We start from the raw sequence: 65,221 nt of genomic DNA on the forward strand, positions 1-65,221 counted from the left end.
GTCTCTTGATTTATCCTTCTTTTGTTTTTTTGTTTTTTGTATCTCCATTATACCTTTCATATATTCGCAATGCAATATTTTATAAAATTTTTATGATAAAATTCTTATACACAAATATTTTATCTTTTTATTTTTTACTTTTTATATCATATATTATCAACTTTTTAAATATCTATATACCCTCATATAGATACAGTGTACATTTAAACACATCAGAGAGATGTCCATAATAGGACATCTAACCCTCTAGAAGAAGCAGTCAAAACTCCAAACCACACTTAGGGATAATTTCGAAATGGAATGGAAAATAAAAACATTTACCATCTATTTTCCGAACCATGGTTTCAAGCTATTTTTAGCAAAATAAAATAATATCACCCTCATATATATTTGTGTAGCTTGTACAGATTATGGAGGGGTTCATAATTTCTTTTCATAAAACTCACTGTATAATATAATACAATATTATATTTATTTTTATAATTACACATGGTTTTATAAATTTTATAAATTCTTGATATGTATATATATATATATATATATATATATATATATATTTATTTATTTATTTATAATTACATATTATGCCTTATAAATTTTATAAATTTTTTATATATATATATGTGTTATTTTTGTACATTCTTATATCTTTTCATAAATTTTTATAAGATATTTTATAAAAGTTTACCAGATATGGAAATACTTATTTTATTTTAGTTTGGTATTTTTTTAATTGTGTAATATTCAATAAGCATTTACATACTCATATCAGTTTAGCGATTACTTCCGCATATAATCCATTATACATTTAATGTGCCTGTAATCAAATTACCCCTTACATTCGATTCTATATTTTCGATATCTTATACTTATCTACCCGTAATGAGGATAATAATCCTTGTTTTGCCTTAATATATACTATGTACTCCTACTCAAACGACAATTAATTACAATTATACATTCATTGTGGAATGGTTTTATCATGACTACCTTAACAATATGCTTAGCAAAGGCGTTAACTTTCTCTTATATATAAAGTATCCCATTATTAGGTTTTAAATTTAATTTCTATCCTTTTTCTATATATTGGTTTAAATTTTTTTCTAAATTTAATATAATAAATTTGCTAATTTATGAATTACTATAACCCATATCCGTCAATTCTAATTCCCAACGTTAGAGCTTATATTACTTATCTCTTTTGCTTTTCACTATATTCCCCTTTTATTTGATAATCTAAATAAGTATTAGCCACTCCTGTCCCTCCTTCTTCTAGTTATCAACTCTTCCCCATCAACCATTCTCTTACTAGCAGCTCTGAGACATGTACTTTTATGTAGATAAAGCTAGATATATGCTTCCAGTAAAATAAGGGTCTGGGAGATTGTCAGACATTTATTGATTTATCACCATCAACTAGAACACAGTTGACAGCTCCCATTGGTAGTAGATTACATGCTGCGTAAAACCTTTTAAATATAAATAACTATCTCACCACTCCTATCTTAACCGCCCACTATTTTCGTCTACTACTCACTAAATTATACTAGGCTTAACAAGATATGCGTTATTTTGGTTTCTAGTATTGATATAAATTTTGTCAAAATGTATATCAATTGGTTAACCAATTTTGCCTTCGCGTGATTTCTGGAGTAATTACCAGTGTATTTTGGGCGATTTAATAACGAATTTTGACTGTTATTTCAAGCAGGTAGACATACGTAGTATGTCCTTTGATTAAACACACACACACACACACACACACACACACACACACACACACACACACACACGCACACACATATATATATATATTTCATAATGAATAAATATTTATTCCACAAATCTATAGCTAAAATCGTAAACATCAACTAGGTTATATGTGTTCATATGCAGAAAACATATATTTCTCTTCTTGGATATCCTTTGCCTTCTATTTCAATCTGTGTGTTATGTTTTCTTCTATGTGTACAAACAGGTGAAAGGATGATAACGTAGATTCACTTTGCCCTATATACCTTTTACAACATTTTCTGTAAGAAAATACTCTTTGAATTATCCTTTATAAATATAGCGAAAATTTGTGGATAACTTGTATGTTATATTCTTGCAGTTTGAATTTATAGATCTAACATTCCGTATGCCGTAAGAGCATTAATACAAGCACAAGACACTTCTTTATAACGAACAAGTAATGGGTATGTTTGAGTATTTGTGCGTGAGTTGCCCTTTACGTTGGCTTCCATTGAAAACGAGTTACAATAGATCAATCTGTCAGATAGCAGGTGACTTGCAATACAATTTACCTTACACCGTTTACGCACACATGCATACACAAATGCACACACACATACAGACAAACATACAGACACACCTACAGACACACATACACAACTATTGTTTACGTTATAACAAAGGAGAAGTGAATGTTTAAATATGTCAAACGATATAGTTTAAAGACGATATTTAAGAAAGCTGTACTATAGGGACACTATAGACCCTAAGCACGTTGGTTGTTTGAACATGAAAAGAATTATATATTTATACAGGAACGGAAGAAAAATCGTTAGTTCCTCATTAACAATTATGAATGAGATATTCGCTTCACGGAAATTGGTTGACAGAAATAGTATTTTAGAAAAACATATTTAAAAATATTAGATTCATTCCAGAGAAACATAATTGAACTTCATTATGTTACACTTCTTATGTTATATCAATTCAAAATAAGGAGCTGGTTTCGTAGAGGAAAAGTATGTTTCTAGCAACAGGAGACATGACAAAATTCAAATCATTATTAGGCTCCTTTCTTGTAATGTTCCTTTTTGAGGGGATTACTCTTATGTAAGCATTTAGAGAGGTTTACATCCACCCAATTTATACGTACAAATACCTCTATGTATGTATGTATGTATGTATGTATGTATGTATGTATGTATGTATGTATGTATGTATGTGTGTATGCATGTATGTATGTATGTATGTATGTATATATGTATGTATGTATCTATCTATCTATCCGTGTCCTCGGATGCATGTAAATACACACACACAAATACACACACACGTATATATACACACATAGACATGTCGAAAGTAAATAGACGTTATATAAAACATTCTCTTCTGCGTATTTTAACTTGAAAAAGATTATAGTCTTTATGAACTGATATTTTTATATTTCAGGTTCTATATGTGACTGTTTAATCGTGCCACATACAAAAGGACGCTTTGAATTCTCCGAATTTCAAAGGGGCCGTACTGTGAGTCAATCTGAGAGTGGACGTAGTTAGAGTAAAATTGCAACATTGGGATCCCTCATTCTACAGTTAATAGTGTGATTGCGCAATTCGCCAAAGTGAGGAAGGAGTCTACATTACATAACCCAGTTTGATCAGGGTCCTTTGACAGGACCCTTCGCTTTGTTAAGAGAAGTGTGGACGATAATCCTCGTTGTAAGGCCTTTGGCATAGCAAAACATGTTGATGCCAGTCCCAGAACAACTGTCACGTATCCCCACAAACTTAGCTACTATGGCAGAGCAGCAAGAAGAAAGCCATTTCTTCGACCAGCCAATACGAAGCAGAGAAAAGATTGGGCCGGTGGGATGGTGGTGTGCCCACAAGCATTAGGACACTGTCATAATCTCTGATAAGTATTTTCTGACGATGGTCAAGAGTGGATCTGGAGACTCTGTTATCAAAAAATTGACGTGGAATGATTGCAGCCTACAATACATCCTGCGGCTATTCTGTGATGGTCTGGATAGCAATTTGGAGCAAATGTCGATCAGAGCTGGTGGAGTGTGAGGGAACGATAAATTCCGATAAATATGTGTCCATATTGTAGAAAGGACTCCTTCCAATCTTCTCCAGTGGTAAAATAATTAAACAAGACTATTTATGGAAGATGGAGTTCCTTGTCATACAGCTAAAAAGACCCAAGGTTGGTTGGAAGAGAATGGCATTAAAAAGCTTTCATGTCAAAGCCAGTCACCAGATATGAATCCTATTGGACACACAGTTAAAATTAATTCAAATATGAAATTATACATTCAAATTATTTATTAATTATTATAATGTGACTATCTAATATTCACACACACACACACACACACACGCACACACACACATGACAGACTTCTTTCTGCTTCCGTATGTATATATATATATGTTTCTCTACAGACCCAAAATTCTTTGATTGTTCCTCTAATTAGTTCGATTACAAAAATGTCAAGCGACACGCATGAACACATACCGTAAGTAAAAGACACAAAAACGCTTAAGATCCGAGATGACCAATGCGTAACGTAATGGACTACGCTTCTTCTATTATCTCTTAATATCGATGACCTTACAAGCCTTTCCTTCTCCCCTACCCTTACAGCAACAACTGGAGTGATCGATGTATATACATACTTAAATCACACATTAGGTGCGACTATATATAAATACAAACGCAAAATCTTCCATGTCTACTCTGTGTGTATGACAGTCTTTCCGAGTACATTTGTGTGTGAGTGTATATATATATATATATATATATATATATATATACACACACAAATATGTATATTTATATATATATGTATATATATATATATATATATATATATATATATATATATATATATATATATATATATATATATATATATATATGTGTATGTATGTATGCATGTATGTATATATATATATATATATATATATATATATATATATATATATATATATATAATTATAAGATCTGGTAATTAGTCATATATTAATATATTAATTAATATCGATTAATTATCAGGGGGCCAGCACATTTAAAGAATCAAAGAGATTCAGAAATATTATCTGCAATCTCAGGGGACTAAGGTATATTTTAAAAATAACGTCGACCACTAACGTGGACAATTAATGCGCTAGAAATAGATCACATTTTGTGTCTATTAAGACCTAAAAAGTTCTCAACATGAAATATAGCAGCATACCAAAAACGTGAGCGGGCAAGACATTTAAAATCACCTAAAAAAATCATTATTAAACAGGAACCAGGTTTCGGATTTAACAAATTCTTACCATTTGTCTATTCCTCATCAGCTTGATTTGTAATGTAGCAGCAATTATCAGAATCGTATACATAGTTGCCCACCGCCATGGGTGCGCGTGCATATGGTTCTGCTAATTACAGCTTAATGGTAAAGTTCAAAAGTCTTCGTTTTGGCGCGCTAATTCCAGGAATATATCCGCAGAAACTATATATATATATATATATATAAATTTAAAGAATGGAGTAAACACATATTATAAGTGCATACTTTTATTCCGACATATGTTTCGAAGAATTACAATTTATGCGATCCATAGGAATCGGCGATGTTAAAAATGTAAACTTCTCCTCAGGGAAAAGTATCAGAACCAGCTTAAACGTAAGACATTATAATCGAATATGAGAACTATAGTTAGAGAAGGTTATAACGTAATTCATTTGAAAAAAACCGTTAGAGAATAGGACGCTACCAGATAGTCCGTTGGACAAGAAGTGAAGAAGAGAAAAGAAAAAAGAAAAAAAAGGGGAAAGAAAATTCATAGTGTAGAATTAGGAGACGGTAGGATAATATAAATCCGATAAAAATTGGAGACGAATGTTATGTAATAAAAAGGCATTATAAATGGGGTTGATTTATATTATCCTACCGTCTCCTAATTCTACACTCTGAATTTTCTTTCCCCTTTTTTTTCTTTTTTCTTTTCTCTTCTTCACTTCTTGTCCAACGGACTATCTGGTGGCGTCCTATTCTCTAACGGTTTCTTCAAATGAATTACGTTATAACCTTCTCTAACTATAGTTCTCATATTCGATTATAATGTCTTACGTTTAAGCTGGTTCTCATACTTTTCCCTGAGGAGAAGTTTAAATTTTTAACATCGCCGATTCCTATGGATCGCATAAATTGTAATTCTTCGAAACATATGTCGGAATAAAAGTATGCAGTTATAATATGCGTTTACTCCATTCTTTAAATTTATATATACTCAAATACCCAAAATATCAAGGAGTTTCTACCTCATAAACAGGAGTTACACCACGGTTATTTTGTGATCTTTGCTACCCCGGTACCTATTAGCCAATTTATTTTATCCGAGTTATTTTTTACTTGGAGAAAATAAATACATATAATAATATATATATATATATATATATATATATATATACATATATACGACGGGCTTCTTTCAGTTTCCGTCTACCAAATCCACTCACAAGGCTTTGGTCGGCCCGAGGCTATAGTAGAAGACACTTGCACAAGGTGCCATGCAGTGGGACTGAACCCGGAACCATGTGGTTGGTAAGCAAGCTACTTACCACACAGCCACTCCTATAAATATTTCAGATACATGTATATATATTTCAGTCTGTGGTGAATAAATTGTCGTTTAAATAACTCAAAAATGAAACACTGACGTTCCATTTTAGCAGATATATTTATCAAAATTACATTAAAATATCTTGAAATACTAAAGAGTAAATTTATTCAAGAAAATCGTCATTGGCTTCAAACACGGCCTCCTGACGGCTTCAGAATCTTCTAGACCGTCTCCTTGTTTAAGTTGTTGAATTCTGTTACAATCCTTGCCTTGTGTTCATTTTTAGTGTGAGAAGGAATTTGTTGGTCTCTCGCTCAGCCTAGTCTGCATTCAGGGTCATGTTTCGGAGTCATTGCTCCTCATCAGCCTGAAGTAGCAAAACCAATTGGCTGAAGATGTCTGTCAACCTCTCACAAATATATATATATTTCTAGTGAAAACACATTCAATGATTACAAAAATTAGAAGTGATCTAATTCTAAATCTCACAGAGAGAATTAAGAAGCAGTGTTACAATAAAGCAGTTGTATACTGTCAACTTAATGTGACAGTCCCAATAAGGGAATCATACTGCTGCTTAATTCTCTCTGTGAGATTTATAATTAGATCATTTCTAATTTTTGTAATCAGTGAATATGTGTTTTCACTAGAAATATATATATTTGCGAGAGGTTGATAGACATCTTCAGCCAGTTGGTTTTGCTACTTCAGGCTGATGACGAGCAATGACTCCGAAACATGTCGCTGAATGCAGACTAGGCTGGGTCGGGGAGTTTGTCTCCCCCTTACAAATATAAGGACACAGTAAATGTGTCAAGGCCGAGAGGAAGCGGTTCAGCTTCCTAGGGCTAAATAGCAGCAGTATGATTCCCTTATTGGGACTGTCACATTAAGTTGACAGTATGCAACTGCTTTATCGTAACACTGCTGCTTAATTCTTTCTGTGAGATTTATAATTAGAATATATATATATACATATACAAACATATATATATATATATATATATATATATATATATATATATATATATATATATATATATATATATATATAGAGAGAGAGAGAGAGAGAGAGAGAGAGAGAGAGAGAGAGAGCACACATTCACAGACATGACTGAAGTAAATAGACACACTTATACTCGTTTGAATGAATTTAAGTTTGAAATTATACAGACAAATTGATTATTAATTATTATAATGTGAATATCTAACATTTAGTAGACATGTCATTTGCAAGGATCCAATGGAGCATGCTACTGATCAGATGAAGAATATTCTCTTAACGAATTTCATACCATGTTTCATGCAGTAATCTCAATAATCTAGATTTGACGATGCTTTCTTGTTGTTTTTATAAAGTGTTCTGTCCATTATGTCCTACAGGTATTTAATTGCTGTTATATCTGGTGATTTGTTTTGCCATGGAAGCTTTCTAATGCCATTCTCTTCCAACCAAATTTGGGTCTTTTTAGCTGTATGACAAGGAGCTCCATCTTCCACAAATAGTTTTCTTAAATCATTTCATCATTGGAGAAGATTGGAAGGAGTCCTTTCTACAATATGGACACATATTTATCTGAATTTATCTTTGATTCATACACCACTAGGTTTGATTGACCATTGCTGAAAATTGCTATCCAGACCATTACACAATAATCACCATGTTTTGTTGTTGGCTACAACCTTTTCGCATCAATTTCTTGATCACAGTCTCCAGACCCACTCTCAACCACTCTCAGAAAATACAGCAAATCTAGACTCACCAGAGAATATGAGTGTCCAAAAATGATAATGAACTCGCAGTCATCTCACTGGCCCAATCTTTTCTCTGCTTCAGATTGGCTGGTCGAAGAAGTGGCTTCCTTCTTGCTGCTCTGCCATAGTAAGTAACTAAGTTTGGGGGATACGTGATAGTTGTTCTGGGACTGACATCAACATGTTTTGTTATGCAAGAGGCCTTGCAACAAGTATCATCGTCCACGCTTCTCTTAACAAAGTAGAGAGTCCTGTCAAAGGGCTCTGGTCGACTTGGGATAGGTGATGTTGACAACTTCCGGTCCCTGCTGAATTGCACAATCACGCGATTAACTGTAGAATGAGGAATCCCAATGTTTTTTGTGATTTTAGGCTGACTAAATCCATCTTCAGACTGAACAACAACACGGCATCTATGGTATTTGGTGAGTTCAAAGGCTTCTCTTGTACGTGGCACGATTAAACACTTACATATAGAGCCTGGAACATAAAAATGTCAACTAAAAAAGAATTTTTCAATTTAAATATAAAAGGATGGTTTATGGAAGTCTACTTACATTTGTCATGCCTGTATATATATATATATATATATATTATTACAGTTCTATATTTAAGAGATGAGGAATTATGTACATTATTTACATTATTTACATTTGATGGATATTTGTCCTCATCTTGTTTGCTGCTAACACGTTTCGGCTGATATACCCTCCAACCTTCATCAGGTGTCTTGAGGAAATTTCGAAACTGTGCTTGCATTCCTAAGGTATTTTTCGATGTTGTTGTTGTTGTTATTATTATTATTATTATTATTATTATTATTATTTAAGTCACTGCCCGTGTGCATATGGCGTAGTGGTTGTGAGCGCGGGCTACTAATCCCAATCTTCCGAGTTCGGGTCCAGGCAGTGATCTGAATAATACCAATAATAATAATAATAATAATAATGATGATGATGATGATGATGATAAGGATGATGATGATAATAGTAATAATAATAATAATAACATTGAAAAATACCTTAAGAATGAGAACTCAGGTTCGAAATTTCTTCAAGGCACCTGATAAAGGCTGGAGGGTATATCAGCCGAAGCGTGTTAACAAGAAGCAAGATGAGGACAAATATCCGTGAAATGTAAATAATGTATATATAATATTATATACTATTATTATTCAATCCTAGTAAAATCAAATTCCTTCAAAGAGATGGAATATATTCAAGTTTCACTGGTTCTTCTGTTAATTCCCATAATATAGTAAAGAAAAGATCAGAATTTAGAATGGTATAATTTCAATATATAAATATTAAAGGAAATAGAGAAATATAATTTACATATTAAAAATTTAGTAATATTAAAGTATAATATAATTATACTATAAAAATATATGATATAATAAAATATAATCTCTCTCTATATAAAAATCTTTGTATACCTGTCTGTTCCCAAATCAAATCAAATTTTACATGGTAATACTATGAGACCCCGTGAGTAACTTTTTTCGATTAAAACAATGCAACATTGACACTGGTTCTGTATTATGTGTTAAAACTCAAAGAATAAAAGTGAAACAATAACATGTATATTATAATGTCATATATTGTTTCACTTTTATACATTTATTTTTAATTCTAACCACGACGACTATGTCACATTTTTCATATGACTTTTTTATGGACCTGTCTGTGAATATATGTGAGTGTATGAGTGCTTATAAGTCTCACAGTGTGAGTCTTTCCACGGTTGGTACATTATTAGTCATACTATGTTTCACTTTTCTACTTTTTCTTTCAATTCTAACCACAACTATGACATGTCCTAGTATGTTATCTAAGTAACTTAGAATAAGCTATGATGTGATGGGTATATCCATGTATGTCTCCGAAGCAGGCCCTAGAATATGTAAGCAATTAGATAATTTGCAGATCTCTTTCCATATCAAAAACCACCTACAAAACCTCTTTGTGATGGAACGATCTGCTATGAATAGCAGTTTCATTCTCTTGTGATTAGAAATACAGCCCAGAATAAGCTGAATGGAAATTACTGGGATGCGTTTCATAATGTATGATCGATCAGGATTGACTTGAGGGAAATCCATCAACAAAAGTAACGGAATTTTTTAATGGAAACTTTAATTATGTTTAGAATAATCTTTCGGATACACATAATATTAGAATTAGTCACCTCCGTTACAGAAAGCAATAATAATCTGTACGTATCTCAGAAAAAAATATAAAGTTTTATACTGAATGGATGCTATCTATTTTTACCAGTTGTAACCAGTGGGCGAAGTCACTGCTGGAAGAACTTGATCTAATTGAAATGAAACATTGTAGGATTGAGTGCTCAAAGAACTAACCCCATAATCTACGAACCAGTTCTCGTTGCAAGTTTTAATTGTTACTTTAACACCAAGCTGCTATCCTTACCACTAACTTTTCACCAGTTAACATGGTATTTTTTAGAGAATTTCTTTACACTTTTACATTTTCTCATCGTTGTAATATGAAAGAAAACTCGGGTAGAATGTGTACCAATGTTGGTATTGCATGCAATTTGAAAACTTTGTATCTTCATTGTTTGCGTGTTTCTTATATATGATTTACCACTTTATTTGAATGTTCGTGAGTTTGTTTTATCAAAGCAATAACGTGTAAAAGTTGATCCTACGTATATCCTGAACGTCATGACCGTATGTGGTTCACTTTTTCTAAGATATATACAAATGAGAACAGCGAATAAGTTGGTAGGTATTCTATTTGATTTCTCTAGCAATATAGAACAAGTATAACTTACGCATATCATAAACATTTAGAATATTGAAATATTCTAAATGGATTAAATACAAATAAATATGGGCCGAGGAGGTGCGTATGAGCAATCGACATAATTTTCCAAATCAGTAACAGCAGTGAGTGCCATAGCGATATACTAAATTTCATATTAGCTCTAAATTTTAATACTAACCCAATTAAAATCTGATCCCTGTCTGTAAATTGATATTTTTGGAGGACAGGTTTTTGGTATAGTGTGTACACTTACCTTGCAAGACATCTATAATTACTAAAGTGAGAATAATTTTACTCAAGTAATGAAATGTCGACATCATTAATGCTTACCGTGTCAGTGAGTAAAAGCTAAGATCGGGAAACGATAATGTGCTAAAGTTAATTACCGCAGCCATAAAGTCTTAAGAAATGACAAATGATGGCAGAGGTGAAAGGCATCGCCAAGATACAGGCTGATATTACTAATGAGTGTATGAATTTGCAATAGTAATCTTAGATATTTCAGTGATCTTCTTGAACGCTATAAGCCGCGTTTGTTGTAAGAACACATTTCCATAACACTGATGAACCATATATTATTGCATTTTCTGCTTCGGGAAAGGCAATATTTTATTGATCACACATATTCTTGCAACCATCTTAACTTCAGATTGCTTTTACTGCATAGTTAGTCAAGATGTTATTATTTTTTTCATTATCACACGCTTTAAACATGATTGTGTAACGCCTGCTCTTTGATATTACTCCCGTTTCTTTCGGTTTATATTTGTTTTCCCTTAGGCGCTGAATTTGCAGAATCGTTAGCACTCCGGCCAAAATACTTAGCTGCATTTTGACTATCTTTACATTCTGCGTTTAAATTCCACCGTCGTCCATTTTGCCTTTCATTCTTTCAGGGTCAATAAAATAAGTACCCATCATGTACTGATGTCGATGTAATCGACTAGCTCCCCGCCCCCACCAAAACATTTCTGGTCTTATGTCTATAGTAGAGAGGATAATTATGTTTATACTTTTTAATTATTGCACTCAAGTTCCATCCTCATTAGATTTGTGAAATTCTATATAGTAACTACAAAAATGTTAGTTGAAATAACTAAAGTTAGCTGAAATAACTAATGTACAAAGCAAAATGTTTTAAGGTTTCAAAGTCAAATATTAAAAGCCGAAATAATTAAGTATAAATGTCGTATACTTTGCGTATTGTTGCATTAGAATATAATTTCATACAAAGATTGGTAAATAATCTAAATTTCTTTTTACGTGAAAGGAAATTATGCAATATGATATTTATTTCATTGCTGAAATAGTTGCTTCTTTGATTTACAATGTTTTATATGAAGAGTTCATTCTAATATTTGAGACGTTATTTAAGAAGTTATTTTATGAGTTGCTGAATGAGTCAAATGAATATGGTTTTAGAATAACGAACACACAAATGATGATTTTCCCATTTCTAGAGAACAAGTTTTCAAAATAAAAATTGAACGCATTTTAGGGCAGTGATGGTTACAGTATCTAAAGTTGTAGTTGTCTCAAGCATGTCTGTATTATTACTGAACAATCAGCTGAGTTACTACAGTTTGTCTAGGACCTTCTATAAAATATTTTCCTAGCGCTCTCAGTAGGTTGGTCCAGTACAAGATAAAATTATGCTATCCAGTTGTCTTGAATAATGAAAAGAATAAGAATCGATTGGTATTCGCTAGAGAGTAAAATATTAACTTTTTAATAATTTTATTTGAAAACGTATCGCTTTTTACAAACATTATCACTTGTTATCTTGTTATCATTGATGGATGTTGTATAATATTTTTATGTGTTGAAGCCTGCTGTTCTAGAATAATTTATTTGGTACAGTGGTAAATTTTTAACAAGAAATTTAAAATTACTATCAAGTATTTTAACTACATTGACTACCCGATCACTAATTACAATTCTTCAGTGCAAATCAAATTTCTAATCTAACATGATGTAAGTTTTAAACTGGAGAACTCCATCAAAGTAATATTCAAAGTAGCTAGCCAATTAATTTTATCACAAAACAAGCACGCTTGAGAATGATTACGGTTGGGAATTCAAACCAGATTCACTGAAATGTAAATTTATGTTAATAGGTTTAATTAACATAATAAATTATAACTCAACATTAAAAACCTCTCAGTTTAAACTAATTTAAATCAATAAATACATACAGAACAAATTGGAAGAAATCTATTAATGGCAAAATTAAAAGAAAAAATGAAAAACTTTTCAATTTTCATAACTCGGAGAAGTATCTAATTGATTCAGATAGTTTTAAATTCATTAATCATGATAATTCCTAAGTAATTATCGTAAATTAATTCCATCATAACATCAATTTCCGCATGGCGCAAAATAAAATTAAAAAATGAATACAAAAATAATGGAAACTTTTTACTTCAACAAAAGGAAATTTAATGTATTCGTTCTATTGACTAATTTTATTAGAAGTGAATTTTATGAGTATTCTTCTTTGGACTTTGATGCTTCCATTCCTTCTATTATGTTAATAATGCAAATGTTACCATTAGATTCCATTACTACACACCAAATGTTATCGACTTAATACAAACTAACAAAAGCGTTTCAGTTCATAACAAAAACTTTATAAAGCCTTTACTTCATTCTTGCTTCGTTTTTATACATGCTGAAAAATTAAAAGTAAAAAGAAACAAAACAAAAAACAGCAACAACATTTATTAGAAGTATTGTGGGTGTATTTCGATTGTAGTAAAATTATTTCAGAAAAATGCAGTATATTTAATTAAAACATTACAACAAGTCATTTGAAACGTAATAAGTGGGTGGTAAGTGATATTTCAGTATGTTATGATTGTAGTGAAATATTTCAGTTTTTTCTTAATATATTCCTCATTTCAAATGATAGTGAATATTCGTTAAAGAGATTTTAAACTACAGTAGTAAACACTTAAGCCATCGGAGAATATGGGAAATTTGACATATCAATGTAAAAGAGAAAAAGCTAGTTTTTATTTACTCTTCATGCACTTATTGAATTTAATTCTAAATATATATTTAAATGGAGTCATGTGGATGTAATGATTTCCGAAATAACACTTCACCGACGAATCAATCGTAAGAAAATTTGTCTATATTTGATGTGTTGTAAGATATATAATGACGGGAAAAGAAGTTAAGATTTCCTATCAAAATATAGTTACATATAATGAAAGCAATACGATTTGATGGTTGAATAAAGTAATGTTTCAAAGAAATGCTCAAAGGGAAAGTGTACACATATACACGTGATTACCTACACATACATTCTTCACTCACACACGAACACACAAACACACACACACACATAAACACACACACAAACACACATATACCTATAAACTAAAGTCAAGATAATATAGAAGGGTCCATTAATATGATTGAAATACTTTAAACATAGATGTAGATGTCAAGTAAACTTGTGAATTATATCTATATATATATATATATATATATATATATATATATATATATATATATATATACATACATGTGTGTGTGTGAGCGTGTGTGTGAGCGTGTGTGTGAGTGTGTGTGTGAGTGTGAGTAAGTGCGCGTGCGTGAATGTATGTATATATGTATACTTCTCGGTGACAAGAGAATGAGAGATGAAAGATTGTAAAAGTATTAGTTGATGAAACATATAGGACGGCAATATATCATAATGTGATGAAAGGACACATAAAATAAAAACGCAAAGGGAAGCAATATCAATGATTTGATGATTTAAGATGTGCGGAAGATGAAACAAAAATTCAAATAGTGGTCACGTGGGGAAGTGAAACTATATATATGTTACGCGTATGTATTTTACTTACACTTTCACGTATGCACATTTAAATATATATATATATATATATATATATATATATATATATATATATATATATATATATGCACGTACACGCACACAGAAACACACACACACACACACACACACATACACACACACACACACACACACACACACACACACACATATATATATATATATATATAAGCACATATACATATTTACATGAATATATCTATAATGATAATAGATGCTATTTTTATTTAAGACACTCAAAATATTATGTATCTTTTACATATGTATATACATATATATATGTATATACATATATATATATATATATATATATATATATATATATATATATATATATATACACATATAGCCTTTTTATTGAAGGAATTTCTCCTTGTCTTCATTAAGGCGTGTGGCTTTAACGGACAATAAACACCCTTTGATATTATAATATATACGCATATATGCATATACATACATACATACATACATACATACACACACACACACACACACACATACACACACACACACACACACACACACACATATATATATATATATATATATATATATATATGGGAGAATGTACGAAAAAACAACAACAGACGAGGACAGGTGGTGTAAATAACAAAAGGATGTATTAGTAAGACGCTCGGGAATACGGAAAGTCTTTGACGTTTCGAGCTACGCTCTTCAACAGAAAGAATACGGAGACAAGGAGAAAAACACGGAGAAAAAAATTGAATAGTGTTCAGTCAACGGTCAATCATAATATATATATATATATATATATATATATATATATATATATATATATATATATATATATATATATATATATATATATATATATATATATATATATATATATATATATATATATATATATATATATATATATATATATATATATATAGATATATAGATATAGATATATATACAGATATATATATAGATAGTTATATATATATATATATATAATTAAAATAATAATTATATACATATGCATATAATTATATTAAGTGAGCAAAGGCGAAAACGACCCTTACGCAACATGCTTGAAGTGCCGAGGGACACTCAAAAACTACCCAAAACTCCAGATTAACCATACACATGACTGAAAACGTATCTTTAATCTGGAATTTTTGATAGTTTTGAGTGTCCTGGCATTCCAAGCATGTTCGAGATTGATCGTTTTCGCCTTCACTCTCTTAATACAATTATATACATATGTATATAATCATTAATTTGCTGTATGAATTACCTGTAAATGTTTATAGCATGCTGACTATTTGATAACAATTACTAATGTGACATTATCCTTATATTCTGTTATGAATTAATAAATAATATATATATATCTCAGATATACATATATGTATATGTATGCACACACACGCATTCACACACACACACACACACACACACACACACACACACACACACACACACACACACACACACACACACACATATATATATGTAATAAATGAAAAAATGTATGGCAAAAACAAACGACATAACGTATACTGAGTGTACAACCAGACGGGAAACAAATACAGAAATTCCCCAAGTCTTCATCAGTTATCGACCAATTGGTAATACTCGGTTTCGCACTATTAACAACAAGATTGCGGGCTTCCCATATCTGCGGTGCTCGTAAATTTTTTGTGGAGAATTCAAGGCCAACAGCAAATGAAACAAAGCAAAACAACACAGTGATTTGGGACGGTGGACAAAGACGAAGATTCGAGCAAAATATGACCTTAGGGCCAAGAAGACAAGAATAATGGATAACACGTAGAAAATATCCTAAAGGATAGAGAATGGAAAGACAGAGAATTTGCGGGTACTGGGCCAGTGTGGAAAAGGAAGCATATGTATATATGTATATGGATATATATGTTTGGGTTCGTGTGTCTGTAATCCGTTTGTTTACATATATATATATATATATAAAAAGTAGAAAAGTAACGCACGACTTGCTATGTATAAGGAAAATAAGACAATGTAGAAAATGCTAAAATAATTTTATCATGAAGTACACTTTAGTACCTGTTTCCGTCTTTTAGACTTTTTCGACTAAGAGTAAAATAAGAAAAACAATTAAATTAAAGAAAAAAAAACTTCAGTGAAATGTTTTGTAAATATTTCAATTAGTCTTCAAATAGTGTGTTTCTCTCTCTCTATTCCTTTGCTTGGTTGGTAAGTAGTACTATATCTGAAGGAATAGTTTTATGAGTACAAAGAATTGATGGTTTAAGCATCAATTCCAAAAGCGAGTCATCTCTATAGAGGCCTCCGGAGATATTAGGGAAGTGTTGCTTAACTTTCGAGAGGAGAAATAGTCTCACAAGGTTTGTTAATTGGGCTGAATGCGAGGATCTCATTGTTATATAAAAAAAAGTGTCAGAATTAGTATTACGGGTCCAATTTTTATCATGATAGCTTATAAGGGTCTTTCTAGTAGCCAGGATTATGTCTATATGAGATGCAGAAATGGTTGTATAGTTTTGGGCAAATGATAATGCTTCGCTCAGTAGGGTAGGTGTTATTGAAACGTAATAATCCGAGATATCAAATTGGATGAAATTAATATGATGTTGGCCTTGAGGGATGAAACCATGTAATTATGTCACCGGTAGAGTTCCAGAGGAGAAGCTCTACGTTTTCTTTAATTCGGGGTAATATTCTATCTAAAATTGTTTTACTAATGATGCCTAAGTCCGATTTTGTTGGACGTATCAACCGAATAGAAGGTTTAGCTTGAAAGATGGGTTTACGGTCCTTCAGTGTAAAACGTGGTGCTCTCAGAACGTATGGTTCAGTTCTGTTGAGTAGGTCCAAATCCTTTATTAAATTATAATATATTTTATTAATATCATTCAATGCGTTTGCGTGAGTGTGTTTGTAATTAGTGTTTAGGTCTTTTCGTATTAAATTATTATAGGTTTCGATAGATAATGCAAAGAGGTTCCTAGTTTTATCAGTAAATACATGTACATGTTGTGAGGAATATATTTTAGATATGGTTTCAAAGAGTTCTTTTTGAAATGGGTTAGTATATTTAGAATATTTTAGGTCTTATATCATATTGCAAGTCTTTTATAAATATGGTGAAAATGAACTGGATTGATAGGAAAAGGGAGAACGGGTGAAAACAGCTGAAAGAGATAAGAAAGATGTTTTCGCTCTCTTTTTTGTCTCTCAGTATAGGAACAGACACGTAAGTTGCATATATGTATACATTAATATAATTTATTACATAGATTTAGAAATGATGATATATATATCTACAAAAGAAAATAGGAGTTAGAAATTATATAAAATGTACCTGTATGATCGGAATAAAAGATTTATGCGTTTATTATTAAAATTCCTAAAATATATAGAAATGATCTTAACTATAGAGGTAAATCTATGTGTAATAGCTCGGTTAAACTAATAGAATGATAATCTCTAAGGTCAAAAACAGACGGTTCTGCTATTTCTTGCTGATCAACCTGCACAAACCTTTATGCTGCACATTACTTCATTTCTATCAACTCGACATTACCTAAACAGTTGCTCGAAGTAACCACAGAGCAACAGGAAATGCAGTGATTTTTCCCAAGAATACAATGCCTCACCCGGTGCAGCAATCAAACACCCTGATCTCAGGATCATGAGTACAAAACCTAACCGTTAGGCCATAGGTTCTCACTGGTTACACTGACAATATAATCCTAAATCTCATTGCACCTATGTCCGTATCATAGTTCTGATCACGAATTCCAGATATCCTATGATAATGGGGAAAAAGACGGAAGATTGAGAGTTGACATTTCATACTAATCTCATATTTGGGATCGAAAAAATGACACGAATCTGATTTAATAATATCTAGGATATTATATCTTCATGGCCGGTGGAGTTTTTCTCACCTTGAGAATAATTCTCAAATTAAAGAATAGATCATTCTAAATTATAAGGAATGTGTTTAGCTTTCAAATTGAAAATATATGCAGGAAAGAGTGTAGAATTCTTTAGGGTATCTTTAGGAAATAAATGGCAATATGAGTAATATCTTTTTCTGTTTTGAATTTGAAGAAACATGTGAAATTTAGACCGGTTATGTGTTCTAAAAATAATTTGTAATCCTTAGTTATATTCGCTTTACAATTATATAGGTCTTTTATTAGGATTCGACAAGAAAGAGTTCTTAGATGCAGGTAAGAAAAATGTTACCATTGATATTGGAAGAAATATATTATTGTTTGTAACATTGTTACAAACAATGTTATATAATTTATATAATTTATATAACAATCATCTGCGCTGCATTTATTCGTTTAGTTATTTGCCTCAAAATTATAATTATTGCTATTTATATCACCATAATTATAATTTTATTATTACTCTCAAAACCATTATTACCAAACTTATTAGTGTTAATGTTTGTGGCAATGTTACTCTGTGTAATATTATTGTAATTTCGACTTAGATTACAATCGATATTATTAGAAGTAATGTAGTCAACAGGACAATTATTGTAAATAATCGAATTTTTGGTATATTTAGAATAAATATAATTCAGGATTAATTTATAGCGATTTAATGTTCTTATAATAGAGGCTAAATTAGGCGCGGTTCAATAAGATAGTTTGACGGTTGACTTGTTGAAAATTTTGTAGTACTTATGTTATCTCCTTCTCTCCTTCTCTGTGTGTGTGTATATATATATATATATATATATATATATATATATATATATATATATATATATATATATATATATACATATATGCATACACACATAGACATATATATGTCTATGTATAAATGAATACAAGTGTACGAATATTTTATGGTGTGCTATATGTTTGTATGTGGGTGTATGTGTAATTAAATTTATATGCACTTGTGTGATTGTGTATATATATTTACGCGCATAGCTTTAATCTTTATCTCTATTCATTTTTATACACACATAGATAATTTTCACCAGCAGCCCCCATGATATTTTGACACTAGAAATGTTGATAATTTTGTTAACTCACCCGATCCTATATTTTGTATTGTTTTGTATTGTGTCAGTTTTTATGTTCGTGTATTTGTGTCTGTCTCGATTTGTGTATTTCAATTCATTCACTCTACCAGTCTCTCTTTACACACACACGCACACACAAACACACACACATACACACACTCATGCATGTTGGCATACGTGTTTATGTGTGATTTTATATACATGTGTTTGTTCTTGTTTGTGTTTGTTTATATTTCTCTCCATATATGAATATGCGCATGCATTTATAAGTATATACATATATACCTTTATATATATATATATATATATATATATATATATATATATATATATATATATATATATATATATATATATATAGGCGCAGGAGTGGCTGTGTGGAAGTAGCTTGCTTACCAACCACATGGTTCTGGGTTCAGTCCCACTGCGTGGCACCTTGGGCAAGTGTCTTCTACTATAGTCTCGGGCCGACCAAATCCTTGTGAGTGGATTTGGTAGACGGAAACTGAAAGAAGCCCGTCGTATATACGTATATATATATATATATATATGTATGTCTGTGTATATGTTTGTGTGTCTGTGTTTGTCCCCCCACCATCGCTTGACGACCGATGCTGGTGTGTTTGCGTTCCCGTAACTTGGCGGTTCGGCAAAAAGAGCCCGATAGAATAAGTACTAGGCTTACAAAGAATAAATCCTGGGGTCGAGTTGCTCGATTAAAGCCGGTGCCCCAGCATGGCCACAGTCAAATGACTGAAACAAGTAAAAGAGCAAAAGAGTATATATATATATATATATATATATATATATATATATATGTACAATAGCTACTAAAGTGGAAATTGAAATAGAGTGTAAATTTTTACAGAAAATGTCGAAAGCTTCCCGCAAGACTCGAACCCAACTCTTCTGTAAACGTGATAAACTCAATTCTTCTGTAAACATGTCAGACAATCTAGTATTGGACCAAAAAAATCCTTCGAATAATCCACTCCATTTAAGAATCGATCTATTTCTCAGAGTGCATTGCAGGTTCTTTTCGCTATAACTATTTAGAAATTTCGAGAAAATGTGAAAGAATTTGTTTTGTTAACGGTTTTTCGTTCTTTTTATGTGTTTCTCTCTCAATGGATAAGTTTATATCAGTAAAGTTTTATTAGAAATACAGCATCATTTACCATTCCTGTTCTTTTGAGTATACGCAGTTTAAAAAATTATTTCAAGTTTACTAATCTCTATATCACAGCAATGTAATTGTACAATTAATGGCGTTCGTTTTAATGAAACATGTTGAACACAGTTAAAGTGCGAAACCTGTGCGAATCTATGCTTTTCTGCTTTTATTCTAGATATTTCTCTTTCTCACTATATATAGGTATATATATAATATACAGCCATCCATCCATCGACCCATCCATCCACCCATCTATCCATCCATATATATATATATATATATATATATATATATATATATATATATATAACTATATATAACTATATCTCAAACAGTAAGAGATCTGGGCATCAACATGTGTAGTGATGCATCATTTCACATGCACATTGTCAAGTTGACAGCAAAGTGCAGACAACTGGCAGGGTGGATACTGAGGACATTCCGTACAAGGGATCAAAAAGTCATGTTGATTCTATGGAAGACATTTGTTCTGAGCCGCCTAGACTATTGCTCTCAGTTGTGGTCACCACACAGTGTTAAGCGGACAGCAGAACTCGAGGCAATTCAGCGGCACTATACAAAAAAGATCGCCACAGTCCAACAGATGAACTACAGGGAGCGACTGAAGGCACTAGGTCTCTACTCCCTGGAGCGCAGGCGGGAGAGATATGTAATAATATACATATGGAAAATACTGGAAGGACTGGTGCCAAACTTTGGTATCAAGTACTACAGGAATGCCCGCACGGGTCGCCACTGCATGGTGCCAAAGGTACCGTCCACTGCATCTCACATAAGAACGAGATACTGCAGCAGCCTAGGTTTCAGAGGACCTCAGCTCTTCAATGTTCTGCCAAAACATTTGAGAGACATGCAAGACATGGATGCGGAGGTCTTCAAGACAAAACTTGACGCTTTCCTCTTCACGATACCAGACGAACCAATGGCTCATAATGAGACGCAGTTTAGGGCAGCTGTGTCAAATTCTCTTATACACCAGATGTGCCATAAAAACTCTTGATTGGACCATGTCAGGTGGGGGAGAAGAGCCATGCAAGGAACGTGAAAATCACGGTGGTGCACCAGCATGACCGCAGCCACTTGGCTGAAATACATAAATAAATAAATAAAACTATATATATATATATATATATATATATATATATATATAAGATATTTATATATACATATATACATACACAGATATGCAAACATATAAACACACACATACACATATGGAACTTCTTATATACACATTCATTGATGCATTGAAAATGTGAAGTTGAGCTCACGAAGCGTTTGTTAAATAGAAAGAGAAAAAAACGTGGCAGAGTGAGAAGAGAGAGAAGTTAGTAGAAGATAGAAAAATGATATACAATCTATGGCTTATTGGAAATCTTTACAACATTGAAGTATTTTGTTTACCTTTTATCAATGCAGATGCAATGATAGTTATTGACCTTACAAGATCGATGACTGCAGACTCAAATTTACCTTTATTGTTATATCAGTACAAAGGTTCGCACATTATTACACCTTGTAATCTACACGCCTTCTGATATTGTACTTCTTTAGTTGGAGGCACATTCGGTACATATTTCTGCAGCATTCCACCTAGGCAGAATATGTAAGCGAGGGACTTAATGGTGGTCACCACTGACTTTATTAAATGTTTTAAATTCAGAAACAGTTTCCGAACGAAACTGTGCTTGGTCCTCAGAACTTTTGAACGTCTACAAAAATTTCCTTCTATAGTAAAACAAATGCAGTCTACTATAAAGTCTTGCGATACGCAAATGGTCTCTACCGCCGTGCAGCTTGATAGAACGGTGGCGTTGAAGCATCAGAGATATTCCAGGAATATCCTACAACTTAACAGAAGGTACATACATACAAACGTGTGTGTGCGCGCGTTATGTATGCATATACACACACATATATGCATATATATATATGTGTATATATATATTTATGCATTATGCATGTATATAAGCATATATATATATACACATATACACACATACATATATATGTTTGCATATATATGTGTGTATGTATGTATCTATATATATATATTTATACACACACACACACACACACACACACACACACACACGCATATATATATATATATATATATATATATATATATATATATATATAGAGAGAGAGAGAGAGAGAGAGAGAGATAGAGAGAAAGAGAAATACGCACACACATAAATACACACACACGCGAACACACACATATATATACATGTATATGTTTGTAAAGGAAAGAGTTTGGCGAGTCCAGAGAATGTCTTTGTGGTGTAAACAGAGAAGAGAATATGAATATAAACGTCTGAAAAATGGAAATTCTCGCTATCAGCCATGTAGACGTTAGAACTAAGAAGTATGGCGTGAGCTCGCTATTACTGAAGGAGAAAAGTTGGTAGAGGTACCCAGTTTGACTAAAAGAGCAGTAAAGTCGGTGTAGTGATAAATTCCGTAACAAATGAGTTCGATTTAAAAACGAGCCCTGTGCAATATATAGGGGGTTGAGAGAGGTGCTTTCGAAAGAGGAGCAGATGGCAGTTTAAGTGAATCATATAAAAAGTAATGCTATATCTTGTTTTTACGACTGAGCATACCACTTACAACAGAAAAGCCACACCATCAAGAAGCTAAATATTTGTTTGATTTATGATGAGCAGGTTCTTCAATTGTGAACACATGGTCAGAATTACAATCGTTGTAGAAATATTCGGCTTCACCGTTACCGAATACGTGAAACATTGATTGGCAACTCCGACACTCTGCAAAACAACTATTATTACGTATAGTATGTATGTATGTATATATGTATGTATGTGTGCAAGTATGTATATATGGGCATACACATGTAATACATACATATGTATATATTTATGTACGCACACACACACACACGCACACACAGACACACACACACACACATATGTATGATTATATGGACTAAACAGAACAGGAGGAGACACGTGGGATACAGAGTTGCTGAAGAGGTCACAAGACGTGAGACGAAACATTCCAAACAATGGACGTAAAATAAGAACAATAATAAACAAGTGAAGAACGAATATATAGTGCGTATGTTAAATTGGCAAGGACAAAATGACCGTCCGGAAATATAATAGTGTACATATATATATATACATTTCTGTGGAAGAGCGTAGGCTCGAAACGTTAAATACTTTTTCAATTCCCGAACGTTATACTAATACATCTCTTTGTTTTCTACATCACCTGTCTTCGTCTTTTGGGGGTTTTTTTGTGAATTATCCCTATATATATATATATATATATATATATATATATATATATATATATAAATTAAAAGGGTAAAGATTTATCAATTTATTAATTTATTAATAAATCAACAATTAATAATTTTTACCAAGCCCTTCGGTATGTAAGCACCATTATTGGTGGAGAACTTATTTAAAAGTTCCCATACATTTATAAACATAATTAAGGGATCAGCAAGCATTTGCTTCACCATATACCGAAGTTCAGAAATAGCAGCTAAAAAAGCTGAGACTCCAACAGATAGCATTACTTGTAACTCACAAAGGCAAAAACAAGAAGATAAAACAATGAAAACTAACCATTTTTGCCTTTGTGAGTTACAAGTAATGCTATCTGTTGGAGTATCAGCTTTTTTAGCTGCTATTTCTGAACTTCGGTATATGGTGAAGCAAATGCTTGCTGATCCCTTAATTATGTTTATATATATATATATATATATATATATATATATATATATATATATATATATATTTATAGGGAGAAAAGGGTGAAGAAAGAGAAACAGTGCGTCTACAATTTAGAATGTTCGAATAACTATCATAAAATTTCCGTTCACGAAACAGTCGGCGTGTTGCGTCCTTAACCAGCGCAGTGCATTCAACGTCACCTTAATTCATTCTTTTGAAATGTGTTGTAGTTAGTTACTAGCGTATTGCTTTCTTCCTTAAGCATTGAATGCAAGATGTTCCACTCATTCAAGGTTGGGAGGGTCGAAGTGAACCTTCTGCCAACTCTCAATCTCTAGCCATAAAATAATTATCTACCAATGATCCAGCCTGCCATAACAAATATTATTCTCGTCGTGAACACACGTACATGCGCACTTACCCACAAATATGTATGTATGTACCTTTGTGTTTTGCACTTCTGTGTGGTAGTGTATGTGTGCATATATATGCATACATATATATATATATATATATATATATATATATATATATATATATATATATATATATATATATATATATATATATATATATATATATATATTATATATATATATATATAATATATGTATATATAATATATGCATATGTATATATATATATATATATATATATATATATATATATATATATATATATAATATATATATATATAAATATATATATATATATATATATATATATATATATATATATATATATATATATATATATATATATATATATATATATATATATATAATTTCGGACTGATATATGTGTTTCCTTATATGTCTTGCTTGTGTTCGAGAATATGTCTCGTTGTGTGTGTGTGTGTGTGTGTGTGTGTGTGTGTGTGTGTGTGAGTGTGTGTTTCTGTGTGCATATGATGTATATTTTATATCCGGGTATATATAATTTTATTTGACCGTTCATTTCAGAATATGTATATAGCCTGAGCAATAGCCTACGTAAAACCGGGGGAAAAAACTTAAATTAAAAATATCTAAACTATAAAATAAGTTTGTAAATCACGGCATTCATTGAAATGACAAGAAAGATACGTTAAGCTTCATGACATAAAAACTGGTGTGATTGAATAGTATTCTGCTTTTTTTTCGCTCGGAATATACAATGAAAGAGTAATATTTTTTTGGAAATGTAGTAATAATAAATATGAATTTATAAAGAAGATATATGTAGGCTGCAAGCGAAGTCGGGAGAAAATACAAATGATATACGTTTAGACTGTCGGCTGGAATCTAATTTTTTTTTCTGCTCGTGTATTATTATTAAAATAGATGATTATGTACATATATATACATATATATAAATATATATATATATATATATATATATATATATATATATATATATATATATATATATATATATATATATGTGTGTGTGTGTGTGTGTGTGTGTGTGTGTGTGTGTGTGCGTGTGTGTGTGTGTGTGTGTATGTTGGTATCCGTATATAGATATATACAAATACACAAACTTATATGTATTTGTTGGTGTCTACATATACATATGCATACATACATACATACATACATACATACATGCATACACACACACACACACACATATATATATATATATATATATATATATATACAGGGAGAATTCACAAAAAAAGACGAAGACAGGTAAATATATAAATATAATATAATATAATATAATATAATATAATATATATATATATATATATATATATATATATATATATATATTTATATATATATACATATACATGCACGTATGTATGCACTCGTATGTGTGCTTGAATGTAAGTTGTTACACTGTATATATATATGCATAAATATAGACACTTCGACACATATAGCAAGAGACATCGGCAGAAGCATACATACACAGTTATTTTAAAACATGTACTTCATATAGCTATGATTTACTCTTGTCATTTGACAATTGATTATATCCAACTGATTTTATTTCAGATTTTCTTTCATTTCTTTTCTAGTGAAAGTTTCAAATGATTATTTATGTTTGTTTCAGAATTATTCTTTCCATTTCAAAGTAGTCTTCTTCAATGAAATCCGAGTAACTTATTTCTACCGTTGTGTCATAAATTGCACAACATAATCACCAATAGTAAAATGTTTCTGAAAGTCTGTAGGATAGAAACGAGCAGTTATATTATACTGGATATCAATGGGAAAATGTAACCTGCAGCAATTCCTGAAAACAGGTGCACGTACACACACGCACATTTACACACACACACAGAGACACACATACACACACATACACACACACACTGACAACCCCACCCCCACAGATGCACACACACTTACGCATGCGCGCACACACACACATGCACACACACACACACACACACACACACACATTTCTGGTTTCGAATTACATGGTTCCGAGTTTAGTCCCACTGTGTGGCACCTTCGGCAAGAATCTACTAGATCCTTGTGCCTTGATTATATAATCTAAAAGAATTTCTTCGTATACACACAGACACACACGTGCACACACACACACACACACACACACACACACACACACACACACACACACACACACACACACATATATATATATATGTAAGCATGTATGTATATATGTATGTATCTATCTATCTGGATTACATGTTACCAGTAGCACTTATGAGAGCCTCATAAGTGATCTGTTGCATGGTCGGGTTGCCGGCGACTAAACTGGCACTCCCACCAGGCTATCCTGGTGAGGAGGGTTGCTAGAAACCCAGCAGGTCGGATGAACCTAGTGAAGGCTCAACGGCTATCTATCAATAGCACGGTTACGCAGAAATTGCGGGATGGTGCCCGGCGTGCTGAAAGACCACTGGGATTGAGGCCCCCTTCAGCTTTTGTTGAAGCATGTTTCTAGGAGAAGGTCACTCTGATATAAAACCGTATATGCATGGAATGGCATTCGATCTTTGGTTTATGCTAGAGATCATGGCGCTCCCACATACCCGAGCCTGCGACTCACACTAGCACCAGACCTCTTGCATTGGCTTGTCTCTGGATAATTTCAATAAAGTGGAAAGGGTCTATGAGGTGTTGTACAAGCCTTATTTATTACTTCTGTTAAATGATGATAAAAGAGTATTTATACATTTTTTATACATATATACATGGGTTTATTTTTAATTGGGTCGAAGTTACAAAAGATACTCAATTGCAGAGAGTTTTGCGCAATACATTTTTGAAATTTATGAAGTTTTCAATGATGGCCTATTTGCACCAAGCCTGAAAATAGGTGTGTGTGTGCGTGTGTGTGTCTGTGTGTGTTTGCAACACAGGCGAGAGAAGGTTTAAGAAATATATTAGTCTAATATTTGTTTCTTATTTCTTTACTTCCCACAAGGGGCTACACACAGAGGAGACAAATAAGGACAGACAAACGGATTAAGTTAATTATATCGACCCCAGTGCGTAACTGGTAATTATTTAATCGTCCGCCGAAAGGATGAAAGGCAAAGTCGACCTCGGCAGAATTTGAAATCAGAACGTAGCGGCAGAAGAAATATCGCTAAGTATTTCACCCGGCCTGCTAACGTTCCTGCCAACTCGCTGCCTTGTCTAATATTTGTATGTATGTTGTATTCATCTGCTTGTCTGTCTGTCTGTCTGTCTGTCTCTCTATATGTATATGTATGCACACACACAAATATATATATATATATATATATATATATATATATATATATATATATATATATATATATATATATATATACATACATATTTATATATGTACCTGTATATGGTTGTATATAGGTATATACATACTCATATGTGTGATAGCACTTTAAGTTGATAAATATCAAAATATCACTCTTAGATGAACAAGTATTGAACTAACTGGTTTCGTGTGCATTAACTCTGTTATATGTGTGTGACCATGTGAGCGCTTGTTTGTTATATATATATATATATTGTGTGTGTGTGTGTGTGTGTGTATGTGTGTGTGTGTGTGTGTGTGTGTGTGTGTGTGTGAGTATGTGTGTGCGTGTAAACCTATGCATGTTTATGTGTTTGAAAATGCGTCTGATGTTTTGTTTGCGAGGTGTAAATAATATAGTTTGATGCTGTTTTTGTTACTTGAAAAGACAATATACTGAATACATATCCACAGTTCTTTAGCGTCTGTATCTCCATACATGTTATATTTTCCCGCTCTATTTAAGAGTTTGAAAACAAGACTTTGAAGTGAATTCTTTCATCGTTGTTGACGCAAAAAATAAAATGTCTGTGTGTCATATGTTGCGTGACGTTAACCGTGCTCTGTTGTTTTACCTGAAAAGATGAAGAGAAAATGTCATACTGTGTCTGAAAGTCAAGATTAGCTCTATCTTTCTTTTCATTATCGGTGTGAGTTGACTTAGGATAAAATTTGTTTCAGTCTAAAACAAATTGCACTGTTTTGAACAATTATTCCATTAGATGACTGTCTCCAATATAAACCATATATTGGCGGCATAATCACTGCTTTTCTTTTTCGACTAATATGCTTCGGGCGCGATGTTTTGTTTTCTTTATAAGAGCGTTTGAAATATATCATGTGCTGTTATTATCAGCACATAAATTGGCGTATCTTTTATGCTACTGTAAGGAACAACGGCCGGACACAATTTGCAGTTGCTTGTGTACTCATTATTCAAAAGAGACAACTAAGTGTTTCAACAATTATAGATATTTCTATCTGGCTTTCATTGCCTTGAATGATTCAGTGTTTATGCACCGAAATGATTTTCTTTGCAGAATAGTTTGTGAGGTATCATGCTTTTATATTGGTCTTCTTGTTTTATTTATAATGTTTGTTGTGTTCGAGATGGTTTTGATTAAGGTAGTGTCTGTTTTTCCACACAAGATATAACATTCTTTGTAAATGGTGTATTGAAATAGTATTTTTTGCTATAGATGTCTTCCTGAGTTGTTGTTGTTGTGTAACCATAGAGAAACATATAGCACAACAGTTAATTTCGCTTTACAATCCTGAGATGTACAAGCAGATTCCACTGCATGCAGCTTTGTTCAAATGTCATTTTTTATAACATCGAGTCGCACCATGCCATGTGCAAGAAATTGGGCATGCTAAACGCTGATAGTTGTTGCGATTTATATAAACTTTACACTAATCTGTGGAACGGTGAGCCGTTTACACATTAAATGTAGGAGATAATCCTGCAGATGAGACAAATGGAAACTCTTTGCCGAACGACGGGGTAGCATGTTTTTGCATTATAACACTGCGTGCAGAATTTTGAATTTGAAAATATGGTCAATACAGAGATGTTAGAAATCAGTAACTTTTATAGAGGTGTGGCCAATTTTCATAATATTTTGTCTGGCACCGGTTCACAAGTAACATTTAATTAGCTGTTATCTGTGGATTCACAAACCATCTACGTGCAGTAATACAATTCGCTACCACCTGAGCAATATGTTTTCTCAAACCGGCTAAATCAGAATGAGAGCAACAACTGCTTTTTAACACTCTGTACATACTCATCTAGATTGCACTGTAATCCACGTCTAGTACAAGTTAAGATTCAAACGTTTTGGAACTACATCACACTGCAGAATTACGGGTATAAATTACGAAGAAATACTGCCGCTTTTTTATTGTCCCTACATATAAGGCCACATGTAACGTATAGTATTGTTAGAAGACATCTTGACTTTTCAGTTATCCGCCTGGCAGCGTTATCCGGTTATGGCTTTCTTGAAGAAGGATTGGTTGTGTAGCCTTCACCATTAAAAAAAAACTAATATATAGCATAATTTACTGGTAGTTACTGATAAACAACTAACAGTCTGATCACACAAGTTCTTTATAAATTTGAAAATATCCCAAATTTGGTAACCTGCCATAATAATCACCATATTTGTAAGAGTAGTAGACTCATACTAGACTCATAGAGTTGTTGAGATATATCGTAAAAGCTAATACCTCTGATAGCTTGTGATTTTCTCAGCGAAAACAGGCTCATGACATTAGATTATTTCTGTCATATATGGAATGACCAGTTAATATACACGTAGAAATGTGGCAAGCTGCATCAGAATATAACATCTAGTAAGTTGAAAAAATTCTATTTTGTAAAGAACAAGAACAGACTAGTTTTGGTCTGTAACAATATGAGGAAAATAAAAGCATACAATTAATCAAATTCGAAAATCAGTTTCTGTGTTGTTAGATGTGAGTTATATATATATATATATATATATATATATATATATATATATATATATATATATATATATATATATACATATATATATATAATTTGGTTTGAGCTCTTCAATTAAAGAAATGAAGATTTAAAGCGCTTTAACAATGATTTCTTTACTCACATTCATTCACATGAGATTGGTACTATCTTAACGCTGCCATAAAAATATAAGAAAATACAGACTTAGTGGAGCAAAATTCCGCATTCAAGTGCTGCTCTTATAGATGGTGTGCTACTTATCCGAAAGTCTCCCTCCATTTTGGGAAAGAAAACCATTCTTTTAATTGGCAATGTCTTCCCTATTTATGACAACCTCTTTCTCACAACTTAGATGACGAGCCTCGTCCTAGAAGATCTGTAGGTCTTGGCGAGGACGTTCTGCAAACCTTATGAAGCAAAATCCCATCATAACCGCTGAGGAACTAGCAGAGAAGCTTGGATATGGTCATTCAACCAGTCATTCAAGTCATCACTAGAAGAAAAGCAGCCATCTTTGGTTTGAAGATGAAAGATGGTCTCCCATCAGGATAATGTTCGGTCACATACAACGAAGATGATATTCCAAAGACTGGAGCAGTTTGAATGGGAAACTCTGGCTACCATATTCGCCGAACATTGATCCATCTCAATATCATTTATTCCACAGTCTTCAAAATCATTTGGAGGACAAAAATATGAATTCTGTAGATGAGGTGAGAACAGTACTGGAGGGGTATTTTTCTTCATAGACAAGTGAATATTGGAAGAGGGGCCGTGTAAGTCTACCAGATAGATGGAAGAGTATTGTACAAAATGAAGGAAAGTATATTTTAGATTAAAAATGAACTTTGTTTATCTTTATTTTGAAAATAAAAGAACTATAAAAAACCACATTGTTTATGGGATGACCCAATATATGTATGTATATTTATATATGTGTGTAATTGTAAGTCAGAGTGTATGTATGTCTTGAGATGGGGATGAAACTTACAGTAAGGCATACCATGCCAATACCCCGATAGAATGATATACTAGACAGCTTAGTCTGTGCCCAGAGCTGGAATATATATATAAATATCTTGGAGACTATCTCGTTGAAATCCTGTTAATTTTAACTTAACTCTGATTTGACTGTAAATAGCTCATTCGTTTCCATATGCAACTCACTGGCTGTTGAATATTTATTCATGCAAATGGTTTAAATTATTAAACATTATCGTTTCTTCTTCATTGGCTTAAGCTTCTGACGGAGATACCAAATATCAAAACGCTAATTTTTCCTTAGTATGATGAATTGTGTTGCTTGAAAATTTGGAATTTTATAGGTTTAACTTGAAATTATCAATATAATATCCCCCGGTAATTTTTTTTTTAATTCACAAATAAAATATATTTTTGCATTCATTAAATAAAAACAATATCATTATTTTAAATGTATTTCGTAAATTTTCCGTTCTATCTTCAACTTTTAAAATACTGCAACGTTTCAAATTAATCTTCAAATTTCACACTAAATAAGGCGTTTATATATTGTGTAATTTCTCATGGGAATGTTGAAGTTGAAATCATTCACAGATTATAAATTTCCCTTGATGATACGATCGAAACTTAGCTGCTGAGTTTAATATGCTTCCGTATTAAGCTATTAAGTAGTAAGTCGACAGACGATGATAGAGTGCAAAATTTAAGTTGTCGTTGTAATAATTCAGGGATAATGATGAAATATGGAATTATTATAATAACATAGAGTACAATGTTACAATAACATGAGAATACATAAATGAACAGGCAGCATCTAGATAATTATTTAGTTGGTGAGAAACGAAGTCTTCTGTCTTGTCAAAATTGTAAGTATTATAACTGCGTCGGAGAAAGGATGTACGTATTTAGGGCATTTTTAAAATTAAAACTATATATATTGTGTACAATTAAGTACCGATATATATATATATATTAAAATGTGTTGCATATATATATATATATATATATATATATATATATATATATATATATATATATATATATGTATAATTGCCTGAACGATATTTATGGAACATATTAAAATAAGAAAACTACTTATTTGGCTACATATGTACAGAAAATGAAGCCGAGTTGGGAATAGATTAATGTGGAGTTGCCATATACTCTAGAGCTGTGTCGCTGATAGGATTTAGCCGAACGTTTTATATATTTCATTTGCATTATCTTATACGGTTGATATATTAAAGCTGTTTTAACTATCGGGGGGAAACGTTTTCTTTGTTGTTTGCATTTCCTTTTGGTTTGTGAAATTACAAGCAACCAATGCCTATATACAGCAAAAGCAATGTATATATGAAACATCTTCTTCAAGATTAATATATATTATACATACCGTATTATGTATCTTGATGAGATATTTCTATTCTATGTATACACAGGACAACGAACATCAATGATAACTATGATGTATGTATAAAATTATGCAAACCCCTACAATAATTACCCTTTAAAATTGATCGCATCGGACGTAGTTTTGTTACATTAATAAGTGCAACTTAGTATCTCAAGTCTGTAGTTCTGTATCAAAGTAAGCTTAAGACAGATGTCTATGTATCTGCTAAGAGAAAATAATGCAGATTAAATATGGAAAGAAGAAATTAGATAAGCCCATACTACAGATGCATATCGACGAATTAAAATTCAACATGTTTGTTATATTTCTATAGGACCAACAGAAATAATGAAACCAACAAAAAAGAAAATAGAAAATCACTTCTAACATTCTATAAAGGAAATTGCCCCCTATAGTTGAGGCTTCCATTCACTGGAGTTGTAAAGTAATATAATTTAGAAAATACAGTATATATTACTGTCGCACCTGTTACTGAATAATCTCTTTAATGTTAAATCCTTATATGCTTTTAAAATATTACACTCAAAGTTAAATCTCTGATGAGAAACGCATATATTGAGCATCTTCTGTTACAAATGCTAATATTCCATAGCGAGGTAGTAGAAGCGTTAGTACTCCAGGCAAGATGCTTTGCGGCATTTGTCCTTTTTTACGTTTTGAGTTCAAATTCTGCCGATGTCGACTTTGCCTTTCATACCTTTAGGGTCGATAAAATAAGTGCCAGTTAAACACTGGGGTCGTTGTAATCGACTTACCCCTTCCACCCTGAAATTGCTAGCTTTGTGCCAAAATTTGAAATCAGTTTTTCACGACACTATTAGAAAGAAAGGCATCACTTTATGAAACCCATACATGCCTTATATCAAACACCCCATGAGATAAGGGGTCCTCTGACCTTTCATATCTCATGGGTAATAAAGGTCCACTGACTTTCCATATCATGCAAAATAAAGGAAAAAAGAATGAATTTAACCAACATTCTACGAATATTGTGATTTTCTTCTGTTCCACTTTTGTACAGGTTTCTGCTACTAAGAATTTGTGGTTTCCTCGGTAATTTCAACATACTAACAACAAAATCATTTGATCAAATCACGTGACCGCGTCACATAACCATTTTTGTAACGATAATATACGTTCCTGATTTTGAGCAGAAATACATTTCTCTTCGAAACTATATACTCCTTATAAATAAATTTGTAGCGTTACTATCCATATTTCCTTAATAGTTATAGAGTTTATTTCAGAATAACTATTTCCTGGGCTAAGCCGATCGTGTCTAGATAATCGTTGTCCTCATTTCAACCAACTTTCTATGATAATGATATTTTTCTTCCCGAATTTTCAAAGTAGATCATGGATCATGGGAATTTTGTTGTAACTAAAAAACATCACCAAAGTGGAATCAGAAAGGTTAATTCAGATTTATTTTTTGTGACCAGAAACGTTCGATCGTTACATGCGTGTAATTTTTACACACACACACACACACGCACACACACACACACACACACACACACACACACACACACACACACACACACACACACACACACACACACACACACACACACACACACACACACAAATGTATATAGATAGATAGATGGGAGAATTTATGAAAAAAACAACAGACGAGGACAGGTGGTGTAAACAACAAAAGGATGTATTAGTTTAACGCTCGGGAATAGAGAAAGTCTTTAACGTTTCGAGCTACGCTCTTCAACAGAAAGAAATAAGGAGAAAAACAAGGAGAAAAAAATTTAAATGTCGTGGTCAGCGATCTATCATGGCGACTGGACCTATCTATAGATAGATATAGATTGATATATATATATATATATATATATATATATATATATATATATAAGGAAATGTAAGTGGATTAAACGACAGAATCAGGGACCATGTTCACAAATTTCTTCATCTGCATGTATGAATATATCTATATTCAAATAAACAATGAAAACAGTTTTACGAGTAACGTGTAATGTTTCCATTTTTAAACATTTATCTAGATATCATTTATATAGCAATGAAAGGATATTTATGAAAAATACGCACGCAGACACGCACTCACAAATATATGCACACACGTACACGCACTCGCGCACAAGCACACGCAAACATATACATACATTAACTGATACAATAATACATATGTGTCTACGCTTTCTTTTACATATATTTTCACATATGCCAGGCAATGTATACCCCTCTTTTCGTAATGGTACTTCAAAATACAGTATTGCACATTAGTTACGTAGCAAATGTTACAAGGACGCACATCTACGCGGGATAAAATGTATATCAAAATTAATAGATCTAAACTTGCATTTAGTCTCGTTGGTGCACATAGATTTAGTCCAAACTCTGCTACTAGTATCTAACAAACTACATATAACATATTTTCTAAAACATTGCCCGAATTCAACTCGAAACATATTTTTCCTTATGTTACCTCTTTTCATTCTTTCATACTTTTACTTTCTAATAACCGAATATTTTATGTATTTTCTGTTAACTTCTTTTTCCATTTAATTTTCTACTGTGTATATAGCGTGTTTATTCACCAACTTCAAACACTGTTGCAGCAATATCACACACACACACACATACACACACGCACACAGAGAAACACGTGTATGTCTATAAATAAATAAATAAATTACATAATTATACAAATGATGTTACGTACAATTATTGAAAAAACATCAAATATATTCATGTGCATGGATATATATGCATGTGTGTGCGTGTGTGTGTGTGTGCGTGCGTTCGTACATACATCCAAGCATATATATTTATCTCCGTGTGTGTCTTTATATTGTATGATCGATTCAGGAAGTGCTAAAAAAATATATTCAAATTTCATTTGTTTAAAATATTCTGACAAAATATTCCCTATCCAATAATCCATTCTCTAGTGAGTTTATCCAATAAATAACCAGTATTAATATTGATTGTCTCCCTCGGTTTTTCTTTAGCAATTGTCAATGATTTGTATGCAGTTGCCGACCACTCGTGACCAGAAAGTGTAGTAACCAAATTTGCTAGAGTATTGTATTCCTAAATGCAAGTTGGTAGTCAGTTTTTAAGCTTATTCTGGATAGTTGTATTGATATAAACGATATATTTAGTTATGCTAGCCACAAACACCACATTCGGTGAAAACAAACTGTTATTTCTTTTCTTTGATGCTGTACACTTCTCGTTTCTTTTTGTTTGTTACAGATTATTTTTCCGGCGTTGAATTCTGTATCACAAGGTTATCTCAGTAGACCTCAAGTGTGTCTAATGTATATTTGCTTGAATGTGAGTTCTTGCATTTCTCTCTGTATTTTTCTAAATATTTCTGAATACGTATACATGTTATGAATATATATTTTATTTATGTGTGTATGCATCATTGTACACGGAAATAAACTAGTTAACTTTTTCTATTCCAGGTTTCGTAGATGTCCATCATTCCATTTCGTGGGAGTAATCGCAAATTTAGACAATCGGTTGAAGCAAAGTATATATCAAGAATTCACATAGGCAGTGACCATAGCCAATATGTCCAATACCCAACTATCAAATGTTGTCCTGTAACTGCGAAACAGTCATATGGTATTGAACTCTGTATCTCAGACAACACACACAAACACATACATATATACACATATACATACATGCATACTTACATACATACATACATACATACATAAAAAATGTCATCACGGTATTACCTACCTTTGAGACATGATGTTGTAGCCAAGACACTGTACAATGAAATCCGCCGACAGGATAACCCCGGGGCTAAGGAGTTGAAAACCTATAATGAGGTAGAGGCCATTACCACTCACAATATGAAAGAGTATTGGTGGAATGTCCCAATAAAAACCTCAATAAAGTGCAGACATAATAGACCGGATATAGTAATCTGGGACAGAGAAGAGAAACTCTGTACAGTAGTAGAAATCAGCTGTCCTGCGGATGTCAACATCCCACTAAAGATTAGAGAAAAAGAGAACAACTACGCCGAACTACTGAGAAATTTACAGATACTCCACCCAGACTACAAGTTCAGATTCATACCCGTGATTGTTGGGCATTGGGATATGTAACGAACTGCCTCAACAAAAACCTGGAAAAATTAGGGTTCTCCAAACCTGAAAGAAAAAGGCTGATTAGAAGACTACAGATTCAAGCCATCAATGGAACTGTAAAGATATGTAAAACTTTCCAAAAATTTAGCACATAAATACATATGCATGCATCTAGACATAAAAACGCATCCATAAAACAAACATACAAATCTGCGCATACACTAACACCAAATACTGCACACACACACATATGCACAAATACCTAGATGATGTTGATAAAAGTTCCAATGAAGGAGCCTTGAATCTATGTTAGAGTCCGGCTCTTTCTCTATCGACAAGAAATACAGAAATGAACTGATTGATAACATACATACATACATACATACATACATACATACATAAGCGTGAGTGAGTGTGAGTGACCTGTATCCATCTAGAATGCGAAATATATAGTAGATATTAGTTTGAAAGAAGGAGGTACTAGATACATTAGAACTATAGGAATTCAAACTGAAATATTTATGCTCACATTATTCACATACCAAGCTCAAGAGAACTTCTTCCTTGCCCTAATGCAATAATCGATTAAGATAAAATAAGCCGATAAAAGATTTAGAACTAGAATTGCGATCGGGTTCAAGATAGGCGCCTTGATAACGGACCACTTGGTGTTACGAGTTTAATCCTTGAAAAGTATAGATCTTGTCGACTGTAATAGGGGAGATGAGATGGTACATCTTTCATACGTGTTATGCAAATAACGTTGATATAAAGAGCATGCGCATTTGACAGGAAGAGGAAAAGGGAGTACGGCCGTTCGGAATAACGTACAGGACTATGACTAAAAATTGGTTTCTTTGAACCAAGATTTACTGGTTATACATTACAATCAATGAAATTAATTTCTGAAAATACACAATTGGGAAAAGTTGTAGAGCAGTCTATGGAAAAAGAAACTTGTGAAAAGACGTGAACGATATGGAAAGATACTTGAAACCTGACAGATTGAATGTAGACCCAAATTCTACAAATGCTGATAAAACTTTTAATCACTGGTTTAGAACTTTCACCAACTTTATAGACTCACTACCAGGGCAGGAAGATAGGATTATCGATAAACTCAATATTTTGATTAATTATGTGGAACCGAACGTATACAAATTCATCAGTGAAGCTAAGAACTACGAACAAGCTGTGAATGCACTAAGGAGTGTGTACATTAAACAAAAGAACATCGTAATGGCACGCCATTTTTTAGCCACAAGAAAACAGAAACCAGGGTAATCTCTAGACCAGTTCTTAAACGAACTCAAAATATTAGCGAAAGACTGTGACTTTGTTGCAGTGAGTGCTGACCAGTACCTGTCTGAAATTATTCGAGATGCATTTATAAATGGGCTCACTTCGAATTAAATACGACAAAGACTATTAGAAAACAAAAGTGTGATCAAGCATGTTCACTAGATGTGGCACAATAGAGTTCCAGTGTCTTTCTAAACTCTGAGGGTGTCAACTTCAGTCCAACTGCACCCATTGTAGCTAAGCCAATAGATTTCCCAAAGCAGGAAGGAAGACATTCTGCCGTGATCCGAAAAGGAGACCCCTCTCAACGTTGGCTTTGTGGCTATCCCAGATAACCGCGGACTCACTGCCCTGCGCGGAAAGCAGTCTATCACAAATGCCAAACAGTAGGACATTTTGGAAAACTATGTAGGAGCAACGCAACAACTGTAACACAGGATGATGGTAAACATGATTTGCCATTGGCAGTATCAGGCTCACACTTCCGAGTAACCTCCATGGTTATACTGAACAATAGCTATAAAGCCGAAGCATTGATTGAGAGCTTCATCAGTGAGAATCTAGTGAACACTCAACATCAACACGGTCAAATTGAAGAACGTCATTGGTATGGCTTCTGCATCTCTTTCTGCGGAATCCAAGGGATACTGCACTGTATCACTAACCCCGAATAATCAGAAATACTACCATGTGAAACTGTACGTTCTCAGAAACCTGTGCACTGACCTGATTCTGGGTACTGATTTCAAAGAACGGCATGAAACTATTACCATACAATACGGAGGACAGAGACCACCATTAACATTTACTGCGCTAACAGTTATGAAAACTGATCCTCCAAATCTATTCGCTCATCTCAGAGAGGACTGTAAACCTATTGCAGTCAAATTGCGAAAATACTTGGAACGTGATCGAGAGTTCATCAGGACAGAAGTACGCTGCTTAGTAGATGCGAACATTATTGAACCTGGTAACTCCCCTTGCAGATCGCAAGTGTTAGTTGTTCAAGGAAAAAAAGGCGAAGAATGGTGATTGACAACTCAGAGACGATTAATAAATATACACAGCTTGATGCCTACCCGCATCCTAAAATTGATCAATTAGTGAACAATATCGCCAAGTATAAAGTCTACAGTACTATAGACTTACATTCGGCATACCATCAGATTCCTCTCTCTGAGAAAGTCCGTCAATTCACTGCTTTAGAAACTGATAGTAAATTATGGCATTATACTAGGATGCCATTCGGAGTAACTAACGGCAGCTCATGTTTCCAACGTATAATGGACGACTTCGTGAGTAAATACAATCTGCGAGATAGTTCCCATTCATAGACAATTTAACCATATGTGGGAAAGATCAAAATGACCACGATAAAAATTTAGAAAAATTTGAAATGGTAGCAAAAAGTGATGGGCTTACTATGAATGAAGACAAATGCATTTACTCAGCAACTCTTGACTTTCTTGGATACCGTATCTCACACAATCTGACCCACCGTATCTGACCCAGTAAGGCTTGCGCCACTCCTCAATATTCCTACACCAACTGATCAGAAAGCATTAAACTTATAGTCGGTATGTTTTGTTATGCTAAATGGATCTCCAAATTTTCTGACAAAATATATCCTCTAAATAACGTATTAAAATTTCCTCTAAACAGCCAACAAATAAAAGCATTTGAGTCATTAAAGGTAGAACTAGCCAGTGCTGCCATTCAAGTAATAGGTGAGAACATTCCATTTACTGTTGAGACGGATGCTTCGGATTTTGCCATATCTGCGACACTAAATCAAGATGGAAGACCAGTCGCATTCCATTCTCGCACGCTGCAAGGTAGCGAACAGTACCACTCCTCAGTTGAAAAGGAAGCCCAAACAGTTATCGAATCAATTCATCATTGGAGTCACTTTCTTCTAGGTAGACATTTTACATTGATTACTGATCAACGTTCTGTTGCATTAATGTATAATTATAAAGCGACGAGCAAAATTAAAAATGATAAAATTATGAGATGGCGCATTGCATTATCTCCATACTCATATGATATTCACTATCACCCAGGATCCAGAAACATCGCTCCTGATGCATTCACAAGGATACGCTGTTCAACAATTAGTTCACATTCACTTTATGAGTTGCATGCAGCACTGTGCAATCCTGGTGTAGTACGCCTTCATCATTTCGTCCGCAGTAGAAATCTTCCATATTCGTTACAGAACATGAAACAATTAAGTAGGAATTGCTCTGTATGTCAAGAAGTGAAACCACAATATTATAAACCAGACCCAGTTAACTTAATTAAGGCCATGCAACCCGTCGAGTGAATTTCCATCGATTTCAAAGGTCCTATTCCTTCCACGAAGCATTCTTATCTCCTAACAATAGTTGCCGAATACTCTCGGTTTCCGTTTGGTTATCCAGTTTCTGACACGTCAGCTCAGACTGTTATAAAGTGTCTTACAGACTTGCTTTCAGTCTTTGGTATGCTCAGTTATGTACATTCAGATCGTGGAACTGCCTTTATGTCTTCACGATTGAGAGAATGGCTCCTCACTAAGGGCATTGCAACGAGAAGGACGACACCATACAATCCCACTGGGAACAGTCGAGTAGAAAGATATAATGGTATTATTTGGAAGTCAGTACTACTCTCTTCGAAAACCCGTGCCCTTCCAGTATCTTCATGGGAAACAGTTCTTCCAGACGCAGATCTCTACTTTGTACGTCTACTAATGCCACTCCTCATGAACGTCTTTTTAACTATCAAAGACGTTCAGCAACAGGAACATCTATGCTAACATGGCTTCTTAACCCAGGACCTGCGCTTGTTCAAAGGAACAATCGCACTAACAAATATGACCCTATCGTGGACCAAGTTGATTTAATCGAAGCCAACCCCCAATACGCTCACGTCCGTTACCCTGACGGTCGCGAAACCATAGTATCCACAAAACAATTGGCATCACCAGAGAAGATTAACCCAACTAATAACCTAACCCAGGCATTTGTCCCTCAAGAGCCAGACAGAGAGCCAACTGAAATTTCTCCTCCTCCTAGAGATAAGCGTCAATAACAAAAAGAAACCCCTCAGCTGCGTCGATCACAAAGGATTCGGAAAGCCCCGGAAAAGGCTTGATCTATGGGTTTTTTTTTCGTTCTTTTTCTAGGAGGGAGTGAATGTTATGCAAATAACGTTGATATAAAGAGCATGCGCATTTGATAGGAAGAGGATGAGAGAGAACAGCCATTCGGAATAACGTACATGGCTATGACTAAAAACTAGTTTCTTTGAACTAGGATTTACTGGTTATACATTACAATACGGTTAGCAAGGGTGAAAAATATGCGACTTTCGAGAGCTGGAAATTCTGAATAGAATCTGTTAGTCACGTATATGATTTCACCGCTACGGAGAAGATAATATAAACAAAGCCCATTACGGGCTTCTAAGAAAGAAGATGTATATGTCATATTATTTTTCTGAAGGTCAAAGAGAAATAAATTCATGCAACCGCTAAATGACTTTTATGCTTCAATATTTTGCAAAGACTTTATTTTCGCAAATAACGACATACAATATTAAAATGCTCTCTGTAAGATATTCAAATTTGCTGAGCTGTACATTTTGTAATGAACGGTGTACTTATACATACATACATACATACATACATACATATACATATATATACACACACACACACACGCACACACACACACACACACACACACACACACACACACACACACACACATATATATATATATATAATGTTAGGGAATTACAAAATCCGAACTTACAAGGGAATATAATTTGATACTATCAAATTGAGTTGTATACTGAAAAATATTTTAATAATTTAGAGAAGATCCACCATGGTGCAACTCGCACGAAGAAGGAGATCAGACACCATCGAGAAAAGTGTACTATACAAAACTAGTTTAAAGATCTAAAAAATCCAAGGGAGAATTTATAATACATAAAATCTATGAAGTATTAGACTAAGAATTAAAATCGGTCACGTTTAAGAAACGAAAGAAACTATATATATATATATATATATATATATATATATATATATATATATATATATATATATATGTATATATGTACACATACATACGCAGCGCGCGCACACGCACACATATATAACTATATATATATGTATATATATATATATATATATATATATGTATGTATATATATTTATATATACATATATGTATATATACAGTACAAACACACATACGTACACACATACATACAGACAAGCAGACATACATACATACATAATACATACATGCATAAATGCATACATACATCTGTACATCCTAACATACAGGGAATGACTCTATTACACGTCTGACAGAGTCTATCATCAGGCCCTATGTAATCTTCGTTTCAGTTCTTCCGGGTCGCTGAAATAAATTCAAGTCAAGTACTGGGTCGATCTAATTAACTGAACCTACATCCGAAATATAATTTTATTTTTATATCATCATCATCATCATCATCATCATCATCATCATCATCATCATTATTATTATTACTATTATCGGGTCTGCCCGTTCCATTGAGTTCAAATTGATTTTTCAAGCAGAACTGTTTTATGTTTTAGCGAATGAATTTTATTATGAAAGAAACCTAAAAACCGTGTGTCAGTTTTGCTATTATAGAACTTAACATGAAAAACAGGATTTATAAATACGCGGATGATTTATAAGTTTACTGCTATAAATATCCCTAATGGTTTACGCTATGATTCAAATAAAGTCAATTATACGGTTTGATGCAATTTAGCAAAACACATTGAGTCAATAAATCAATTAGTTTCATTATTCTAAAAGATGGAAGGTTCTTCAGAATAATTGTTTGGCACTTTACTCTTTAAAAGTCACAACGGGAGAGTAAAAAAAAATAAAAGTATTTCTAATATATTAATTCAATTATTACGTTTATGTATTAATGTATTAATGTTTGTGCGTTACGTAAAATTTCTTAACAATATGTTCCTGATTCAAAGGATAACTTCCCCATATTTGATCCGGTAATGATCAGGTAAATTTAATATGTTTTGTCGCAATCATTTCAAACACTTCATACATACATGCATACATACATGAATATATACATAGATATATATATATGACTGTGTATACGTACATTTATAATGTATATATGAGTTAGAGGTTATGCAACCGTCTAAGGGATAAATGTATACGTAAGTACTACTGGTGTTTTACCTCACTACGTATAGGCCTTGCTATAAGGTTAACAGTAGGTGGTAATTTAAATGCTTAACTGCGAAACATATATACATGCATACATTTCAACACGGATATATGTGGTGTGTGTGCGTGTGTGAGCATCTATCTATCTACCTATCTTTACATTTATATATGTAATATATTTTTATTCTATGTACATAGGTATCTGTGTATATATATATATATATATATATATATATATATATATATATATATACATAAATACATACATGTATATGTGTGTATGTATGAGTGTGTAGATATGTATATTTATCCGCCCACAGCATACGTGAATTCAATATTAATCACGCATCGCGAGTCACATGCCAACCACACTGATCTTGAAGCAAGGGATAACTGCAATATTATTCCGCCGTCAAATATTTGATTATTATCCTTCTTTCATTAGATTCTAGTTTGGTTTCATCTCATCATTTTGTAGCATCCACTGTTATTTTATAACTCTTACTATGGGTGTATTTTTTTTTATAATAATGCAGCTCGTTAACAAAAAATTACATTTCCTTCAACGCGATTTCAATTATTACTCTGTTTTCTGTTTATTATCTGTTATTAATTATATTCTGTGGTTTAGTATATTTTATAACTCGTTATCTCAATTTACACTGATTTATTATTATTATTATTATTATTATTATTATTATTGTTATTATTATTATTGTTATTATTATTATTATTATTATTATTATTATTATTGTTATATATATATATATATATATATATATATATATATATATATATATATATATATATATATATATATATTTATTTATTTATTTATGTGTTTCAGCCAAGTGGCTGCGGTCATGCTGGTGCACCACCGTGATTTTCACGTTCCTTGCATGGCTCTTCTCCCCCACCTGACATATATATACATATATATATATATATATATACATACATATATATATATATATACATATATACATATATATATATATATATGTATATATATATGTACACATAAATACATAACTGTATATTTATATGCAAACATAAATATATGTATATATACATGTATATATATAAATGTGTGTGTGCATATATATATATATATATATATATATATATATATATATATATATATATATATATATATATATATATATGTGTATATATATATATATATATACAGACATTTATGTATATATACATATATACATACACATATACAGATATGTATATGTATATATATATATATATATATATATATATATATATATATATATATATATATATATATATTTGTTTTTTTTCTGTTTATTATCGATAATTAATTATATTATGTGGTTTAGTATATTTTATATCTCGTTATAGTAATTTACATTGATTTTTCGTTTTATGTATCGATCAGGAAAGGCTAAATGACGTCGAAGGGATTTGAATTCAGAATGCAGAGTAGCGAAGACTGCACGTGGTATAAATATGGGAAAAGTAAAAAGAAACAAAGAAAATACACACTAGTTATAAAAGTAATGACTTATTTGTAAAAACAAAGATATATACATACAAATAAATGGTTTGAGGTGGAATTAAGAAGTATAAACATCAATATCATGAGTCAATATAGAAAGTCATACCGGTTTCGTCATCGCTGTTCACTGACTTTGAATCAACACCGATTACCAAACTGGGTTTGGTCTAATAGTACCTGAGTGAAAAGAGTGCATGCAACGGACGTAAGCGGTTTTGAAAGTGATGCATTTAAGTTAGTATGATTAATTGAGTATGAACGGTATATAGGATGTATGAGGTTTAGGGGGATCATTGGTATGTGTAAGGTTAGTAGTGTCCTGTATTAAGTTGTGTGTTCATGTTAAGTTGTGTTTGTTATTTATTAATGAAAGTTGCTATGGCGGTTCCTAGGATATCTATCGGTGTGCTCTCTGACCTATATCTGTCTATATTGTAGGAAGCGGATTTGTTCTTTGTGAAGCGTTGTTTTTCTTATGAGGAACATTCGTATTTGGCTTATATAGTGATTTCCGAAACCTGAACAGGTAGTAGCATGAATTATGTTTTCAAAGACACAAGTGAAATTTGAATTTATCTTAAATCTTTCACCTCGTGTGAAGTGAAATTGTGTACCCTCCAAATGGTGAGGGCATGAGCCACAGTTAGGCCGCCCGCGTTTTTCTACTTTTGGTACTGTAGCTAAGGAATATAGTCCTGCGCTGGTTAATATTTTTTCAATGATTTCGGTAGCATTTTGTTTTTGTGTGAGCCGAAATTTTTATTCATTGTTTTATTTTGAGTAAGAATGGGTAGATTTTGGATGATGGCATTGAATGTCTCATTGTTTCTTGGGTTTTGTGTACTTTAAAATTTAGTGCAGTATTTCGGTTAACTTCCCTTAATGTTTGTATGTTTAATTCCTATGCTCGTTTAATCCCATCATCTATTAAAGCTGTTGAGTAATGTCTCCTGATTAGTATTGATTTAAGTTCACGGAGTCTTAGTTCACGGGTATTGGTATCCAAAGCTATGGTACAAATTCTTTGCGCTGGATTATAAGTTATATCAATTTTTATGTGTTTGGGGTGGCATGAGTTGAATAATAGGTATTGTTTTGAATTTGTGTGTTTATAAAAGATGTGAGTTTCGATGTGTTTTTTGACTATTTTAATTAGGATGTTAAGCAAAGGAAGTTGTCTATTGCTGTATTATATGGTGAATTGTATGTTGCTATTGATATTCTTGAGTATTATTGTGAAATCGAGGTGTTTGTCCATGCTATTGTTCTAAAGTATAAAGCAATCATCAAAGTATCTGTTCCAGTTCTTTAAATAGCAATAAAATGAGGTACTATATTTTTTGTTGTGATAATTGGTATATTTTAAGCTCTAGATAACCCATTACAAGGGTCGAAATGACTGGAGCAGCTCGAGTTCCCATCGTGATTCCACATTTTTTTCGATCTTAAATTATGTCGAACATAAAGTAGTTTTTCTGGAGGGTAAATTGCAGTGCTGTGATTATGAAGTTGTGGGTGATGCGTCCTGCATCTCTTCTGGGCATTTTTCTAGTCAGAAAGTAATTACTTTTATACCGTAATCGTATGGGATATTGGTGTACAAGTTCACCACATCGAATGATTCTAATAGGCTTCCTTCATTTATTGTTTCCGGTAGGTGTTTAAGCATATCTAAATCATCACTGATGAAGCTACTGACCTTACTAATACCAGTTATCTCACTAATCCTCATACATTCCCTATATCGTTCATTCTCTATTAATCATATTAACCTAATTGCATCACTTTCAGAACTGTTTACCTCCCTTCCATGCAATCTTTTCACTCAGGTACTATTAGACCCAACACCGTTTGAGAGTCAGTGAACAGCGATAACGAAACCGGCATGACTTTCTATATTGACTCATGATAATGATTTTTATACTTCTAAATTCCACCTCATATCATTTATTTGTATATATATATCTTTGTTTTTATAAAAAAAAGCTATTACTTTTATACCTAGTGTGTATTTTCTTAGTTTCTTTTTACTCCCCTCATGTATATATATATATATATATATATATATATATATATATATGTGTGTGTGTGTGTGTGTGTGTGTGTGTGTGTGTGTGTGTGTGTGTGTGTGTGTGTGTGTGTTATAATATATGCTTAAATGCATTGCGAACTATGCAGATGGATACCGTAACAAAACTTTAAGAGACTGGAAGGCTCTATTGCGAAGTTTTTAGGTGAGCATTAAGGCACACCGGCTAAGAGATTCCCATTTGATTCATGCTTGTATATAATTTAAAATCCAGCGTTATCCTGAAATTATATTAAGAAGAATATTTTTTTGCTTTAGATATCAAGAATTTATTGGTAAAAGTGGAAAAAATGATTAGTAAAGGAAATATAAAATATAATGCATTTGAATAATTTTAACGTGTGACTTCAAACATCATAGAAGATTTTCGCTGAAATAGTATACCAAATTTGATGTTTGTTGATATGCAAGTAGAAAAGGAGGTACAAAGACACTTTGTAATTCAGAATTCCTTTATGCATTTTCAATAAACAAAAACAGAAGACTACAAAAATGTATTTCTTTTAGATGTTACAACTGTGGGTCGTTTTATGAATACAAACGAAATCTACAGAGAGAAAATGAATATTTCGTGACTAAAGTATATATATATATATATATATATATATATATATATATATATATATATATATATTTTACAACGGAAGTTATAATATTTATTGACGCAGTTCACTGCATTCACAGCTCATAAATTTTAATTTGGCAGGCAGTGATATATTATTGTTAGATTCTCTTCATTCACAGAGCAACAAACTAGCAAACCAAACGTGCTTTTCGTTTGAGCCAGGCAAATTTATAGTCTTACGAATTATAGATATCAATACCAGCATATCGAAGTAAAAGGAAAGAGGCTTTTTTTTAGCCTTTGTTTTTTTTGTTTTTGTTTTTGTATCCTCTAAGAGCGACAGAAAAGTAAAAGAGTGTTATGCTAATCTTTCCGGAAGCGAAATAAACATGTCCGGAAAATATATTTTTGTTTATAGCATTTCTCACATGATATAAAATAGAATATGAATAAAATAGTTACCCTTTAAGAACTCTGCCGAAGCATATAGCTTAGTAGTAAATTTAATCCTTAAATATATGAGTCATTGAGATTTTACAATATAAAGCACATCCATTAACATCTAAAAACGAAATACATTTTATGTTTTACGCATATAGTTTCCTATTTTTAATAGTTCTACATTTTTCTAAGTGAACACTAAGATTGGCATGTGCCATTACATCAGTAGCAGTTCATTGTTTATACTTAAATATTTATACTCTTTCTACCTGTAATATACACTGTTTTGCTTTATCAATTTCATTATCAACAGAATGAAAGTCTATAGAAGTGTTGCTGCTTTTGCAAGAAATGAATAAAAGAAAAAAATGTTTGCTATATTTTGCAGTTTAATTACTATGGTCATATAAATATATCCATTTTTAGTCTTCCATCAAAACATTTTCAAGGCTTGTGTACAAACAGTTTATTCTCTTTAAGTTTATTGTATATTTCTTTTTATATTGTCTTATATAGTGTAAGTTTTAGCTATTTTATTCTTAATGGTTTGCAGTAAAAGAAATAAATTGGTGTCTCCTGAAGAAAGAAAGATTGTTTAACTTTATATTATAGTGTCATAGTTTTAGAACCACCAGAGAAAACTAAAGTGTAAATAAATAGTTATTGGAAGATGTTCAGATGCCAAAACAGTGTTTGGTAATAAAAAGTTCAGAGTATAAAAATATATATGAAATAAAGGTAGGGTATAAGTAATCTCTACCACACATGATGCAGCATTTTCGTACACGTCAAGTAGAAATTTATTCAAACGAACAGTTAGAAGATTTATAAACTATTAATAATCTGTAATTGTGCTTGTCACCTTATAGAGATAATATCTTAGAAATGTGCTTCTTTTCAACTTTTCACTCATTTCTTTATTGTTTTAAGTCCAGTTTGTGTGATATAGAAAATTTACGTATGCGGCAGGAGCATCAAGACAGATGTGACCAGACATGTGAGTCTTAATTGGGTTTGTAGAAGGTCAATGACTGGTTCAGTTTACGCAATATTTATGCAGGACCTAAGATGGTCTCCTGGTGTTTGTTGTTCAATTTTACCAATATCATCTATGTGAATTCCTTTCAGAGGTGGCAAGTAAAGATGAAGTAGAAGACTGTGTCTTTCGTGTATGTAGTTATTGCATGTAGGAAATTAAAAAAAATATATATATTAAAGTATTATTAAAATAATGTCATATTGATATTGAAAATATGACTGGTATACAGTTTAGAATTTATAACCATGCATCAATAGTTATCAATAATAGTAATATATGTCATTTATCAGTTCGAAGTATCGATTATAGTCAACGGCTTCCTTTTGCATGGATTAATTTTCAGTTCACAGTCACACGTCATTATGTTATTATTGTTATCATCCAAGTCATTGAATCTTGACGTTAATTCTCAGGTTTCATGATAAAATCTACTTTAAATGTTTTATGTATGTATGTATATATATATATATATATATATATATATATATATATATATATATATATATATATATATATATATATATATATATATATATATATATCGATATATATATATATATATATATATATATATATACTCACATTATGAACAAGTTAATACGTGCTATTAATTATGCTTAGAGTAATTTCGACAAAACTTATAATCATATGTTCCGTAGATATTTTAAAATTGTATTAACTGAAGAAATAAAGTACATTTTTCTTTATCTGTTGATTTCTTAGTTGTTTGAGATTTTTCATGATTAAACGTCTGTCCTCCCAGTAAAGGCTGTTTTCCCTTTTTTACAAATGCCGAATATATATATATATATATATATTATTTTACACTCCAAGATTTAAAATAAAAAATAAAAAATTCTAATGTAGGATTAACAATTTGAAATTTAATATAATTCGGCTTTACTATAAGCGTTTATGTATTTCGATGGAACTTAATTGTGAATAAGTTAGGGGAAAAATGATAGCGTTGTCACTTCTACTGATCAATACACAAGATCAGAGAGAGTGTGCATAAAGACAGGATTGCTAGAATATAATATTTATGCTTATTATCAACATAACCTTTGGTAACTATTCCCTTTAAAGGTATAAATTTGCAACGGTGTATAATTCATGTAAGTTTTCATGGCACTTTAACAATATCACGTAAGTCGAACATGTGTTCGACTCAAAGAAGAAAAACGAAATTCTATAAAAGAAAGCTGACATCGCAAGAAAACAAATTTATAAATATTCTATCGGTAAACAAGAAAAAACACAATATCGCCAAAATATAATTTCATTTTTAACGTTACCTTTATTTTAATATCTTTTCTCACATAGAGGTTTTTTTTTCTTTCTGTGTTTTTTCTATTATTATATTTTACAATTCGTACATTCTAGCTCCCTCCCACTCTTCCGAATGAAACACGTCTACGTAAGTTGCAATTAGCCTTTAACTAATATGTGCGCGTGCATGTGAGACGTGTGTGTGTGTGTGTGTGTGTGTGTGTATTTGTGTGTGTATGAGTACGTGTATGCTTAATTATGTGAATATGATTGCGACATTCAGAAGATGAAAAATACCGTGCTCCAAATAAAAAATAAAGCTGCATATTTTAAAATCTGTTTTGTTAGGCATTTTCCCCCCGTAGCAATTCATATATTTCCAATCTATTCTTAATTGTTTACTTCAAAACCAAGTAATGATAGTAGTGAATTCTAATATTATATATACTGAAATTTCCTCTAAGCAAAACCCAAAATCCGCCTTTTCTCTTTAATTATTTTGAAATATTTAGAGATTTACAACTTACAGAAGACTATGTTCTAAAAATTCTTTTCTAGCTTCTGGGTATAAATAGCAATCGATTATTTGAACGAAAAATTTGAAAGTACAATAAGTACATTTACAATCACTTCGAATCACTTCGATTTACAATTATAGTTTAGTACTTTCTCTTTTTGCAATGACACTTAAACAGGCAACTGTTATATAGACGTGATTGAACTTTATCAGGTAGAAACTCGCATAAAAATATTTTTTTTCGATTGACTTCGGGCTTATTGAACGAAACACTCATATGTATGCTGTATTTACAAAACTAATATATATATATTTATATATATATACTTGAGCAGCGTATATAAAATAGTAGAGTATAAGTCAATTAAGCTATTGTAGAATGAGAACTCAGAAAACGCTTTTACAATATATATATATATATATATATATATATATATATATATATATATATATATATATATATATATATATATATATATATCATAGCCACGAGCTAGCATCTAATCTGATTTATATTTGCATCTCAATACATGCAACCCCGCCTCCGGTATAGACCAATGCGATAAGCGTCATTTTCTAGAATAGGGTAAAATATTTGTTCTTGTGATAAAAACACCAGTGCTCAAGGGGAGCAACTCTACTATCACTATTTACAATGCCTTTGCTACTTTCCAAGACGAAGGTATCAATTACTTTAACTATTACTTTTGCAGCATGTAGCTGCAAGTAACAATCAGTTTTATATTATCCTTGACGCACTACTGGCATGGTTAAACAAAAATTTACATTCTACTCGAATATGCTTGAGCACCAGGTATTTCTATTAGGAGAATCTTATTTAATGTTTATAACATAAACGTCTATTTTGAATATATTTATCAGTTTAGTTATACGGTAGTACTTGAAGGTAGAACATTGTTTTGTAACATTATATGTATTTTATTGTTTTCTATTTATTAACTAATATTACTGCAGGGAATGCAGTTTGTTTACATTTAAATAGCGATCAGTAAATACTTCAATGGTTTTTTTCTTCGTGTGGATATGAACCTCAACTTACAAGGCGAATGTATCTGAACCTGATAATTTTAATGTTATTCTCTTTGTATTGAATGTTGAAAGACAACAGTGATAAGCTTAAACGTTAACTCTGCTATTTCGTTCATGATTGTACACTTACGTATGTGGAATAAGATATCTCAAGTGTTGTTACTCATATTTCTCTTGATATGTATTGTTGTTCGTCTGAAATATTTATACCCGATAGAAAAGGCCACCCGTCTCAATATAGAAAGATCAGGATACATAGTTTAATGGTATTGAGGAACGAAATTTTACACATATCAACTTTACAAATGTTGAAACTATTCTTCATTTGGAAATCTTTAACGCTACGATCTAATAAGATTATCTTCCCTGCAATATGCCCAAATGACGATGTGTTTATTGGTTAATCTCTGGATGGTTGTAAACATGTGATCAATACACTATTACCCGAGTTTTTCTATCCTTATTGTCACAAGATATATACTGATGAATTTTCTCTCTTGGTTACAAATCACTTGTACCTTCCCCCTGACTCGAAACTCACAGCCTCTTCATACAAGCGCTGATGTGCTTCTAAGAATAAGGAAGTCTTTCTTTGGTTGTAGCTTTTATCCTCAACTGTCAAACTTTGGAACTCTCAATCAACTTATTGTTTTCCTCCTTTTTATGACCTGAGCTCTTTGAAGCCTAAAGCCATTCCTTTCGTCCTAATTTCTCCTTCTTCATAGTCCCTTACACTAAGTTACTTCTCGCCTTGTTTGAGATTTTCTTATAAAGGAAAGGCGATTAAATAACATTCCTTCATAGGCAATTAGATAACAAGTAATTTTATCATAATTATAGAATTTATCGTAATTGTGTCAGATCTATTGCTTTGTACGTTTAATCGTCCTCAGTCTCTCTTCGTTACGTTCAAGAAACCACGCATTTCCAAAGTAATTTACGTGAATACATGGTGTTCTTAAGTGTTTCCACTGGAGGCGCATGTAATTGCGTTTCTTTTAACTAGGCTCTGTATCTAGAGAAGCTGAAATTAGTATGAACAAACTGAAATTAGAATAAACATAGAAATACGATGAACATTTATGTAACATATAAAGAAGAAGTGAGTTCAAATGACAGTTTTATAAAAGAAAAACCAATTTCATATCTATTAAATTGAAATTGATATACTTTTCTAAACTAGTAAAGATTAACTTGGAAATGTTTGGAAATGCTATTTCACTTTCTGTGAAATTTCATTATTATAGTTGTTAGGAAACACGAATAAATCCCAGTGAAATAACTATGTGAATGGGACCCTGCCTAGAAACTATACTGTACAAGTTACATTCTTATGCATTTTAAGCACCGATACTGCAGAGGCCTACGAGTGTAAATTCATTAAATAATGTAGCACAGTAATATTATTCAAGAAAAAAAACATTTTTAATTCTTTCTACATCACATTAGTTTACTGATGATATTAACCTTATATAGAAAACGTATTATTAAGATATAATTCAATGGAAAACATTATAATTACATTTTACAAGTAAATTACCTGAATCTAATATGATATAAAATGACGACCATATAATTTATTAGAATGTATAATTTCTCTTGCAATTTAAGACGTGTTTTCAGTTAAACATGGATGAAATATATTAATGTAGTTTATTTAATCTTCGAAGTATATTAACAGTTAATAAGCAACAATTTTTACGAGAGGAAAAAATGGTAAAAATACCGAAAGAATTGTAGAAAAAATATTTTAATTCCATTCTAAATATGTTAGATTTCTGGCATAAAACCCTGCCAAGCATGCATTAGAATACATAAAGAGAATCAGAAAAAGAAATTAATGGTTGGGGTAGTTGGAATTCCTATCTGTCTTCCTGACACCTATTGCAAGCGCAAGGAAGTTGCTTTGATTAATGATACACTCCTATGTTATTCGTACAAGAAATTTAACATAAACGTGATTCACTTCTGCAATGCAAAAGCCAAGAACACTTATTACACAAATGATTTATAACTTGCTAGTAGGAACTATGCATGTGTCTAACACTGACGTTAGAAGAATTACTAAAGCGTTCTACTATTAGTGTGGATTTTCTTCTAGAGTATTCGAGTTATTTTAACGAATCTAGATTACTATAAAGGCTATGCATGCAGATGCTTAGATAACATATTAAAAGTTTTCTAACATACGAAAACTTGTGTGAAACATTAATCACCTGGATTAAACTGTCAATCCTTCCTAATAATAAACAAACTTTAGTGACAATTCTGCAAGTGATGAAATGAAATAGTAAATGTCTATGTTTCTTGAACCACACTGATTAATACAGATCATACCACAAATTGTGTTTTATTTTGCGGGAGGAATATGGTGGATGTTCTAACGAATGCAGGCCCCTGAGAATAATGGGGTCGATGGAATGAATACTAAGTTTCAACGTCTATATGGAAATATAGGCAAAAGGGATGTTCCAGACTGTATATATCTAGGTGGGAAATGTGTAAATGAGCTTAATACAGACTCACCGGATTTGTGATGAGACAGACAGTAAAGGTAATGTGCAAGGCATTGGGTTAGAATAATTGTAGATACATTGCAGCATGCTACGTCATAGGATACTAAAAGTAAATGTGTCTGTAGTCAGAAGAATAGAGAATGGACCTTTGTTTGACATTTCTTTACCTGTAAAATTAGTAATATTTTCGCGTTCTAATTAGTTTTGCTCGCAGTTTGCTTGCAAGATTTGTGTTGAGATATCGTGTGGGGTTTGTGGAGGGTAATTTAGCGAAGGTGAGCTGTATTTTGAGGAATTTTAATTGTCTTTTGCTTATGATTATTTTGTGTATTACGAATTCTTGTTTTATTATTGGGTCCTTTCTTAAAAGTCAAATGGTGAGGTGGATAATGTTGTAAACCTCTGCGCTTTGGGGGTTGTATTTTGTAATAAATTGTAGAGTATTGGGCATATCTGAAGTTAATTTTTCCTTGTTCATGAATATCTATTGCCTTGGTATGTTCTATTCTGTTCTCCATTAACATTGATGGATGTTGTCTTTCAAGCAGTATTTGTTTTAATTTTATTACGAGTTTCTTACTTTGAAACAATTGTGCAGATTCTTCTTGCAATATTAAACAGAATATTAGTATCCGTGTGTTTGGAATGGCATGAGGAAAACATCAGGTTGTGTTTAGAATCTGCTGGATTATAATGAGTTTCCGTTTCCGTTTCCATGTTTGTGTCCATTTTGATGATTATAATGTCCAGGAATGCCATTGTTTATGCTGTTAATTATGGCAAAATGTATGCGTCAGTAGAACCAGTCAGATATCTAAGCAACATTTCCAGTTTTCTAGTAAATATTTATAATAATCCAAGCCGTATTTTAATTTAAATTGTTCATATATCTGGACCTCCATGTATGCCATGACCAAATTGGCATAATTTGGAGTAAATTTTGCAACCATCTCAATCCCAGATATTTGTTTGTAAATGTTGTCATTAAACTATTTAAAAACAATTTAAAAACAATTGCTTACAGGGATGGATTTTAATAATTCTGTGATGGAACATATGTGCAAAAATTAAATCCCACAAATCTCAAGTCTTCCTAAGTTTTAATACCACAGATGAAACACGATTAGACATTCATACGAAAATACAAACCACGACCGAATTAATATCAACATTATATATACGCCAACAGCTACTCAAACGAAAACACGTCCCGCCATATTGAATTTAGGTGGCCAAATCTGGGCACAATCATAACATTTCCTCGCATGACGCTAATGCACGAATTTAGTGAAGACCAAAATTTTATGCCTACATAGATTCATCCTCTTGATATAATAAATTTGCAAAGTTTCGATTTTTGCAACTCGCAACAGTCACATGTTCTAAAAACAGGACAGTTTTAACTTTTGGGTTATTTTTCTTGCCTTGACTTATGTACAACAGATAAGTTCCCAAATTTGTGACTCTTTCCACTTTACTTTTATTCAAACAATACCACAATTCAAACACGAATAAAGAAAATATATTTGCACAAAGGTACAAACCCCAACCTAAATAACATCAACAAAACACAGCAACACTAATCCGCGGAAACTAAAAAAAGGCCTAACAGAATTTAATGATTACATACAAATATTTCCTGTCTAGTTTACCATTTGACAGAGCAAACTGAGCCTTGCTTGCCTAGGAGTGTCATTAGATAAGTTCATTTAACCGTGTCAGCCTCAGCTTTCGACTCCAAAATATTGTTACATGACATTAATGCACGCAGCGGAGAACTTACAAAATTATTTCCGCTATGTTTCCTCTCGCCTGGAATAAAGTAGCATAATCACACACACACACACACACACATATATATATATATATATATATATATATATATATATATATATATATATATATATATATATATATATATATATATATATACATAATATAGGAATATGTGTAAATCTAAAACATTTAGAAACAAGGGATACATACATAGGTGCATAAATGTATGTAAATATTTACATATTCACACGCGTATATACACATGTTTACATACACATACCCATGCATAATTTGTAAATCTTCTTGCTAATTACCTCGTGATCGACCTTGGGTTATACATAGAGAACAAATTTAGAGTGGATTATAGGTATTTAACATCTACCTCTTGCGTATAGGTGCTGGCATTCCAGCGCTCTTAATTATAATTATATTTTTATGATTATGTCCTCAATTTATAATTATATATATACTACAGGCTTCTTTCAGTTTCAGTGTACTAAATCCACTATAGCAGAAGGCACTTTCCCAATAAATATATGTATATATATATATATATATATATATATATATATATATATATAAACATACATATATATATATAATATATGAGTATATGCATATATATGTACATGTGTGTACATACCTTCATCCACATGTACACATAGATACATAACTGGGTACATGACCTGGCAACAGAGCATGGACAAAATGATAAACAAGGTACAACAAACAAGCAAGCCACATGGAAACATCTCCTTCATCAGCTGCCACCATTAAAACACATGTGTTTCGAAGAATTAAGTCAGTACGCATCGTTGAAATGGTTCTTCCCACGAACACAAATTAAATCATTTTCGTGAAGGATAGTGGCGGACGGAAAACAAGACAGGAAAACGAAACGGTGAATAAACAAACAAGCAAAAAGGCTGTACAGCCAGACGTGAAGTGTGTATGTATTGAACGCTGTGACGCACGTACAGGAGGGGCAAAGAAGTACGTGCGAGCTTGGTGATTCCAAGAACGAAAAGAAATAGTAGCCGGACACACGTGACCGAGGCTGTGTGAAGAGAAAAGTTAGCAGAGGGAAAAGAAGGGGAGGAAGTAGAATAAAAGTGAGCAACGAGAGGTAGAGAGAGAGATAGCAGTAGTAGTGGTGAGAGGCGAAGGACGAGTAACAAGAAATAGAGAGAGAGAGAGAGAGAGAGAGAGAGAGAGAGAGAGAGAGATGGTAGTGACAGGTAGAGGCGAAGAACAGTAGAGGGAAGAATGAGAGGGGGAGATAGAAATAGAGATAGAGAGAGTCGCGTTAGAAAAAGAGTTAAAACTTACTGTATAAAGGTTAACGCGTGCGTTCTGTCGTGATACAAACAATATATGAGTATATGCATATATATGTACATGTGTGTACATACCTTCATATATATATATATATATATATATATATATATATATATATAAACATATATATATATATATATATATATATATATATATATATATATATATGTTTATATATATATATATATATATATATATATATATATATATGAAGGTAAGTACACACATGTACATATATATATATAGATATACAGGGCAGGGAATCGTCAATTAGTAATAAAATTAATAATTAACAATTTTGCCGGGTAGCCCAGTATGAAAAAACCTTATCGGTAAAATCATTTATAATCATAAATATATAGGGATTGACAGTAACCTGGTAGTGACAGGTAGAGGCAAAGAATAGTAGAGGGAAGAATGAGAGGGGGAGATAGAAATAGAGATAGAGAGAGTCGCGTTAGAAAAATAGTTAAAACTTACTGTATAAAGGTTAACGTCTAGCTGTACAGCGTTTTTGCTTGTTTGTTTATTCACCGTTTCGTTTTCCTGTCTTGTTTTCCGTCCGCCACTATCCTCCACGAAAATGATTTAATTTGTGTTCGTGGGAAGAACCATTTCAACGATGCGTACTGACTTAATTCTTCGAAACACCGGTGTTTTAATGGTGGCAGCTGATGAAGGAGATGTTTCTATGTGGCTTGCTTGTTTGTTGTACCTTGTTTATCATATATATATATATATATATATATATATATATTCACGCACGCATGGATATGCAGGTATGAACATTCATAGATATCCACATACACACGCGCGTACAAACACTTGTATATATGCTCATAGATATACAAGCATCTGTATTAGACGAACACAGATAAAAGAAACATAACATAACAAACTACAGTAAAATATCAAAAATTATATTGAAACTTATAATGAACTTTTCATATGGTTTTAGGGAAAATTATTAGACGTGGATACACACACATTTGTATATCTGCATGTATTAATATAATATATGAACATATGTGCGCGTGTGGGAATGTAGACATGCTTATACGTATACACAAACATACACATTATGATACGCGCTCATATATCTGTGTGTTTGTAAGTAATCTGTGTAGATAGCAACAGCGCTGGATTAACCCTTAAGCAAAATAAGCACGTGCTTCGGGCACCGAGGCAAGGGTGAGTACCACAAAAATTGTAAATACTTTACGGCACATTAGAAATCGTTTTAAACTTGCTAAAATAAACATTACTAAGCGTGCCTTTCTAAATGTAGACATTACTTTTCTTATATTTTTAACATTAATAGTCACAAATGTTCAGCTAAGCGTTCATTTTCTCTGTTGAAGCATATTAAAAATCTCTTCAAAACAACTGTGCAACAAGGCAGGTTGGATGCTTTATTTTTATGCGTTACGTAAGATTAATTTTAAAGATCCGTTCAAGGACTTTGCAATTAAAGAATGTTGGAGAAACCTTTTCAAATATAAATAAAGTAGAAGTATACAAAAAATAAACATTTTCCATCTTACTGTTAGTTTTGTTTCATTTTGAAAAACAAAAATTAATTTAATGCTTTATTATTGCTTATATTTTGGATTATATATATGCTGGGGCACTAAAACCTTTTAAGTGCTTAGGGCCTCTATGGGTCATAATCCGGCCCTGGTTAGCAGTATCTCTATGGATTGTGGGAAGGAGATAGTAAACTAGAGGTTGTTACTTTCGGTGGGTCTGGAAACAGTATAATTTAAACTACAATAAACAAAATGTATGCACATATATATACGCAGGTACATGCGCACAATCACGTATATGTATGCATATATACATACACGTTCACATATACATATAGGTATGCATGCATATTACGCGTCAAAGTCATGGATATGGGAATTCATATGCATAAGCATCTCTATACTCATATAAAGTAAATAACTGACAAGGATGTCAAGGTATTAATGCAATAATACCTTGCATTAATATCTTGACATCCCTGTTACATATTTGCTTTTTATTCACCTTACTTCGAGCTGTGCGAATAATACCGGACTGACTTGGTGCCTCAGCTTAAGTACCCAATTCAGCTGAATCTTAATTAGGCTGGAAACGCAAAAGACTTCCTCACCTTCCCGAGCGTTAAGCTAATACACCCGTTTGTTGTTCACACACCTGTCTTCGCCTTTTGTTGTTTTGTAAATTCCAACTATATATATATATATATATATATATATATATATATATATATATATATATATATATATATATATATGTTGTTGTACTTGGGGATGGTCATATTGCCAGTTTAGCCAATAAAAACACACGCACTGTATATTTGGTGTTAATTTGCTTCAGCTTTATATTACATTAATCTTAATCTTATTTCGGCCAGAGTTCTTTCGTCACACTTCTGTGACCTCATCAGTGGTCCTTTGTTTCCTTCCTTCTTATGTGTGTCTCACCTTGCTAAATATCAGCCATTTTGTATTTTTTGGCTAAACTGGCAATATGACCATCCCCAAGTACAACAACATCTGTTTCAACACACGATTTCACATCAAAAATCTTGCAAAACAAATATATATATATATATATATATATATATATGCGTGTATATATACATACATATATATTTGTACATACACACACATATATATATATACATATATATATATATATATATATATATATATATATATATATATATATATATATATATATATATATATATATATATATATATATGTAAACATAATGTATCCACAAATATATATTTTTTCGTATAGATAGATGCACACATTTAAACCAGTACGAGTACCTATACATTCTTATATATGACTGTATACATACATAGATTTTCTATTATATGTATACACATAATATGCACCTATATAATCTACGCATTTACATATAGGTTACATACATATTCTCTTACTTCACATCTTTTAACTGATCAATTTTTGATAAATACTCTCCGCTATTGTTATTCCTGCATTTTCAAAACAACGGTTTTGCTACATCATTGACTTCACTACGGTTCTTTTGCTTTTATTAGTGTGAGCGTATGTGTGAGCATCTGTGCGCAAAATCGGGCGTATGCGTAGGCTTATGTCTTCGTGGATGTTTGTACGAGCGAGTGTACGTGCGCCAACATCCTAAGCGAAGATGTTTATACATCCGTATCTGTTAATAATTATATTTAATACTTTTTCTCTGTATTGTGTATTTCTTTCTTTTTGCATCTGCTTTGTATTATTGACCTTCTATAAAAACGAAGCCGTATCTTTTAATTTGCTGTTTTTTATACACCAACCGAGAAGATATCTTGCGGAACATTTGTTATTTTCATGATACCTCTTGTAATTCCCTGCAGAGACATATCTACAATATCGGATACTCGTAAATCAGTTGTTAAGTGTCCCACCCTTGAGAGATCGATGCTAGATGGGTGGAAACAATTGTAGTGGTTTATAAACATTCTTGAATCTTCCACCTTCCGTCTCTCTCATAAATCAAACATATATATATATATGTATATATATATATATATATATATATATATATATATATATATATATATATATATATATATATATATATATATATATAAAGAGAGAGAGAGAGAGAGAGAGAGAGAGAGAGATAAATACATAGGTATGTATACGTATGTGTATATGTATATGCGTGTGTGTGCGTACAGACATATGTAGGAGTGTGCGTGCGTATATATGCAATATATATTTATATATTGTATGGACATCACAATCATAATTTTTTTTTGCATTAACAGACCCATCGAAAGTAACTATGTTTATTTTTGCTGATTACAGACGCACAGGCATATACTCCATGTTTTACACTCACATGTGCATGTGTATGTGAGTACAAGCATATCAATCGAAATATTATATATCCATTACGGCCGATCAATTGGACTTCAACGAGATGTTAGATAACAGACCAATTAGCAGTTATCAGACGGCTGAATAGAAGCATCCGTTAGAACATAATACACGTTCGTTTTATATTAACTTCATTTTCATTATTTACATTATTTACATTTGACTGATATTTGTCCTATACTCTCCAGCCTTCTTCAGGTGTCTTAGGAAAATTTCTTCTTATTGTTATTCAGGTTACTACCTGGAATCGAACTCGGAATCTTGGAGTTAGTAGCCCGCGCTCTTAACCACTACGGCATATGCTCGTATGGAGTACATTTTAGGGCTTATAAATCCAATATTTTCCTATCCTTCCTTAATACCGGTTCCCATATGCTATTCATATCTGCACTCGGCCTGCTTAGTAGGTTGTTTTGTCCTGGCATATATGTTGCTTATTTTAGTTTTCGTATTTTCCAGTGGTGATCTCTTTTTTTTTTTTTTAAATAAAGCGTAGTAGTTAAGAGCGCGGGCTACTAACCACAAGATTCCGAGTTCGATTCTAGGCAGTGACCTGAAAAATAATAATAATAACAATAATAACAACAACAACAAAAATAACAACAATAATAATAATAATAATAATAATAATAATAATAATAATAATAATAATAACAACAACAACAACATCGAAAAATACCTTAGGAATGTGAACCCAAGTTCGAAATTTCCCCAAGACACCTGATGAAGTCCGGAGGGTATATCAGCCGAAATGTTGTGTTAACAACAAACAAGATAAGGATACATATCCGCCAAATATAAATAATGTAAATAAAGTACATAATTCCTCATCTCTTAAATATAGAACTGTACTATTTCATTTTGTTTATCAAATTTTGATATTTGTATATCTGTGCGTATATATAAGACACTGTGTGTGTATGTATAGTTATGTCTATATGTGTACATACATATTTGTATGAATATTTCGGCACTTCTACTTTGTTTTAATTCATTATGCTGTATTCCTTTACTTTTTCATTTTGTAATATCTAAATTCATTTTCTGCAGGACAGCAATGACCTTAAATTCAACTCTACTAAATTTAAAGGCCCTAGTATACGTAAATACATACATAGTACGTACGCACATACATACATACATACATACATACATACATGCATACATACATACATACATACATACATACATACATACATACATGCATACATACATACATAATACATATATTTGTATTGTTGGCACTCCGTCGCTTACGACGTCGAAGGTTCCAATTGATCCGATCAACGGAACAGCCTGCTCGTGAAATTACCGTGCAAGTGGCTGAGCACTCCACAGACACGTGTACCCTTAACGTAGTTCTCGGGGATATTCAGCGTGACACTGTGACAAGGCTGACCCTTTGAATTACAGGCACAACAGAAACAGGAAGTAAGAGTGAGAGAAAATTGTGGTGAAAGAGTACAGCAGGGTTTGCCACCATCCCCTGCCGGAACCTCATGGAGCTTTAGGTGTTTTCGCTCAATAAACACTCACAACACCCGGTCTGGGAATCGAAACCGCGATCCAATGACCGCAAGTCCGCTGCCCTAACCACTGGGCCATTGCGCCTACACATACATACATACTTTTACATACATACTTGCATACAGACACAGTCACACAGACACACACAGATACACACACACACACACATTAATGGGCGTGCGTGTAGCGGTCCCACGTATATATATATATATATATATATATATATATATATATGTATATATATATATATATATATATATATATATATATATATATATGTATATATATATATATATATATATATATATATATATATATATATATATATATATATATATATATATATATATATATATATATATATATATATATATATATATATATATATATATATATACATATATATATATATATAATAAAGTAAAATTGTGGAATACCGTACGAGTGGAAATATATATGAAAGAAGGTTTGAAAATGCACTTATTTTTTTAAAATATTTATTTACTTAACCGGTTTCACTTTTTTAGAAAAAGATTATCAAAAGTCTTTGAGAATAATAAAAATGTTAAAAAACAGTTCGAGTATTAAAATGCATATGTACATTCTTTGGTGATAAAATATATTTAAAGTATAAAGCTTTGTATGAACTTTGTATTGTTACATACTGATTATCACACATTCTCTGATATTAAAATGAAAATGTTAAAAACAGTGTATGAAAATACACATATGGAAAAATATATATACACATATATATATTCTTATACATATTCTTTGACAATCGAATAAAGTTGAGGAGGAACTGACCTGGCTTTTTTCTCTTGTGTATATTGAGGGAATGTTTTACTGTCTTAAGAGACAGTATGACAGGCTAGCTGGGGTGGGAGGGAAGAAGAGTTAAAAAGGATTTTTTAATTTTATTTTTGGTTGGTCTGTGACAGTCTGTCATGGTTCACTGGTTTTTGGGACTGGTTTTGTGCACATCTCTATGTGTGTGTGTATATATGTGTGTTTGAGTCCGTGTGTGTGTGTGTGTGTGTGTGTGTGTGTGTGTGTGTGCCGTTTTTATTGGTCTCAGAGTTTATTGTGGAATGTGTTTATGAGTGTGTGTTTGACTGTTTTTTGTGTCGGTGGGGATGTTAGGTGTGTGTACGTGAGAGTGTGCGTATATCTCTTTGTCTGAGTATGTATGTGTTGTTTTGATCGTCCTTGTGGTGTGTGTGTGTGTGAGAGCAACCGTATGTATGTGTGAGGGTGTGTACGTTTGTGTGCGTATGTGTGTGTATGTATGTGTGCATCTGTGTGTGTGCGTGGGAGTGTTTTGTGTGAGTGTGGGAGTGTGTGTGTGTCTCTCTGTCTGAGTGGGTGTGTTGTTTTAAATATCCTTGTGGTGTGTGTGTGTGTGTGTGTGTGTGTGTGTAAGCAAACGTATGTGTGTGATGGTTCATATGTATGTGTATGTCTATGTCTGTATGCGTGCGTGCGTGTGTGGCATGTGTATATGAGTATGTGTGTGTTTTATCTATGGTAAGATGGTGTGTGTATGTGTGTGCACGTTTGTGTGAGTGTGTATGTGTGTGATTAATATTTGTTAGGGTGTTGTGTGTGCGCATGTGTGTGTATGTGTATATGTGTTTGTTCGTGTGTGTGCGTGAGTGCGTTTGTGAGTGCGTGTGTATGTGTGTTTGTGTGTTTTTTG

The 65,221-nt window shown here is 32.3% G+C and overlaps 1 pseudogene; it reads left to right on the forward strand.

Annotated features, from left to right (window-relative positions):
* Positions 1-41,204: 41,204 nt before the first annotated feature.
* Positions 41,205-41,794, forward strand: LOC149137301 (uncharacterized; annotated as a pseudogene).
* The last annotated feature ends 23,427 nt before the right edge of the window (positions 41,795-65,221 follow it).

Source organism: Octopus bimaculoides, chromosome 2 (assembly GCF_046866305.1).
Source record: "Octopus bimaculoides isolate indiv1 chromosome 2, ASM4686630v1, whole genome shotgun sequence".
Taxonomy (NCBI): Eukaryota; Metazoa; Mollusca; class Cephalopoda; order Octopoda; family Octopodidae; genus Octopus; species Octopus bimaculoides.